Here is a 69,774-nt window from a genome sequence, read left to right as displayed (position 1 = left end):
GATTTTCCTGTTCCATTACCACTGAAATCTTGTTCCAATGTTTGAAACTTTGGGTGCTTGGGAAGATTATCCTTATAGCTGAGGGTTTTCATGCTCTTACTGCATTCTTAATAGCTCTCTCCTGTTGGAATTCTATCAGACCTAATTGTGAAAGGCAATTTCTCACATCCATTTTGGTAACGCTTTGGTTCCCCCTGTTGAAGAGTTTGTATTATTAATGACAGATCTAGAAGAATTTTGCGAGCTCACTGCCTGTGAGTCACATTTGCAGGAAATCTTTGTTGGACAAAATGGAGTGCTATGAATAATAAATGATTTTCTTGAAACCCGTCCTCTCTGTTCAATGTTACATTACTGAGGAGTAGAACCATTCTGTGTATTTGTTCTTGATTTTATTTCCCCTCTGAATTAGGTCACTACCACTTCAATCTTCTAAAACTGAAAAAAGTTAAAAATATTTTATGAACATATCACTCTTATTGACGGGGCTTGAAGTCCTATAGTTTATGTAATACTGCTAACCTAGATTTCATTAAAGCAAATAGTGTAAATATAAATATAACAGAGGAAACAAGTAAAGAATGCCTTACATAGGCAGTGGCATATAGTAAGTACCAAAGACAATATGAGGGTGGTAAGAAAAAAGTAAATAGAAGTTGGGAGTGGGGTGGTTATTTTAGGCAGAAGGGTGAAAGAGGAAAATTACTGGACACCTGAACTTTTCCTGAGTTCTCTTACCCCTCCCATCTGGAGATTGTTCCCGGAACACACCTGAACTTTTTACCTCAGAGTACATTCTTGAACTCTTCACCCCAGGGTCCGACCCCTCCCAAGTGAGAACGGTTCCAGGAGCATTTCTGAGATAAGGGTCTCCTGGAGCGAACTCAGTCCAACCCCTCCCAACTAAAGACTATGCCAAGAACATTTTCGAGATAGGGGCCTCCTGGTACTACCCCAGAATGTTCCAATAGATCAAGTACATTGCCAAAATATAGGACACGACCCCTTGGTTATGTAAAGCCCCTTGGCAGAACACCTTGGTGACGTAAAACTTGTACTTTTCCCCTGGCTATTTCCTATAAAAGCCTGTGAAAAGTTTGGGCCAATTGCCGAATCTCCTCTGCACCTTGCTGGCTGCATGAGTTTCGACCCCAGATATCTGGTATATGTGCTTTTTTATGTGCTTTCTTGTCGTTGCTGTATTAAATCTTACTCTCTATACATCTTAAGTTCGGTCTCAGTGTCTTCTTGGGTGCGCGGCTGTCCCGAAGCTTGAGTAAGTGCCTCCCTTTGGGAGTTGTGGAGTCTTTCATTTGGTGCATTGGCCGGGAATCAGCGCGACTACCCAGAAGTCCTGGACCCACTCAGAAGTAGGATTTACTGTTCTGCTTTGGTCTGGTGTCTGTGTTCTGTTAGTTTCTGAGAGGCCAGGTAGGCTATTCTGTATCTGGTGCGATTGCAGTTTCGGTTTTGCAGACGCTCAGTGTGCAATGTGCACAGTGAGACCGCACTCCGGGTAGGAGCGCAGGGTGTGGATAAAGACAGACGTGTCCAGGTGTCCACCGTCTGTGCGCCCTGGGAGACGTCCCAGGAGGACAAGGGGAGGACTAAGGACGCTTAGTGGACCCCTGTGGAGACCGGGTGGGTCTCAATCTGTGCGAGATCGTGGGTTCGAGTCCCACCTCGTGCTTTGGTTTTTTCTTTTGTCTAAGTCTCGTGTCTGCTCTTGTTGTGTTTGCTATTATTCTAGAAATGGGACAATCTGTTGGGTGTGTAAGTGTGGAACTGCTGCATTTGTGTATTCTGAGATTGTGGGTTTATTCTGGCAGTGGCTGTGAGAGGACGGCTGTCTATGGCCTCACAGTCTGCACCCCAAAAAGATGTTCCAAGGGGGACCCTGGAAGGAGTGCCCAGGGTACAGAACAGTCAAAAAGACCAGGCTGTTGCCTGGCAGAGTGAAGGAGAGAGAGAGAGTGTTCTCTCTGCCAGAGCGGGAGTGGATGTGGAATCCCACCCCTATCAGGAAAAGGAGTCAATGTGGAATCCGACCCCGTCAGAAAATAGTGTTTGGCTGGTTGTATAAGTCCAGATGTGGACGGGTGTGCTTGTTTGTAGTTTTTGTCACGTGACAGACTGTGTGTGTTAACCCTTTGCCGACTGTAGACTTGGACTGACGTCAGGACAGAATTTGTCAGGTTTTAGAAAAAAAAAAAAAAAAAAAAAGGAAAAAAGAACCTAGATGCAGAGCCGGTTTTGGCGGCGCAGTTATGCTGGTGGCGAGTGCGGCGGCCTGCCGTCCCGCCTGGCGCCCTGGAGCGGCCGTGAAGCCTGCCACAGCTGGGGAGGGGCCGACTGCGGCCGCCGTCCCTCCTTTGGCTTCCCCCCTGGAGTCTGCCTGCACTCCCTTGTGTCTGCGCGCCTGCCCGCGGGGCACACCGAGAAGTGTAGTCGTTGTCCCCCGCCCTGCCGCGCAGGCGCCTCGCGTTTCCAAAGCTCGGGAGGCCGCCGTTGCCTCCGGCCAAAAGAGCTCAGTGAATGCCTGTGTGCGGGGTGGCGGGCCCCCTGTCGCCGCCACCTCCCAGGGGCTCAAGCCATGCCGGAAAACAAGTGGTTAAATTGCCCCTCATTTGGCTCTTCCCAGAGTCTGCGCACAGGTGCCCGCCCACACTCCCTCCCTTGTGTCCGCCACCCGCGCCGCTGCCGCTGCTGCCCCCACCGCAGCCGCTGCCGCCCCGACCAGCGGCGGGGCCGTTTCGCAGGAGGAGGCTGCTGTCTGCGCTCCGCCAGGCCCGCCGCCGCCTCCAGGCCATGCGGGAGGACAGGGCAGAGAGTACCGGATGTCTAACAAGTGGTTAAATTCCCCCTCCCTGCCAGTGTTTGTTTGCCACTCCCACATTTCCCGCACCGTGGCGCGCAGCGGAGACTCGGCGCTTGGCTCCTCCCTGTCCATTCCCGTTACTGAGAAAATCCTGGTTAGTTTCTTTCCCTCCGCTGACTAGTATGCTTGAGTTCAGCGGGTTGCCGCGTCTGATCTGAGGACACCACAAGGTTCCCTGGTTGCTTCTCATTTCCCTGTCCCCTGTATCCTGTCTCTTGTTAACTGTTAACAGAAAAAATTGTGTTCATTTTGAGATATCAGTGTGCAGCCAGATGTAAGAGCTACACTCCCTTCTCTGCCCCATGTGTTTTTTCTTCTCAGGCATCGCCCTGAGCTGCTAGCAGTGAATCTGTTCTAAGCTCCGGTGAGGGAGACCACTCACTTGGGGCTTCTTCTGTCCAAGGTAAGGAGCACCTACGAGTCTAACTGCCAGGCTCTGATGAAGGATAGAGGTCTGCAAAGAAGAACTGAGAGCAAAGCTTCAGCAGACTCAAAAGAAATAGGTTAACAGTAAAAAGAGGTAAACTATGAAAAAAGTTAAGTGACAGAATATAGATGTAATAATTAGATAACATTCAAAGTAAGCAAAGACAGGAAAGAGATATATATAGATAGAAAGAGAGACATTATATGAGATCTCCATTGCAGTTAAAAAACAGGAGTAAAGAGAGATAAATGACAAAGACTAGAACCTAGCAAAGTGACACTTGCTAATAATACTAGCACTTAGAGATGATCTGTAAAAAATGCTGGTCACAAACGTCAGGGAGACTAGAAAACTTAGTACCTGGCAACAAAAGCAAGCTTTTGGCTAAAGATTAAAGTCTTCCCTAACAAAAAAAAGAAGAAGAGCCCCCCTCATGACCAAACCCTTCACCTGCTCGTGGCTAAAAGGAAGGAAATAGCAGAAGGGGTGCTAACACAGAAGCTGAGTCCTTAAAAGAGATCGGTGGTTTACCTGTTGATGCAGCTAAAAAGAGACTGTGTTTTCATATTCCTCCACTGACCAATGCAAAGCAAGTTTAAAAGGACCCTGGACACTACAGGTCTTTGCAAACTGTGGATTCCAGGTTTTGCTGAATTAAAAAGATAAACAGCCCCTCGTATAAGAAATAAAGAACAACCTTAAATGGCTTTAGATGCTATTGAGACTGCCCTAATGTTGTCCCCAACTTTGGGACTCCTAAATGTGACTGAGAACAAAAGTATTGCCAAAGAGGTTCTTACTCAGAAATTGGGACCCTAAAAGACCAGTGGCACTTGAAAAAATTAGACCTGGTGACTGAGAGATGGCCTGCTTGTCTGCACATAGTGGCTTTTGGTCAGGGACACATGATCCAATTGTTTCCCTGACTGATGGACACATTATCAGAGTTTTTGTTGACAGAACAAGTGACCTTCGCTTCCCCTGCTAACCTGCTGAGTCTTCACCTACTCATCACTGCTCTGACATTCTGGCAGAAGGAACTTCGGCTCAGAAGGCTGAACTCTTGGCACTAACCCAAGCCTTGTGGTTGGCTGAAGGCAGAGACATTAAAACAAAGAAAAAATTCTGGCCCTCCTAGAAGCTCCTGAATGAACTGGGTGAGTTGGGGTACCGGGTATCGGCTAAGAAAGCTCAGCTATGTCGCACCGAGGTGACCTACCTAGGGTACACCCTCCGGAAAGGAAAGCGGTGGCTCACCGAAGCCAAGAAAAAAGACTGTGATGCTGATCCCAACCCCCACCACCCCGCGCCAAGTACGTGAGTTTCTGGGGACGGTGGGCTTTTGCAGACTCTGGACTAAAGAAAAAGTCCCATTCACCTGGACTGAGGAACACCAAAAAGCCTTTGACAGCATAAAGGCAGCCCTGCTTGCAGCCCCCGCTCTGGCTTTGCCAGATCTGACTAAGCCTTTTACCCTATACACGGATGGCAGTAGCCTCATGGTTAAAGGTAAGCGGAAGGCGGGGACAGCAGTGCAGCAGTGGACAAAAAGCAGGTGATCTAGGCCAGCAGCCTCCCTAAAGGGACTTCAGCCCAGAAAGCTGAACTTGTGGTTTTGATACAAGCTTTATAAATGACACTGACAGCAGGTATGCTTTTGCCACTGTATGGAACAATATACAGACAAAGAAAGCTGTTGACATCTGCAGAAAAAGACGTTCTCAATATGGATAAATGATACTGCTCACATAGTCATCAAGAAGACTATTAAAGAAAATTTTTCCAAGGTTCAGAGTGCCAAAAGCAATAGTTGCCCAGGTAAGTTAGGGTGTGGCCAAGCATTTAGAGGTCAAATAAAAATTACATTGTGTGTATAGACCTCAGAGCTCAGGATAAGATAAAAATTAGTTTAAAACTCTAAGACAGACCTTGACAAAATTAATCGTGGAGACTGGCACGGACTTGGTGTTCCTTCCCTATGCCCTATTTCTTGATTCAGTTTTACTCTGTTTAAGATCCTTTATGAGACTCCTATGCCCATTACTGTTTTAAATGATGTGTTTAAACCTATGTTGTTAATAATGCTCTGTATGTTAAGTTAAAAGGCTTGCAGGTGGTCTGGTCACAACTGAAAAGGATTGGACTGAGTACGCGGACGACATCGCGCCAGGGATCCCAACAGCCGAGACAGTGAACGAGCTGGGTACCCCAAGGACATCTCACCAGTTCCAGCCAGAGATCTGATCTACGTGCACCTGCATCATGCCCAGACCCTCAAGCCTCGCTAAAAGGGCCCCTGCCTAGTTCTGTTTACTAATGCTTCTTATTCTGTTTTTGTTCCCATGTTAAAATAGGGTAAATGCAGTATTCTCCGCATAAAAATATAGACTTCTGAAATTCTAAGATTAGAATTATTTACTAAAAGAAGGGGGGAATGAAAGAGGAAAATTACTGGACACCTGAACTTTTCCTGAGTTCTCTTACCCCTCCCATCTGGAGATTGTTCCCGGAACACACCTGAACTTTTTACCTCAGAGTACATTCTTGAACTCTTCACCCCAGGGTCCGACCCCTCCCAAGTGAGAACGGTTCCAGGAGCATTTCTGAGATAAGGGTCTCCTGGAGCGAACTCAGTCCAACCCCTCCCAACTAAAGACTATGCCAAGAACATTTTTGAGATAGGGGCCTCCTGGTACTACCCCAGAATGTTCCAATAGATCAAGTACATTGCCAAAATATAGGACACGACCCCTTGGTTATGTAAAGCCCCTTGGCAGAACACCTTGGTGACGTAAAACTTGTACTTTTCCCCTGGCTATTTCCTATAAAAGCCTGTGAAAAGTTTGGGCCAATTGCCGAATCTCCTCTGCACCTTGCTGGCTGCATGAGTTTCGACCCCAGATATCTGGTATATGTGCTTTTTATGTGCTTTCTTGTCGTTGCTGTATTAAATCTTACTCTCTATACATCTTAAGTTCGGTCTCAGTGTCTTCTTGGGTGTGCGGCTGTCCCGAAGCTTGAGTAAGTGCCTCCCTTTGGGAGTTGTGGAGTCTTTCAAGGGAAGTAGAGAAAAGAATGAATATAACACAGGCTATAAGCCTTAGAACAATAAGGAAAAAATTGGAGATTATATTATTAACAAAATAGACCCAGTACTTTTGGGTGTGGTAGAACAGACTTTTTTTTTTTTAAAGATTTATTTATTATATGTAAGTACACTGTAGCTGTCTTCAGACACTCCAGAAGAGGGCACCAGATCTTGTTACGGATGGTTGTGAGTCACCATGTGGTTGCTGGGATTTGAACTCTGGACCTTTGGAAGAGCAGTCGGGTGCTCTTACCCACTGAGCCATCTCACCAGCCCCAGAACAGACTTTTAATCCCAGCACTTGGGAGAAGCAGAGGTAAGAGGATCTCTGTGAATTCCAGGACAGCCAGGATTACATAGAGAGACCCAGTCTCAAAAAAACAAAAAATATAAATAAATAAATAAATAAATAAATAGGCCTAGTACAAAAGGCTTTTGTTTTGGAGTAGGAAATCATAGAAGATATTATTTTGATGATAATGGTCAAATACTAAATTGTTGACATTCTTCCCATTTATTCTATTTCATTTGCATGGGCTCTTTAGTAACAAGTGCCTGACAGCAACAACTTCCCTATGTTGACAGGAGAAAGTTACTGCTTAACCTCACCCTTATCTCTGAGCTGTGGGTCACAGAAATAAAAACAAGTATGGTAAATTCTGATGAAAAGAAAGCCCAGCCTGGGCTGGAGAGATGGCTCAGTGATTAAGAGCACTGGCTGCTCTTCCAGAGAACCCGGCTTCCATTCCCAGCACCCACATGGCAGCTCACAACTGACTGTAGCACCAGTTCCAGGGGATCTGACACCCTCACACAGACAGACATGCAGGCAAAGCACCAATGCACATAAGATAAAAATAAAAAGACCATCTTTGGGGACTGAAGAGACAGCTCAGCAGTTAAGGGCACTGACTGCTCTTCCAGAGGAACAGAGTTCAAATCCCAGCACCCACATGGCAGCTCACAACTGTCTTTCACTCTACGATCTGATATGCCCACATAGACATACATGCAGGCAAAATGCCAATGAATATAAAATAAAGAGTAAATAAATTTTTTTTTAAAAGCCCATCTTTGTAACTCCACATGTTCCGTAGTTCCATTCTGTCATCTCTGATTTATTGTAAAAGAACTAAAACAGAGATGAATCTAACCATATCATCTTCAATATCCACATTTGATATGACATGAGAGGTGTAGTTTTCAATGTCACAGCATGGAAGGCCTTGTGCAAATATGACACAGTTACCAAAGGTCTGAACCAGGAGCTAGAGAGAACTTGCTGCTCTTGCAAAGGGCCCATGCTTGGTTCCCAGCACCTGCATAGGCCATTCACAACCACCTGAACTCCAGTTCCAGGGGATCCAATGCTCTCTGTTCTCTGCAAGCACCTCAACATACATGCACACATAAACCCACACAGGTGTACACACATACACATAAATAAAATAAGAAGAAGGTCTGAATTCTCTGTGTAATCTAAATATCATTTTTTTTTCCTGCTTGTTTGCTTTGGGTTTTGTTTTGTTTTCTTTTGTTTGGAGACAGGGTTTCTCTGTATAGCCCCGAATATCCTGGGACTCACTCTGTAAACCAGGCTGGCCTCAAACTCAGAGATCTGCCTGCTTCTGCCTCTCAAATGCTGGGATTAAGGTAGGCACCAGTATGCTCATAGCTTGCTTTAAAAAAAAAAAGTGTTGCCAGGCAATGGTGGCTCATGCCTTTAATCCCAGCACTTGGGAGGCAGAGGCAGGCAGATCTCTGAGTTTGAGGCCAGCCCAGTCTACAGAGTGAGTTCCAGGACACACAGGGCTACACAGAGAAACCCTGTCTCAACAAAAAACAAAAATAACAACAACAAAAAACCCCCACCAAACCCAATTCTTTATTAATAAACTAATATATAAGTTTCTAAAAATATAATTGAGTTCTGCCTGTTCCTAAACTTTATATAAATGTAACCACACATGTTCCTTTATAGTTCGATTTTATGTAACTATTTTCTATTTTACTTTTTTTTACTTTCTTGACATAGGATCTCACTATATGTAGCCTTGGGTGAAGTGAAACTCAGTAGCTATAAACTGGGCTGACCTCTAACTTACAGACATCTACCTATTTCTGCCTTCCAAGTCCTGGGATTAAAAGTGTGTGCCACCATTCTCAGCCTTGGTTTTAGTTTTAATATGTTTATAATTATTATACACATTTTATGTGGCTCTATAATTCCTTTTTAAGGAATATAACTATTTCTCTGGTCCACTACTAATTAGCCAAATGTTTCCCAATATAGAACAACATCCCCCTTTCTAGTCTATTGTACAGTCTAGAGAACATAATTCCACCTTCGTAGTGTGCACAGCTAGCAAAGAGAGCACATGGTTATGTCACATTACTTTACTGGACAGCATCCTGATTTCACAGTGGTTTTGAGTTTGCATATCTGTCTGTAGAGACGGGTCCCTGGTACTCCATATCCTTACTAGGATTTAACTGGCACATTGGTTACTCTTGCCCGATCTTTTCTCTTAGTTCAACTTGCATTTCATTGTATATTTTAATCTAGTGCTCCACAAAAACGAATGAGAGTCAGTACAGTTTTAGACTTACTTACCTGCCAGTTTGAAAGGTCCTCTGTTCAAAGTCTTTTACTCACTTTTCTGTTAGTTTGTCTGCCTTTCCCAACATCTTTAGTAAGCTGACCTCTTCTACACTACTTGCTCTATACACCTGCCCTGTAACTCTGGCCTTTTTTGTCCCTTTAATGTTATTTTTATTATTTTTTAAATTTATGTTTGTTGTGTGTGGTTTGTACACAGGTATGTACATGCAGAGGCCAGGGGTATATGTTATATATAGGTGTCTTCCTTAATCAATGTTTATTCCTTTGGGACAGAGTCTCTTATTGAGCCTGAAACTAATCGTCTTGACTAGGCTGGCTGAACAGTGAACTCCTAGAATCTGCATGTCTCCAGTGTAAGGGTTACAGGCACATGCAGCCATGCCTAGCTATTTAATTTGGGTGCTCAGAATTCTTACTCAGATCCTCATGCATGTATGGCAGCCGCTCTTACCAATGAGTCATTTCTCCAGCCTGCGCTGGATTGTTTCCATGTCAACTTGACACAAGCTGAGGCCATCTGAGAGGATGGAAACTCAATTGGAAAAATACCTCCATAAGATCAGGCTGTGGGCAAACCCGTGGGGTGTCTTCTTGTTTAGTGATTAATGGGGGAGGGCCCAGTCTATTGTAAGTGGTGCTATCCCTTGGCTGGTGGTCCTGGGTTCTAGAGGAGGGCAGGCTGAGTAGTAACCCATGGGGAGCAAACCAGTAAGTAGCATGCCTCCACGACCTCTGCCTCCAGGTTCCTGCCTGTTCTGACTTCCTTCAGGAATGGACTACAATGTGGAAGTGTAAACCAGATAAACCCTTTCCTCTCCAATTTGCTTTTGGTTATGGTGTTTTATTACAGCAACAAAACCCCCTAATATAATCATGTCTTGGTAGGGTTTTATTACTGTGATGAGACACCATGACCATGGCAGCTCTTAAAAAAAAAAAGATTTATTTATTTATTTTATGTATATTCGTACACTATAGTTGTTTTGTCTTCAGACATACCAGAAGAGGGTGTCAGATCACATTGCAGATGGTTGTGAGCCACCATGTGGTTGCTGGGAATTGAACTCAGGACCTTTGGAAGAGCAGTTGGTGCTTTTAATTGCTGAAGCCATTTCTCCAGCCCAAAGATTTATTTATTTATTTATATGAGTACACTGTAGCTATCTTCAGACGCACCAGAAGAGGGCATCAGATCCCATTACAGATAGATGTGAGCCACCATGTGGTTGCTGAGAATTGAACTCAGGACCTCTGGAAGAACAGTCAGTCAGTGATCCTAACCACTTTAGCCCCCATGACAACTCTTATAAAAGAAAACATTTAATAGGGGCTGGCTTGCAGTTCAGAGGTTTAATCCATTATGATCATGGCAGGAAGCATGGCAGAGCACAGGCAGGCATGGTGCTGGAGAAGGAGCTGAGAGTTCTACATCTTGATATACAGGCTGCAAGGAGAGACTGTTATACTAAGCCGAGCTTGAGCATATGAGACCTCAAAGCCCATCTCCACAGTGAAACACTTTCTCCACTAAGGCCCTATCTATTCCAACAAGGCCACATCTCCTAATAGTGCCACTCCCTATGGGCCCAAGCATTCAAACACATGACTCTATAGGGGCCATGCCTATTCACCAAAAGTTCTAATATTATCTTTTTTTTTTTTTTCCGGTTTTTCAAGACAGGGTTTCTCTGTATAGCCCTGGCTGTCCTGGAACTCACTTTGTAGACCAGGCTGGCCTTGAACTCAGAAATCCGCCTGCCTCTGCCTCCCGAGTGCTGGGATTAAAGGCGTGCGCCACCACGCCCGGCTTCTAATATTATCTTATATAATCAAAGTTTTAAAAATTATTTTGGTCAGGTGTGGTAGTGCATGTGAAAGAGGAAAATTACTGGACACCTGAACTGTTCCTGAACTCTCTTACCCCTCCCATCCAGAGACTGTTCTCGGAACACTCCTGAACTTTTTACCCCAAGGTACCCCCTCCCAATTGAAAACGGTTCCAGGAGCATTTCTGAGATAAGGGTCTCCTGGAACGAACAAACCTAGTCCTACCCCTCCTAACTGAAGACTATGCCAAGAACATTTTTGAGATAGGGGCCTCCTGGTACTACCCCAGAATGTTCCAATAGATCGAGTACATTGCCAAAATATAGGACACGACCCCTTGGTGACGTAAAACTTGTACTTTTCCCCTTACCCTTCTCCTATAAAGGCCTGTGACAAGTCTGGGCCAATTGCCGAATCTCCTCTGCACCTTGCTGGCTGCATGAGTTTCGACCCCAGATATCTGGTATATGTGCTTTTTATGTGCTTTCTTGTCGTTGCTGTATTAAATCTTACTCTCTATACATCTTAAGTTCGGTCTCAGTGTCTTCTTGGGTGCGCGGCTGCCCCGAGGCTTGAGTGAGTGTCTCCCTTTGGGAGTCTTAGAGTCTTTCACATGCTTTTAATCCTAGCACTGGGGAGGCAGAGGCCAGTGGATCTCTGTGAGTTCAAAGCAAAGCCTGGGTAACAAAGTGAGTTTTAGGCCAGCCAAAGCTACATAATGAGATTCAGCTTCAAAATAATTTGAAAACTTTTGGGGTTTTTTGTTTTGTTTTGTTTTTTGAGCCAGGGTCTTGCTATGTTGCCCAGGCTGGCTTTGAACTCTTGGACTTAAGCAATTCTCCCAGCTCCGTCTTCCAAGTAGATGGCACTTCAGGTGTATGCTCTCATGACCAGCATTACAAAATTTAAATTTTTGATGGAATCAAGTTTAGCAGTAAATTCTCATTATTTGGACTTTGGGTGTTTTTAGCATTTTCACACAAGCCTTGCAAAACAAAGGCATTTTCCCTATCAGCAGCCTAACCACCGTCAAGTTCTATTTATTGGTGCTTAGCTGCTCACCTGGGTGAATACAGTTTGAGAATTTCTCCTCTGAGAGCCAAGGTGTTTCTTGTTACCTGAGTATCACTTCTGGTTTGGAAATGAAGAACCCTGTTGACAGAAAACATGTGAGAGCTGTGTGATCCGGGTCTCGCAGTGTCCGCCTCCCACCCTCGGGTGCGTGGGAGCATCTTCCCACCAGGACCAGTTCTCCAGTGACCAAGCTGGCCTGGTTGGGCTCCACACCCTCCAGAGATCTCAATTCCACTGCAAGACATAAGGCCTGGTGACACCTGCTTCTGCGCAAAGCTAAGTGAGAATGCAGTTCCCAGAAGGCTGCACAATAACTTTAGCTATCTCGGACTACATCTCCCAGAATGCTTCGCCTCTGCTCAGTCCTGGTGTTTGTTCTTGGAAGGTTTAGGGAATAGTACAGCGCTATGGAAAGTCTATCTTGATACCTGAAACCCAAGTTCTGCCGAGCACCAGAGACTGTGTTTAGATCTTATAACACAAGAGCAAATGCAATGTGTGTCTGGGATAGCATCTTGGTTGCAGGGACCAAGCTGAAAAATGCATCCAGGATCAATAAGTGAAGCTCGTCTATGGACTGGATATCACACTTATATTTAAAAAAGTTATAGTGAATCCTATTACTTGTAACTATACTAGGATTATGTAGGTAATTGAAGTCACTTTTTTAAATAAAAGATTTATTTATTTATTATATGTAAGTACACTGTAGTTGTCTTCAGGCACACTAGAAGAGGGCGTAAGATCTCGTTACAGATGGTTGTGAACCACCATGTAGTTGCTGGGATTTGAACTCGGGACCTTTGGAAGAGCGGTCAATGCTCTTAACCGCTGAGCCATCTCACCAGCCCCTGAAGTCACTTTTTAAGTGATGTATACTAAAGTATTTCAAGTGTACCTATAGGGCTAGGGAATCTCATATACATATCTACCTATTGAATTATGTATTTTTCATGCTTTCCACATTTTATATGAAGAAAACTGTAAGGCATCTAGTTGTGTGTTTTTATCTGTGTGTCTGCAGGTGGAGGTTAGTAATGAGGCTCTCTCCTTCTATATGGGTCCTGTGATCAAACTCAAGGTGTCAAGAGTTCGGCAGCAAATACTTTTACCCTTGGAGCCAATCTAGCCCCATCTTGCTGGCCCTTGCCAAAATATTTTAATATGAAGCTTGTGCAGGGAGAAGTCTGGACTGTCGTTTTGTTGTATAGTTGTTCCCTCCAGATCTTTCAGACTCCAGAGACTGACAGGAAGGCTATGCTGTCTCTGTGTGAATTGAATCTTTGGGGTGGGGTGGGGGGGAACGTAGTTGGCAACACTCCAAGTTCTCTGGGAAGTCAGGCATTCGGTTCCTAAGTGCTCTTGAATTCAGGGTGGCCAAGAGAAGACACCGAGGAACAACTATCGTGAACAAAACTGTACATTAAAACAATATTTAGAAAACTGAGTTCACTATCGTCATATGAGAATAACACCTGTGATCCTATTTCTGGAAAAAAACAATAAAAGCTTTTTAAAGCCCAGCAGTGTTAGCCTGCACCTTTAATCCCAGGATTTGGGAGGCAGAGACAGGTGGATCTCTGTGAGTTTGAGGCCCTCCTGATCTACAGAGGGAATTCTAGGACAGCTAGGGCTTCATAGAGAAACCTTGTCTCAAGGAGAATAAAAAAGCTATTTGCTCGTAGAACTACTACTAGTGGGGCTGGCGAGATCGCTCAGCGGGTAAGAGCACTGACTGCTCTTCCAAAGGTCTTGAGTTCAAATCCCAGCAACCACATGGTGGCTCACAACCATCCGTAATGAGATCTGATGCCCTCTTCTGGAATGTCTGAAGACAGCTACAGTGTACTTACATATGATAAATAAATAAATCTTTAAAAAAAAAAGAACTACTACTAGTACTAGTTGTTGTAGTAGTAGAAGAAAAGAAAAAGACAAAAGTAACAACAAAAAACCTAAAATAAAACCAAACCAAACCCCTGAAAGCATGCTCAAACTCAAATAAGAACACTAACTGCACACTCTGCCTCTTCTGGAGACTGCAGAACTCTTTCTTACACATGCACCTTCTGACGTTGCAATGGAACTTCAGGGCAATGCAATGGAAACCTCTGACCAAATCTGACGACAACCTCATCACTCACACTCACAGGGGGACACACAGTTTGGTTATTTTATGACAGGTGTTTTATATGGCAGTGAGAGAATACGTTTCAATTATCGAGAAAAGAACCAAGTGCTGTTGAGGTGAGTATAATCTTAATGACGACCTCAATGAAAACCTTAAATATATTAGATGAAAGGACCATATTTTCTTTAATAATTAATACTAATTATTTTGTTTTGTGTTGAGACAGGGTCTCACTATGTAGCCCTGGCTGTCCTGGAACTCACTATGTAGACCAGGCTGGCCTCGAACTCACAGAGACCTACCTGTCTCTAACCCTGAATGCTAGGAGTAAGGAGTATGTGTTGCCAACCTGGCTGATTATTTCCTTTTGTAAAGCAGACTTTGTGTGTGTGCTTGTGTGTGCAGGCTCCCACATACCTCAGCATTGTGAGGGGTCAGAGGACAAGTCTCAGGAGGCAGTCCTCACCTCCCATCTTGGTGAAGCAGGGCTCTCTGGTTTCTGCTGCAGAGCTTTGCAATCTAGGATAGCTGGCTGGAGAGCAGCCAGGAAACTCTCCTGTCTCCCTCTCTATCTCCCACCTCACTGTTACAGATACCATATCTGGCTTTTTACTGGATTCCAGGGATGGGAGCTTGGGTTGCCAGGCTCTCCTGACTAGTGGTTTCACCTGCGGAGACATCTCAGCAGCCCAAATTATGTAATCCCTGCACTTGGTAGGTGGAGGCTGGAGGATCAGAAGTTCAATGTCATTTCTATCCACATAGCAAGTTCAAGGGCAGCCTGGACTTCTTGAGATATAGGAATATCTGGTTATTTTAGCATCAATTTTGAAATCAGTCATCCTTTCCCATCCCATTACCATGGAACAAATGATGACTTCCAGGTGCAGCACAGAGGGTTTAAAGAAGGAAAGAACATGTTGTTTCACATAAAGCAAGATAGGGCCTGAGCAGATTACAGCGTTTCCCGAATATGCGAGTTATGTGAGTCATAGAGCAAAAGCTGACCAATGTAGAGTCAGAGCGTGCCAAACCTGTTGGGACATGATTGTTAAGTAACTGAACCTCTCATACGAGTTAAAATGTTGGATAGAAAGTACAGTGTCATCAGTGAAGGAAGTGTTTCCCAGAGGCTGTTAGTATAGTCCACACCGCTGAGGGAAAAACAGGGGTTTGCCATGTTATATGCAACAACCACGCAAAAAATAACACAAAAGTATTTAGGAAGGAAACTGGCCCTTCAGAAGTGTGTACATCAGAAGGCACCAGGACAAAAGGAATGTGGTAGGGTACGATGAATTTCCAAATTTTTCATGAAAGGTTTGTCATTAATACACATGTACAAAGTTGCAGCTAATGTCAGAATTGCTTATAAAGCAAGAGAGACATAATTCTTTTATATCTATGAGTTTTAATATACATGATAAATATCGATATTTATCAATGATATACATACATAATGCTATATATATCATATATATAAATATATCTGTTAAGTGGCATGCTTATATTCTTAACACAGACAACCTCAAAGCACTCACCAGCTCCTTCTCTGTCAGTTCTAACCTTGCCACAGGTAATGCAGAGGTAGACTGAGCTATAAATAAATCTATTTTCCCATTTTAATTATTTTATGTATTTTTAAAAAAAAAAACCCATGGTCTCAAAATGTTCACAGAAGTTTTATTCACAATAGCCCCAAGCTGGAAAACAAACAAACAAATAAACAAAAATATCGACCCACTGATGAGAACAAATTTCAATGTTTGAGTAAAGGAGTCCTTGACAAAACAGAATAAACTACTGCCAGACAGAAACACACATGAACCTCAAAAACCTTATGCTCTGTAAAATAGACCACACCACATGTACCACAGCACAGATCAAATGTAGTTAATGATTATACTCATAAGTGTAGGATGGTAAAACTATGCCGGGAAGTTTGGTAAGGTAGAGCAATTTGAGATCCAGAGACTAAGTGGCCACACACCTGAGATTTAGGCGATTCCTTGCTCCCTGCCAGATTCCTGACCTGAAACACATGCCATGCTTCTCACATAAAAGAAATTTGTCCTGTGGTCTTGTAAGCCCAAAACAGAGTTCTCCATGCTAATGAGGTACCTAGAGGCCCAGAGGGCTTAGCCAATAAGCTTCCGATCCCAGACATTCCTCCCAATAAAAGGTATTTAATCTCAGAAGTGGGTAGGGTACGTTATACATCCATTTTCTGTCATAACCAGTAAACTGTTTAGAACCGTGGACTATCTCTTTCATCAAGATCCGCTGTGGGGAGCCTTGGAGAAGGCGTTCGACCTCAGAGCTGCAGCTTAATTCTCTAGTAGAAGGCCTCTCTGTGCTCCCAGCCACAACCACTACTAAGCTTGCCTCCACTAAGCTAAGGACGACCATCACTGGGACAAGCCAGAGCTCCCCTTTCCCCCAGCCCCCGGGGCTAGACGCTGTCCCCAGCTCACCCTGATTCTGTTCTCTGCTATTCCATGACTCCCAGACAAGGGTCAGAGAACCCCACAGCCCTGGCCTCACTGCAGGCTCAGGGATCCTGAACCAGCTCCAGCTTCCCACTCCCCCCTGGGTGGTGTCTCTGCACTTCCCTACAGCCCAGCCCTTGCCTGGTAGTAATATGGGATAAGCCCAGTCAAACTCCCTTGTTCCACTTCCCCAAGAAGCTGTGCCTAACGGTGGAGCAGATGTGGACCAACACCTCTGAGTTGTTATTTAGAAACTGGGGCTCAGGTGAAAAAGTCGGAGGTTACAGAGACTTACTTGGGTTCCACGTTTCCTTTTCTAGTTAGTACATGGACTCTTCTAAGCCTCACACATTCAATACATTACAAAGTAGGGAATGAACAAAGATCTCACCTGAGGTTATTCATTTTCTGTGGCTCTTGATAATGTAGAGAGCTGTGAAAGTCCAACTGGGGAGACAGGAAGTGGACGGGTCACAAGGTCAGCCTACCTCACTGTTCTTAGATTCACAATTCCGGTGTTTTAAAAAAATTTTTATTTATTTTATTTGGTTTTTTCGAGACAGGGTTTTTCTGTGTAGCCCTGGCTGTCCTGGAACTCACTCTGTAGACCAGGCTGGCCTCGAACTCAAAAATTCTCCTGCCTCTGCCTCCCGAGTGCTGGGATTAAAGGCGTGCGCCACCACGCCTGGCTTATTTATCTATTTTATGTATATGGTACACTGTAGCTGAACAGATGGTTGTGAGCCTTCATGTGGTTGTTGGGAATTGAATTTTTAGGACCTCTGCTTGCTCTGGTCAACCCCACTCGCTCCAGCCCAAAGATTTATTTATTATTATATATTCAGTCTTACCAGAAGAGGGTGCCAGATCTCATTACGGGTGGTTGTGAGACACCATGTGGTTGTTGGGATTCGAACTCAGGACCTTCCTAAGAGCAGTCAGTGCTCTTACCCACTAAGCCATCTATCTCCCTAGCCCCAAAATAAACTCTTCTAGATTAAATTAACAAAGATGCACATATCTTCCTAGATAATGAGATAAAGACTACTTTAGCAAACATATTCTAAAGGCACAAATACTGTTTGTTTATTAAAAGTAACTTAGTGAAGGCTGGGAGAGATGGCTCAGAAGTTAAAAGAGCTTGTTGCTCTTGCAGTGAATTTGGGTTCAGTTCCAACCACCCACATGAGGTGCCTTCAACTCCAGAGGATCTGATGCCTCTGGCCTCCAAGAACAATTGTATGATGTGCTCATACCTACAGGGCATGTACACACCTAGGCATCATTTTAAAAAAAACAATAAAAGTAACCCTATAAGAATTAACTAACCAGGTATAGAATGTGCCTGACCATGTCTGGTCCAAAATTAACTTAGAAAGCTTCTTTGTGTGGGTCACTGATCCTTGACATAAACGATACATAAAAAATGTACAAAAAGAGATGAGGTTTTTGTGTGTGTGTGTGCTTTGTTTTTTAACCTGAACTTGAAGGAATAAGGGTCCAGAATAGCAATGCTGTTGAGGGGAGGAATCGGGGATGAGCAAATAAAGAAGTCAGAAAGTTGGAATCCGGAGGTCTGCATGACCTGATGACACATGTCAGCATTTCTATTAATAAGTATAGCATCTTATCTGTTTGCAGGGGGTGGGAAGGGATGGAACAGACTTAACAGAAAACTATCCCACAATGGGATAAAGAAGTCAACAGGAATCTAATCAAGCAATGTTGCACAAAAGCAACACAGGGTCAAGTGCATCACAGACCAAATAGCCTTGGGACTGATAACCACAACCCTTGAATGGGGAAGAGTTGGGTGCCCAGGATCTGAAATGGCAGTTCCCCCAAGGCCCTTGGCACTAGGACATTCATTACTAGCTTCCTCAAGCACGTTCCTGGTTTTAGACATAGAACTGTGTTCCTTCTGCATTCATCAGGGACCCAGAGAAAGCCATGAAGCCTGGCTCCTAACAGTTTCCACTCATTTATTACTTAGTGTGTGTCTTAGTGAGGGTTTTACTGCTTTGAACAGACACCACGACCAGGGCAGGTCTTGTAAAGGACAACATTTAATTGGGGCTGGCTTACTGTCCATTATCGTCAAGGTGGATCAGGGCAGCATGCAGGCAGGCATGGTGCAGAAGGAGCTGAGAGTTCAACACCTTCATCCCAGGCAGCTAAGATAAAGGTGTGTTACTGTGTAACACACCTACTCCAACAAGGCCACACCTACTCCAACAGGGCCACATGTTCTAATAGTGCCACTCCCTGGGCTAAAAATAAACAAATCATAACAGTGTGTGAAGTTTGTGTGTGTGTGTGTGTGTGTGTGTGTGTGTGTGTGTGTGTGTGTGTGTGTAAAGGTGCCTGCAGATTCGAGGCATCAGATCTGGTGCAGCTGGAGTTTCTAATTGTGAACCATGTGCTGTGAGTTCTAGAAACTGAAATTGGGTCCTTTGTAAGAATAGTATGGGCTCTTAATCTTTGAGCTAACTTTTTCATCCCTTGTTTGTTTCTTTTGTGACAGGCTTTCTCTATATATTCCATGCTGGCCTGGAACTCACTTTGTTGCCAAGGCTGCTTTTAAGTGCATGTCAATCCTCCTGCCTAGTTTTTTTTGTTTTCTTTTTCTCCCCCACTTGGTTTCTTAAGATGGTGTTTCTCTGTGTAGACCAGGCTAGCCTCAAACTCAAAGATCCACCTACCTTTACCTCTTGAGTGCTGGGACAAAAGATGTGTGCCACCATACCTAGCTTGTTTCCTTATTTTTAATGTGCTTATCTGTTTTCCCAAAACTGCCTGGCTCCTGTCTAATCCACAGATGTTCCTATACTTCATTGCATATAATTTTTTATTATCTATGTGAGAAGCTTATGGTTTATAGATTTTATCCTGCTTAAGAAACCTTTATAGGGGCTGGTGAGATGGCTCAGCAGTTAAGAGTGCTGACTGCTCTTCCAAAGGTCCTGAGTTCAAATCCCAGCAACCGCATGGTGGCTCACAACCATCCGTAACGAAATCTGATGCCCTCTTCTGGAGTGTCTGAAGACAGCTACAGTGTACTTACATATAATAAATAAATAAAATATTTTTAAAAAGAAACCTTTATAGGCATTCATCGTAAAAATCTTCTATCTAGGGCTGTGGAGGCAGCTCAGTGAGTACAGTGCTTGCATGACACGCATGAAAGCTTGGGTTCCATGTCCTGCACCACAAGAACCAGGTGTGAAATGAATTATCTGCTGACCCAGGTCTCCAGTGGTGGAACTGGGAGGCTCAAAAGCTGAAACTTCTCCTTGGCTATACAACAAGTTCAAGAAGAGCCTAGGACACACAAGACTTGTCTTTTAAAAAAAAATTGTGTGATTACAACTTTTCTTGCAGTCCACGAAGAGTGTCAGGCCTGTGCTAAAAATTGAAGCTGGTCCTCAACTTGAAGCAAATTTGCCAATACACAAGGATTAAATAAAGCAATTCTCTGAAATGGCACAAGATTACCATCTACAGTTATTATCTCTTGCTCTTTCCCCCCAAGGCCCTGCCAACCACTCTTCAGCTTTCTTGACTCTGAGTGTGGCAACATCGCGTCAGCACAACCACACAGGACTCATCTGTGCCTGGCTCATTCCATCTGGAGGAAGGTTCTCAAAGCTCCTCAGAATCTTCTTCCTTTTAGAGGCTGAGTCACATTCCAGTGTCTACACACATTGTGCTGGTCTGTCCACCCAAAGACATTTGTTTCCACCTTCCAGCCACAACACTGCTGTGAATATGGGCACAATACTCTCTTTGTGAGTCTGCTTTAATTCTTCTGTGCATAGATCCAGGTTCTAGGTCAGATTATAATTCTGGGTTGTTTTTTTAAAGGTTTATTATTTTTATCTGTGTGTTTGATAGCATGCATGTATATGCACCATCAGAGTACCTGGTGAATATGGAGGCCAGGAGAAGGCCGAGGAACCCCCTGGAACTGGAGTTACAGGTGGTTGTGAGTAACTATGTCCTCTAGAAGAGCAGCTGGTGTTCTTAATACTGAGCTGTCTCTCTAGTTTTATATATATATATATATATATATATATAAACAATAATTCCCCATGGCCTCTTCCCTGTAGCCTCTGTGACCTCTCTATTCCTTTTGACTGCATATTTGCATGACTCAGGTACTTCATATCAATGAATCATGCAATCCTTGTCTGTTTATGTCTGGCTTATTTCACTTAGCATGCTTGCAGAGTCATACAATGTGTCTATCAAAGTAACTTTTATTCTCCTGTAGTAATTGTCCTCTCAGAGGCTTACTGCCTCTATCTGCTAACCTAAGCTTACTCCAGGAAGTTTTGAGCTTCTATTAAGTCTTATCTAGGCCTAGAGTGTTTTCAGTCTCTGAGACTTACTGCTGAATAGGCTTACCACTTCCTAGTTCTTTCTGATCTCTGGCTGGCTAGCTGGTTGAACTGAGCTTTTCTGGCTCAGATTCCTCTCTAAACTGACTGATTCAATCTGGCTTCTCTCTCTATGGGCCTCTCCTGAATTGTTCTCTGTAACCTCAAATTAACTCTAACAATCTATTTTAATCTGGTTCTTTCTCATTCTCTGGCTCATTTTTTTTGTCTTTATCAGTGTCTAGTTTGTTCTTTCTCTGCAACCTGATTCTGTAAAACTTTCCCAGTAAAATCTGCTTCCTGGGCTGGAGAGATGGCTCAGTGATTAAGAGTACCTACTGCTCTTCTGAAGGTCCTGAGTTCAAATCCCAGCAACCACATGGTGGCTCACAACCACCCGTAATGAGATCTGATGCCCTCTTCTGGGGTGTCTGAAGACAGCTACAGTGTACTTACATACAATAATAAATAAATAAAACTTTAAAAAATCTGCTTCCTTCTCTTCTCCCCAAGCTGCTTTCTCTCTTTCTCTCTTTTTTTTTTGATGTTGTATGTATGTATATATATATATATATATATATATATATATATATATATATATATATTTTTATATATATATATTTTTTTTTTTAGGTATTTTCTTCATTTACATTTTAAGTCCCCCATACCCTCTCCACCCCCACTCACCCCCCCCCCACTTCTTGGCCCTGGCGTTCCCCTGTACTGAGGCATATAAAGTTTGCACCACCAACGGGCCTCTCTTTCCACTGATGGCCGACTAGGCCATCTTCTGATACATATGCAGCTAGAGACACTAGCTCTGGGGAGTACTGGTTAGTTCATATTGTTGTTCCACCTATAGGGTTGCAGATCCCTTTAGCTCCTTGGGTACTTTCTCTAGCTCCTCCATTGGAGGCCCTGTGATCCATCCAATAGCTGACTGTGAGCATCCACTTCTGTGTTTGCTAGGCCCTGGCATAGTCTCACAAGAGACAGCTATATCAGGGTCCTTTTAGCAAAATCTTGCTAGTGTATGCAGTGGTGTCAGCGTTTGGAGGCTGATTATGGGATGGATCCCCAGATATGGCAGTCTCTAGATGGTCCATCCTTCGTCTCAGCTCCAAACTTTGTCTCTGTAACTCCTTCCATGGGTGTTTTGTTCCCATTCTAAGAAGGGGCAAAGTGTCCACACTTTGGTCTTCGTTCTTCTTGAGTTTCATGTGTTTCACAAATTGTATCTTATATCTTGGGTATTCTAAGTTTCTGGGCTAATATCCACTACCAGTGAGAACATATCATGTGAGTTCTTTTGTGATTGGGTTACCTCACTCAGGAAGATGCTCTCCAGGTCCATCCATTTGCCTAGGAATTTCATAAATTCATTCTTTTTAATAGCTGAGTAGTACTCCATTGTGTAAATGTACCACATTTTCTGTATCCATTCCTCTGTTGAGGGACAACTGGGTTCTTTCCAGCTTCTGGCTATTATAAATAAGGCTGCTATGAACATAGTGGAGCATGTGTCCTTCTTACTGGTTGGAACATCTTCTGGATATATGCCCAGAATATATATATGTGGGATCCTCCGGTAGTACTATGTCCAATTTTCTGAGGAACCGCCAGACTGATTTCCCAAGTTGCTTTCTTTTAAGTAGCTTCTTTCTCCTCTCTCTTCTCATGAGAGTTGGGCATATCCTATCCTATCAAATCTTTCTGATTCATCACTTTGTCAGCCACTCAATTTCAGACATGAAAGTAATTTTTTGTTTTGTTTTTTTTTTTTGGTTTTTCGAGACAGGGTTTTTCTGTGTAGCCCTGGCTGTCCTGGCACTCACTTTGTAGACCAGGCTGGCCTTGAACTCAGAAATCCGCCTGCCTCTGCCTCCCCAGTGCTGGGATTAAAGGCGTGCGCCACCACGCCCAGCCGAAAGTAATTTTTAAAAAATTATCTATGTGAGAAGCTTAAGGTTTATAAATTTTATCCTGGCTCAAGAAACCTTTATAGTCATTCAGGACTTTCAAAGACATCATTTCCAAACATGAGTCCTTCCTTCTAAAAAACTAACTTTACCTTCATTATTTGGGATTAAAAGTGTGTGCTAAGTAAGGGCTGAGCCACATCATAACTAGAAACAGGACTTTTCAGTAAATAACACAATCTCAGTGTTCATAATGTGATCAAATATCCTGCAACATGTGTCAGAATATCATTCCTTCTAAGGGTCAATGATACACCATGATATGTATGTGCCACTGGAAAAAAAATCTATTTATAGCCAGGAAGACACAGTACACATCTTTCATCCCAGCACGTGGGAGTCAGAGGCAGGCAGATCTTTGAGTTCGAGGCCAGACTGGTCTACAGAGTGAGTTCCAGGATAGCCAAGGTTACACAGAGAAACCTTGTCATGAAAAAACAAACACAACAACAGAAATCTATTTATGCGATGATGATCATTTGTATTACACCTGCCATCCACATTCTGTTAAGCAATGTGGTTGCAGGCATTGGGCAGAAGTAACTATTTTAACCCTTGTTTTCAGTTCCTTTGGTACACACAGATGCTCACTGACTTGTGGTTATGTCCTGAAAAACCCATATTAAGTTGAAATAGTGTATGCCAAAATCCATCTTAATACCCGCAATCCAGCAAACATCATAGTCTAGCCTACATTATTACTATGCTTAAACAAGCTACATATTATTGTGTGTATCTGTATAATTGCGTGCACATGTGCATACCACAGCATGAATTTGGAGGTTCGACTCCAACTTGCAGGAACCAGCCCTCTCCTTCTATTATATGGGTCTAGGGATAGAACTCAGACAATTGGTCTCAGCGGCAAGTGCCCTTATCTACTGAGCCATGTCCTGGGCCTAGCCTACGTGAAATATCCTTCAGAATACGTGTATCAGCTGGCAGAGGAGTAAAATAATGAAACACAAACAAAACATAACACTGTGACAAGTATCTCATATAATTTGTTAGATGCACTCCACTATAGAGTATAGAGATTGTTGTATATCTTCATAATCCTCTGGCTTACTAGGGGATACAGCTTTCTGCCTTCTCCCAGCATCACCAGAGAGTATTATTTAGCACACTTCACATATGGTTAGCCCAGGACAAGAACCAAATATAAATTCAAAGTATAGTTCTGTGATGGGGTAGATGGCTCAGAGAGTAAAGTGCATAACGCATAAGTATTAAGACCTACTAAAAAGTATACAAACAGGGCTGGAGAGACAGCTCAGCAGTTAAGAGCACTGACTGCTCTTCCACAGGACCTGAGTTCAATTCCCAGGAACCACAGGGTGGTTCATAACCATGTGTAATGGGGATCCGATGCCTTCTTCTGGTGTGCCTGAAAACAGCTACAGTGTACTCATATACATAAAATAAATAAATAAAACTTTAAAAAATAAATAAACAAAGGTAGGTGTCCGAGTGCTGACATCAACGTCTGGCTCTTGCATGCATGAACTCACACAAACATGAACACACATACACACAAACATGTGCACACGTGTGCACACAGAGACACACACCACTGCATACAAAATATAGCTCCTATTTAACGTGTACCATTTTTGAAGCTCTATAAAATTTTTTAAAATGTGATTAGAACTGCTAAGATGGAGACCATGTGTGCTTAGGAGTGGAGCTGCTGTACTGTAGAAAGCTTCCTTTACCGTAGGCACTGCCTCAGGGTGCCCACAGCAGCTGGTGTTTTATATTTGCTTCTCATACAAGCAATCCTAATGGACATGAGGTGGCATCTCAATGTGGTTTGGGTTATATTTCTTTAAGGTTATCAGTCCTGAGCATTTTTTTTAAAGAGTTGATTCATTATTTGTGTATCTTCTTTACAGAAATGACAATGTAAAACTCTTGCCTATTTTTGAATGGGTTGTTATTATAGGTGTTCATAAGGCTTATATTTTGAAGCCCTTATCCCTTGCGTGACTCTATTTGTAGATAGGCTTGTGAGTATGAGTAATTAAGGCTAATGAGGCCACAAGGTAGCTGAATGGACTAGTGTTTTTATAAGAGAGACACCAGACAGTGCTCCCCTTTTCTCTATTTCCTTCTCCTCCTCCTCCTCCACTCCCTGAGAGCACAGAGGAAAGGACCCAGGGAGAGGCAGCAGCCTGAATGCCAGCCAGGAGAGAGGCCAAGAGAAGCCAGTCTTGTAAAACGTCAACTCAAAAACTGAGGACTAAGTAATTACCTGCTGTTTAAGTCATCAGTCTGTGGTATGCTGTGATCTGAGCAGACTAACATAGTCATAAAAGAAAAAAAAAAGATGAAAAATCGATCTATGTCGATCCACACCTCTTGTTTTGAGGGAGATATTATTAAGACTTGAAAAGGCACCCAGCTTAGTGGTGCATGCCTTTAATCCCAGGACTTGGGAGGCAGAGGCAGGCAGATCTCTGTGAGTTCGAGGCCAGAGTGGTCTACTTGGTGAATTCTAGGCCAACCAGGGCTGTATAGGAAGACCCTGTCTCTCTCAAACAAACAAGAATAGAAGAAATTGGTGTAATTGCATAGACCTATAAGCCTTGGACTCAGGGAGCTGACAGGGGAGGAGTAATGAGACCTTTTGGATCCTATCAGGGGACATAGTGAGATCGTCTAAGGAAGGAAGCCTATGAAGAAAAACACATGAGAAAACAAGTCACAAATCCCCAAAGGAATATTTTATAGAACACAGAGTTCTCTAAATCAGTAATAAATATGGGGGAGGGGGAGTTAAATGGGCACTTCTCTCCAAGTAAAAACTTGCTTATTATTAAATATTAGGGGAAGGCAAATTTAAACCAAATAGAAATACTGTTAGAAAGCCTAATGTAGTAGATTAAATAATGTAAAAAGAAGAAATAACAATATTATTGAATGCTAGTAAAGATGTAGATCTTGGGCCAACAAGATGGTTTAATGGATAAAGGTGCTTGCTGTACAATCCGATACCCTGAGTTTGATCCCTGCAACCCACTGTGGAGACAATCTACTCCTGAAAGTTGTTCTCTGACCTCTACAAGCCCATATGTATGTACCCAAACATGTATACACACACACACACACACAATATAGTTACATATATAATTATAGGAGTTTGATCCCTGGAACCCATTGTGGAGATAATCTATTCCTGAAAGTTGTTCTCTGACCTCTACAAGCCCATATAGATGCACCCAAGCATGTATATACACACACAATAAGATATATAATAACAATAATATATAATGATGATGATGATGATGATGATAAATAAAGTTAACAAAAAAAAATGGCGAGTTTTGTTGGGTATGGCAGCACATGCCTACAATTGCAGCACTTGGGAGATAGAGACAGGAAGACCAAGTGTTCAGTACCAGTTTCGGTTACCTGAGATCTGTCTTAAAACAAATAGACAAGCTGGGCATGGTGGCAGAGGCAGGCAGATTTCTGAGTTCCAGGCCAGCCTGGTCTACAAAGTGAGTCCCAGCACAGTCAGGGCTATACAGAGAAACCCTGTCTCGAAAAAACCAAAAAAACCAACCAAACAAACAAAAAAAAAAAACCAAACCAAAAAAAAAAACCAAAACAAAACCCAAAACAACAAAATAAAAAAAACCAAATAGACAAATATGCAACTGTAAATATGCAGAGCCTTAGCATCCCTAGAATTTTCAGTGTTGGTGGGGATGCAAAATGGCATAGTCACTTTGCAATTTAGTAAAAAGGAACAGCCAGACTGGTTTTTGTTTTATCACTAAACTTATATTAAATAATAATAATTTTGGGGACAGGTTCTATTTTGTAGCTCTGGCTTTCCTGGAACTCAGTATTTAGAGGAAGCTATCCTTGAGCTCACAGGGACCCATGTGCTTCTTCCTGTGTGTTGGAATTAAAGTAGGGCACCACCTCACCTGGCATCTGTATTATTATTAGCTGTGTGTGTCTGGGTGAAGATACCAGAGAACAACTCTCATTCCAACATGTGGCTTCTGGGGATCAAATCATATCGCCAGGCTTGGGTTGTAAAGCCCTTGCCAGCAAAGCCATCTCACTGGTCCCTGAGTGTTTCTTACAGTGTTGTACACTTATGAGGCCCTGTAAAACCACTTACTTCATATTGTTAAACCTTAGAGAACGAAAACATTCAATATTTATGGGTGGAAATCCCCCACGTATATATGAATAAATTGTGGATTCGCCATGCGATGATCACCATTCATCAAAGCAGCTAGCTAAAATATGAACATCATACCTGTGACCCACTCAGTGCAACGAGTCTTTGATTCCTGAGGCATTCACTGGAAAGGTCCCTTCAGATCGTAGTCAATCATACTCTCAGGTCCAATTTCAGCAAAGTTTTAAATGACTCAGAAGTAATGATCATGGAAGCCAGGTGCAGTGGCGCACACCTGTAATCTAAGCACTTGCAGACCGAGGTGGAGGATTCCAAGTTTGAGGTCAGTCTGGGATGCCTCGCCAGAACGTAGAAAACCCTGGCAACGCTGACTTGCTCCTGATTGTCAAAGAGGTCAGAAGGCTGCTCTCTCCTCTGAAGAAAAGTCTGATCCTGGTGGTTCTCTGCTGCCCAGTTCACAGCTCACTACTCTCAAACAACAGTGGTTACCAGAAGCTAAAACCTGGAAACTAATTTGAGAAATCACAAACTCAGGCTTACAAGGCACTGGGGTAGATCTGACAGGACACACCACAGTTCTTAGAAAGCGTACCTGCGAGCTGACAGGTCTCTGTGAAGACCGAGATGCCGACTTTAGGCAGGTGCAGAATTAGGGCCAGATTCAGGAAAGGAATCATAGAATCATACCTACCCTGGAATCAGCGCTTCCTCAACGTCATTGTAGCCTGCACACATCCCTCCACCCACTTGAGCCTAGCTTGTTATCCTTAATGAGGACAGCAATGCTGACATCACAGTGCTATGGAGTTTATGTAAGACTGCCAGCGCAAACAACAGCGTGTTTTCTAAACAGAGGAGCAGTTGTCAATCAGGACTTAGGAACCTGCACAAGGTTGTTTGCAATCTCAAGTTTTAAAACAAGGCCACGCGGTCAATAATGATTAAAATCCCCGTGTTTGGCTGACCAATGGATTCTTACTGAGGACAAAGACGGAATTTGCTGGGAGTTTATGGCTCTGGAGCTCAGGGTCTCCAGGCGACCAGAGCCTGTGAGCCCTAGCACGAAGTCAGGCAGGTTTTGGGTCCGGCAGACATGATGGCACCCACCGCCTGAGCACTCATTTCCACCTTCAACCCCAGCGTTCCCACACTAGGGAACTGGAGCTTGTACCCCCGGGCTTCCTGCTCCCGCCCTGTAGTTCTCTATGGATTCTGCCAGGTTTCAAGAAAACTATCCCCGAACTCCATTCCACCCCAGCTGAACATCCTCCAGGTCGCTAACACCTTGTCACAGCTTTGGACCGTATGGATGGAATCCAGGAGACCCAGTCCAGGACTGCAGCTTTGGAGATCGGGGTAGGGGTGGGGGTGGGGTTAAGCCTGGCGCATTTCAGACTACATTTCCCATAAATCTCCTCGCCTTAGGGAGGTGACCTTCAGACTTTAACCCCTCACCACTGGGTCGGAAGGTGCTCGGTCTGAATACCCACAGACTAAATTTGTGGGCTAAATTTCAGTTCTTCGGTCCACTACAACGCGCAGTCCTTTACCAAATCCAGACTGAATAAACAAACAAAACAAAACAAAACAAAACAAAATCAGTTGTCAAGACATTAGGAACAAGCTGAGAAATTTGAATATGGGTTGACAATTAGAAATTTATGGAATTAGCTGGGTGTGATGCACATACAAATGTTAAAATTAACCACAGCTTTCTGAGAAACAAGAGGATTGCCAGAAATACAAGGACAATTAGGTCTATACATCGAGTTCTAGGCTAGCCAGGGCTAGAGAGTGAGCCACTGCCTCATAAAATAAAACAATTTAAAGAAATATTTCACTCATTTTAAACCGAATTATATTGATCAATATCCTTATAAAGGGACACACAACAAAGTACTTGACATTAGAATTATCTTTGCTTATTCACTTTATAGTTTATTTTTCACAAAAACTCTTCAAAGGAAACCATTAAAAAAGTGTACATTTTTCTTAAACCAAGGGCATGGTTATAGATTCACTTTTTCAGTTTTTACCTTTTTGTGTGCTTGATATTTTTGCAATTTAAAGGCAAAAAAAAAAAAAAAAGATAAGGATTCTTCCTTAAGGTGCCCTTTAAACTCAAAGAGAAACCAAAATAAGTATCTCATGGGAACATTAAAGTTACTTAAATGTGGATTACAAGAGGGCCATAAAACTATTTGGAACCAATATAATTTATTTCAGGACACTCCCCTCCAAAAAAAACCCCAATAACTTTTTTCCCCTTGAGTCAGGGGCATATGAGCATGATAAAGATACGCGAAGCATGTGTCTGGCTGATATTAACACTAGTTTTTCCTTCTATGAGGTTTAAACTCTGGATCCTAATCACATGGAAGAAGGGAATGGGATAGAGATCTAGCTCAGTCAGTAGAGCATCTGTCATGTAGGAAGCACTGGGCATCATCCTTTGCACTGCATGAAAAACTTGTTCTGTGGTACTGTGCTCAGGGTTTTCCCGGAATTAGGGAGATAGAAGCAAGAGGATCTGGAGTAAGGGTCACCCTCCACAATGCCCTGAGCCACATGAGACCTTGTCTTTAAAAAAATAAAATAAAAGAAAGCTTTCTATTGGATGATTGTAATCCCAGTGCTGGGAGGTGGAGACATGCAGGCTCCCTGAGGCTCTCTGGCTAGTGATCCAGGCATACAGGGTGATGGCCATGTTGGAAGAGACAGAGAGAGAGAGAGAGAGAGAGAGAGAGAGAGAGAGAGAGAGAGAGAGAGGAAGGAAGGAAGAGGGGAGGAGAGAGAGAGAGAGGAGAGACAGAGACAGATACAGAGACATAGACAGAGAGAAGCAGAATAATAAGGTATGACACTCAAAGCTTTGATCTGGTCTCCACATCTGTTCACACACACACACAGCTTGTGTGATGGCCAGCATTCTAATGCTGATGCTGTCATACTAACAAGGAAAAAGAGATAAAATTTCACAATCTGGCATGGTACATTGTTGAGAAACAATGGGCTACTCAAGGGCTTATAATAAAAGAGACCTTGACAAAGAGCATGGACATGGTTATCTCAGAGAGGCATTCTGGCCTAGTGGCTGTGAGACCTTTTGTCACTACCCAATTTGACTCAAAGAGAGTAGAAAATTACCAGAACTTGGCAGAAAAGCGTTGAACACAGACTACCTACTGCTCTGGCCACAGCCATAACAGCTGCCCTTCTCTCTCCTTTCAAGTCTCTCAGATCCTAGCAAGCGTCCTGCTCAGAGCCTGTCCTGAGTCTCTGCTCCCAGGCACCCAGACTTTTTAATTCCCCACATGAGTAGGCAGATATATGGGGCACATCAGACACATAAAAAAAGGTCTACTAGTGGACCTGGGATGGTTTAGATGAGAAATATTTTCTACAAATAGGATTATGCTTTTAAGCACTTGGTCTCCAGTTGGCGGGCACTGTTTAGAGGGAGGATATGGAACTTTTTGTTTGTTTGTTTGTTTGTTTGTTTTTGTTGTTGCTTTTCGAGACAGGGTTTCTCTGTATAGCCCTGGCTGTCCTGGAACTCACTCTGTAGACCAGGCTGGCTTCGAACTCAGAAATCCGTCTGCCTCTGCCTCCCAAGTGCTGGGATTAAAGGCGTGCGCCACCACCGCCCAGCCTGATATGGAACTTTTTAAGGGGCAGAGCCTTACTGAAGGGAGCACGCCCCTACAGTTGACCCATTTCCTACTCTCCCACTGCTTCCTGCGTTTGGGTAAACATGTGATCAGTCGGCTTCATACTCTTCCAGCCATGATGGACCTTATCCAGCTGTATCTGTAACTCATAGTAAAGTCTTCCTTAAGTTGCTTTGGTCATGATATAATATGGGTACACTGTAGCTGTCTTCAGACACACCAGAAGAGGGCATTGGATCCCATTACAGATGGTTGTAAGCCACCATGTGGTTGCTGGGAATTGAACTTTGGACCTCTGGAAGAGTAGCCAGTGCTCTTAACCACTGAGCCATTTCTTCAGCCCTGCTCATTTTATTTTATCACCTCAATAGAAAAGAAAGTGATACACCATCTATATATCATGCACACACTCTTTCCCTGTTGCTGGCCGGGGACTCAGAGACAGCCTGGCTGCAGGATTGACTGTTGGAGATCTACAAGAAGAAACTCCCATTTGCTTTCTGGGCCTGTCTCCTCAGAGCCACTAACATGTTGTCTGTGTGTGGCCTTGGAGCCTGAACTCCTCAGAGTCTCACTGTGCTGTGATTTGCTTTTTGGCCTATGGTATTAATGATTCTTCTAATTAACTTCTTACTAAAGACTGTCTCAGTATCTCCCTTGAAGCCCACATCAAAGACCTTTAAAAAAAAAAGACAACTCCAAAGAGCCATGTGCTTAAGAAGAACCTTGTGATGTTGAGCTCATGGTCCAACATAGACTGCCGAAGGGATAAACAGCATGAACTTTGTGTTTGTGGTCTACACGATACCCAGCCGTCTTGTGAACATTGATACTCTCCTACTCTGCCATCCTCAGCTGCTGGGACGGCATGCAAGCTACACCTCATACCCCCTATAATTTGTATTAGATCCTTGATACATTTCTAATTATGTTTTTCCTATACTTGAATGGAGTTGGCTCACTGAGCCATTTGTCATGTTTATTCAGATGAAGGGAACAACCAAATGGGCCCCCTTCTGCCTCCTCGGATCACAGCCTCTCAGGGCCTTCTCTCACTGAATAGGACTGTGCTACAGTAATTATCCCTTCCAAGTGACATGTCACACCTTTCAGGTATATCTACAAACCAACCTTTTCTCCCTTCTGTCAAGTGAAGATGGATTGGGGAGGTCTGAGGATGATGTGTGGGAGCAATGGGGATAAGTTCTGTGCAAGAGAACTCCATATATAAAATTCACTTGTACCTTTGAGTCCTTGTTTTATCTTATTAGTTATTGCATGTGACACAGGAAGAGCATTGTATAGTCCATTTTTTTCTTTTGAGATAGATTCTTGTAGGGGGTTGGTCTGGTGCTGCTGTATTTGCATGCTGAACTCTATATTCTAAGATCTGGTTGCCCCAATTATCTCTGGTTAGTTAACAGAAGTTGCTGACAGTTTAGTTAGGCAGAGAGAGGTAAGTGGGGCAAGGGTTCTAGGGTTCTAGGGCTTGGGGGTCTCAGGCAGGGACCTCTGGGAGAGTGAGGAGGAGGAAGAGGAGGAGAAAGAAGAGGAGGAAGAGGAGGGGGGAAGGAGGAGGAGAAGGAGGAGGAGGGAAGAGGAGGAGGGAAGAGGAGGGAGAAGGAAGAGGAGGGAAAAGGAGGAGGAGGAGGAAGTCACCATGTGGTATCGTGGACTGTGAGCACATGACCATGAGAGGCTGCCCTGATGGAACATGGCAAGTGATATCTTGGGGATCACCACAGAGAAAATAGCATAGAGAGTTGATATCTCCCCAGCCCTAGTGCATTTAAGCTTATCATCAATCTAAAGGTTTCTGTGTCTTCTTAAAAATTAATTAATTTATTTTATATGAGTATACTGTAGCTGTCTTCAAAGAGGGCATTGGATCCCATTACAGATGGTTGTGAGCTACCATGTGGTTGCTGGGAATTGAACTCGGGACCTCTGGAAAAGCAGTCAGTGCTCTTAACCACTGAGCCACCTCTCCAGCCCTAGTGGGTCTCTATGACGAAAAGAATATTGAAAATTATGAGAAAGGTTACTGGATCTTGAATGTTTAAAGTAGAAATGACTCGGTTTCTATTTTGCTCTAGTTACTCAGTGGAAGCAGCCTTAGGTTGTCGGAAGCTTGACATAGTCACTCATAGTATTCACAAGGTGGCATTGCTATTGCCAACCTGAAAAGCAAAAAACAAAAGCAGTTTCTGGTTCTGCTTACACAAAGCAATCCACTCCTCACTCATGCTTTGCAGAAATAAAATACCCTGGAAATTAACACAAACAAACATAGGGCCCTGAAGCCATACATGGAGGGATTGTCTGGATACCTATATGAAAATAGAGATGGGATTTGGGGGACTGATCATTGGGGTTTCTACATGTTGCTTATGTGAGGTAGACAGGGCACTGCAGAAATCTCCCTCCTCTGCAGAAGCAAGCAGTCCACCCCAACCCCAGTTCTCTAGTCATGTGCTGATATCAAAGTTGATCAGAATTAATCTTTCCCATTTGGAAAAGGCGAACATGTGCCTGAATTTGCTAGACAGTGTTGGAGATGAGGTTCCATTCTCTGCATAAATCAGGCAGGGTGTGCATTCCCCACCAGGGTGGCATTAGTGGTCAGCTGAGCCTCTGTCCCCATAGACCTGATAGGGAACTAATGCTCACTGATAGGCAGTATAAAGGCTAGTTTCAAATTAGGCCTCACTCCTCCAACTTCTGTCATCAAGACCCTCTGGGAAGCTGATCATTTTTCTTTGGCATCACAAGGAGACAGAACAGAGTTGATATTTGGTTTGCCTCTTCTCTGGTATCAGTGCTAAACAGAAAGGACCTGACTCTCCTGTCCTTCTAGTGTAGCAATGGTCTGATCCAGCCTTCAGTTTTCTCTCTTCCCTCTCCACTTGAAAGACAGTAAGGTTATCCAGGGAGCTGATCACACAATCGAGTGCAGAGTCAGTAAGGTTACTGTATGAGTCAGTGTCCCAATTTACCAGGAAGGTGACTGTGGGAGAGGGAGGGTTTGAACTTTCACCCCACCCTCTGCAGCAATGCAACATGAGTCAGGCCCGGTTTTTTTTTTTTTTTTTTTTTCCAACCAGGATAGTTTGGAGAAGCTGAACCAGGAAGCTGAACAAACCTACCTACCTGATCTTTGAGCTATACCTGTTAAAGGCAACTAGAACCCACAGCCTCGCTCTGTAGGATACAGAAAAGACTGTGTTACACCAAGAATCAGCTAAATCACTAGAAGGAGAAACAGTCTGTAGATAGCAATGACAAAGTAAATAAGATATTATAATTACACGATGAGGGTTTTTAGGTGACCATCAAAAGAACACTTCAATCATCAATTGCAGATTTGAAAAAAAAAAAAAGAGAAGAAGTTTAAAAATACTTCTCGGGACCAGGAACATAGTTCAGCTGGTAGAGTGAATGCCTAGCATAGACTAAGTCCCTAGGTTGATCTCTAGCACCCAATTAAAGCTGGGTGTGGGTGCATACCTATCATAACATCACTTAGGAGGTGGAGACTGGAGGATCTGGCATTCAAGGAGGATAACTCAGCTACACAGTGAGTTTGAGGTCATCCTCCACCTCCTCCCCCTACACCCCAAAGAATTATAAAACGAAACATAATGGAAGTGAGAAAACTGAAAAAAAAAATAACCTACTGGATGATCTCACAGTGGATATAATAGACTAGAGAACAGTCAGTAAACCTGAAGACGGGATGCTAGAATCCATCCAATGTGAAGCAGACAAATAACTAAAGGAAAAACAATAGCAACAGCCAAGGGAGCCAGGCAATGGTGACATATTTACTTCAGTGTTGGTTCAGACCCAGAGGGGAGAGCGAGTGGGACTGAAACACGTTCGAAAAAAATAATGGCCCAAGCATTTCAAATCTTGGAAAAAGAATAAATCTACAGATTCAAGCTTGTTGGCTTAGGTGCTAGAGCGCTTGCCTAGCACGTGTATATGACCACTGTGCCGGGAGACAGCTCCAGGGAGCAAATGCTCTGTAGTTCTGACCAGGGTCAGTATGCACCTCAGTTGAGTAGTCTTCTTAGAATGTTGTCCTTTGGCAAATTCCCTCATTGACATCATTCAGCCCATAGCAAAGCCCTCTCCCTCTTCCTTTCTGCTGGAAAGTGATACGAAGTGAGAGTCATCAACCCAACACAGACTGCATGCGGATCTCAATGGCCAGAGGTGATTCTTTATTTTGAGCTGTGAATGAACTATATCTGGCAGATTTCAGGAGAATAAATCCCTGGGTTACAGACATTCCTTTATGAAGTTATCCAAGGAACCTCTGTTTTCCCTTCCCCATTTTCTGCATCACCCACCCCAATGTACTACATAATTATAAATCTGTTGCCTATAAAAATAATCCATGTTGGTTATTTTACCTTGCTGGACTCAAGTATTCCACTCACTTTGGCCAAGTATCTGAGGGAATGAAGGACATGCAACCACCATGCCTGTCCTGTGCGTTGATACTTTTGTTGTTTGGGGTTTTACTGCTGCTGCTGTTGTTGTTTTGCTTTTGGGGTCACTCATATAGATTCACCAGTCTGAGTTGGGGAGGGGGTGATTTTGTACATGTATATTCAGATGATGATTTCTGTACCCCAGAAATCTGGTTGTAGTCTGGATTTGGCATTGCCATGACTACTAAAGCATCTCCTCCCTGTCTCAGTGTTGTGTAAAAATTGTTCTCTAGCACCTCTGACTGGTTAATAAAGAGCTAGCTGATCGGCTTATACGTGAGTAGAAGAGTTAAGTCGGGACTTCCAGTCTCATTGAGAGGGTGTCCCGGGTGGAGAGAGTCACAAGGGTCACCGTAGGGGAATTCCCCATCAGTCGCCATGGATGGAGCAGGAACAGCCAGGGTAAGACTAAGGTGGCAGGTAATAGAGCACATGGCTGGGAAGTAGCCATCATAGTCAGGTTAGAATAGATGAGCATCTGCCCAGCTATGGTGCAAGAAGCTCATTAATAAATGTAACAGGTCTTCGTGTCATTATTCAGGATCAAGGGAGGCATACAAAAGCCTCAAATAATACTTTTATAGTCTGGGCATGCATAAATTTTAACAAAGAAGAGGTTTTATTCAGATACTGGTGCCAGCTACTCATGGCACCAGGACTGCAGCTGAGAGGCTCTCTAGATAAAGGTCCGAATTTCGTTCATCAAAAGTTTTATAAAGGCCAAACTCACAAGGCTACGTATTTCCTGCCTTTGTGCAATGAGGGGCAAGAACACATACTGACATACATCTTGCTTACATGTAATCAAGCAACACATCCCACCTGCATGCAGCCAAGCACACATCCAGCTTATAAGCAGTCAGGGCAAGCAAGCTTGTTGACAGAAGCCAAAACAGGTGGTTTGTTAGTTTACATAAATAAGATCGGGCAATTATAAGGACAGTCCCCAGCATTCCAGAAAGTTCTCTGTCCTTGGACAAGCAGGACTTACAGGTTAGAGAAATTTTTATTTTATAGTACTCTAAGTACAGTAATTTTAAACTTTTAAACATAGTGTTCATCATCACATTTGCCCCTTGACCCTGTGAGGGGTATCTGTTCATATTTGTTTGTGACCTCAAGACAAGCACTGAGTTGCATATTTTATATATCAAAGCAGACCTGGCCTCTAGGTTTTCCCAGCATCCCTCAGTCCCTACCTGGCATACTGTCCCCAACCCTGAACTTTCCAGTCCTTCCCCTAGAACTTCTTACCTATCTATACAATCCAGACATTTTGCCTCTCTCTCCCTCTCTGTCTCTCTCTCTCCTTCGCTCCCCCTGTCCCTTTCTCTCCTTTCTCTCTCCCCTTCCCCTTTCTCTCTCTCTCCCCCTCAGTTTCTTGCTTTCTCTCTCTGCATGCATACACTCTTTCTTTCTCTCTCTTCTCCCCCTCCTCTCTCTGCGTTCCCATGGTGACTTCCCTGACCTCCTCCCTTGGAGCCAGTGAACTTGCCTGCCTGAGAACAGCTTCCCTATAAACTTGTATTTAATATAATCTAATCTGAAATTGGCTCATTTCATGGACAGAGAAATAACTTATCAATTGGGATTTAATAACCATCAACTTAATGACACTGTCTTAGCTTGAGTTTCTATTGCTGTGATGAAACAGTACGATGGGGAGGAAAGGGCTTATTTGGCTAACATTTCCACAGCACTGTTTGTTCATCATTGGAGGAAGCCAAGACAGGGATTCAAGCAGGATCGGTAACTTGGAGACAAGAGCTAATGCAAGTGGTCATGGAGGAGGATGCTTGCTGGCTTGCTTCTCCTGGCTCACTCAACCTGCTTTCTTACAGAATCCAGGACCACCAGCCCAGGGATGACACCATCCACAATGGGCTGGGCCCGCCTACATTGATCACTAATTGATAAATGCCTTAAGACTGGATCTCATGGAGGCATTTCCTCAACTGAGGCTTCTTCCTCTCTGATGACTGTAGCTTGTGTCAAGTTGACACAGAACCAGCCAGTACAGACACCCAGACGGGATTTTATACATCTACTTAAGGCATCAGTGGTGCATGGGCCAGCAGTAATCAGCAGGAGCAAAAGTTCTTGGGGTCCTGTGACAGCTGACAGCACAGTTATCAGCAGGGAGGAACCTAAACATGAGAATGCGAACCAATTGCTTGCCCCATTTTGGGCCTTTTCTCTTCTGAGACTTATATTTTTTGAAGTACAGCCAAATTATCTCTAATGATTTCCAAGTGATTTGCATAGAAACAACAGTTTTCTCTTAAAGCTGCACTGTATCCTCCTCATTCTGATAAAGCAGGTCCAGCGCCCTATCAGATGGTAGAACTGCTTCAGCTGATGAATCTACCTGTTGATAGACCTTGATCTATTTGGTTTTAGCAGGTACATTTTTGATAATGAGGTCTCTGGAGGGCTGCATAAGTCCTAGTGTGCCAATAGGCACGATAGATACTCATTTTGTCCTCTTTGCCAGGGAGTTTCCTTCAGATCTAACATTCCAGCTTTTTGTTGAGGATAAGGGGTGGCATACTGTCTTCTGTAACTGCTTCTCAACTGAAAGTAGAATGTCACAGTCAGGTGTCAGGAGGCTGGAATGCTAGTCAAAGGCTGGCTGGGGTCAGACTCAGGCACTGCGGCATGCATCAGAAACATCTGGTTGGCTGACCCAGCTGGAGAGAGACAGGGAGCAATCACGTCAGCTAGACTGGTTCACATCAGCTTTCATGAAGTTCAGAGTTCTCTGGTTTTTAGGACCACTCAGGGCTAGTGGTGTGTGTAGGTCAACTTTGGAGTAGTTTGTAGTCTGCCGTCGATTTCTGGATGGTGTTTGTCAGCTGAGAGGAAATCTGCCAAGACAGAGACTGGCGCAGAAGTTAAGGTTAAGGATCATAAACGACCTGAAGCTCATGTGAACTTTTTAAGTTATAGAAGAGATGAGTAAACTGCTGGAGGATACTAAGGCCTTTGAGTCACAGTAAAAGCTTAGGGACCCCAAAATGATTTTGAATTAAAAAAATTAATATATTTTTTCTTTGTCCAGGAGGCTGGATAGATTGAAAAGAGATGTTTTGAGCATGATAAGAAACATTTTTGTGGGCTGGAGAGATGGCTCAGTGGTTAAGAGCACTGACTGCTCTTCCAGAGGTCCTGACTTCAATTCCCAGCAACCACATGGTGGCTCACAACCATCTGTAATGGGATCTGATGTCCTCTTCTGGTGTGTCTGAAGACAGCAACAGTGTACTCATGTAAATAAAATAATTTTAAAAATTAAAAAATAATCTAATCATTTATCATAAAACGTAAGTGGCTGATTATTGAGAACAGTCATCCATGGCGAAGCAAGTTTTTCTCAATAAAGGAATAGTAAAAAAAGTTACATTGAAACTTCTTTTTATGAGTTTGTTTCCCTCAGCAGGAGACCCAAGAGCTCTAGAAAAATGGAGGCCTGGTTTTCTTGTACGAAATTCATTGACTGGGCAGCTGATGTTCAACTGATAAAGGTACAGTTAGTTGCCAACAGCATCAGAGATCTGAGAAGAATACATTATAGCAGGAAGTATAACCTGTAAGGTGTAACCAGCTGCCATATAGGACAGCATTCTATCTTCAGCTGCTGCACAGGACAGCAGTAGCCTTCACCCGTCAGACCCAGAAGGTCTGAGACATTTTCCTGTGGCGGAAAAACTTGGCGAAACTGACCCACCTTGATGAGGTAGAGTAGGGCAATCAACCCAACAGTGTCCGCAGTTTGGGCAGGGCTCCAGAGGCAGGAAAGGCATAGGGCAGCTCTTTGTCCAGCAGTTATCATGATCATAATCTAGGTGGATTAGTCTGTGCTCCATTGTCTTTGGAGGCCCTAGGGTTGCCACTAGGAGCTGGCATTCCTGTCTATCTTGTGAGGTTTTATCCATTAAACACTGCTCTCACCCCCCCTCCCCCTCCGCTATCATGTAGAAGAATTCGAATTGATCCATTCTTATCTCCTTGTACTAAGCTCAAGTCTAAGTGGATCAAGGAACTCCACATAAAACCAGAGACACTGAAACTTAAAGAGGAGAAAGTGGGGTAAAGCCTCAAAGATATGGGCACAGGGGGAAAATTCCTGAACAGAACACCAATGGCTTGTGCTGTAAGATCGAGAATCAACAAATGGACCTCATAAAACTGCAAAGCTTCTTTCTGTAAGGCAAAAGACACTGTCAATAAGACAAAAAGGCCACCAACAGATTGGGAAAGGATTTTTACCAATCCTAAATCCGATAGGGGTCTAATATCCAATATATACAAAGAACTCAAGAAGCTGGACTCCAGAAAATCAAATCACCCCGTTAAAAAATGGGACACAGAGCTAAACAAAGAATTCTCAACTGAGGAATATAGATTGGCTGAGAAGCACCTGAAAAAATGTTCAACATCCTTAATCATCAGGTAAATTCAAATCAAAACAACCCTGAGATTCCTCCTCACACCAGTCAGAATGGCTAAAATAAAAAATTCAGGTGACAGCAGATGCTGGTGAGGATGTGGAGAAAGAGGAACACTCTTCCATTGCTGGTGGGATTGCAAGCTTGTACAACCACTCTGGAAATCAGTCTGGTGGTTCCTCAGAAAATTGGACATAGTACTACCGGAGGATCCAGCAATACCTCTCCTGGGCATATATCCAGAAGATGTTCCAACTGGTAAGAAGTACACATGCTCCACTATGTTCATATCAGCCTTATTTATAATAGCCAGAAGCTGGAAAGAACCCAGATGCCCCTCAACAGAGGAATGGATACAGAAAATGTGGTACATTTACACAATGGCATACTACTTATCTATTAAAAACATCTTTATGAAATTCTTAGGCAAATGGATGGATCTGGAGGATATCATCCTGAGTGAGGTAACCCAATCACAAAAGAACACACATGATGTGCACTCACTGATAAGTGGATATTAGCCCAGAAACTTAGAATACCCAAGATACAATTTGCAAAACACATGAAACTCAAGAAGAACGAAGACCAAAGTGTGGATACTTTGTCACTCTTTAGAATGCAGAACAAAATACCCATGGAGGGAGTTACAGAGACAAAGTTTGGAGCTGAGACGGAAGGACCATGCAGAAACTGCCCCATCCGGGGATCCATCCCATAATCAGCCACCAAACGCAGACACTATTGCATATGCCAGTAAGATTTTGCTGACACGACCCTAATATAGCTGACTCTTGTGAGGCTAGGCCAGTGCCTGGCAAATACAGAAGTGGATGCTCACAGTCATCTATTGGATGGAACACAGGGCCCCCAATGGAGGAGCTAGAGAAAGTACCCAAGGAGTTGAAGGGATCTGCAACCCTATAGATGGAACAACAATATGAACTAATCATTACCCCCAGAGCTCATATCTCTAGCTGCATATGTAGCAGAAGATGGCCTAGTCAGCCATCATTGGGAAGAGAGGCTCTTGCTCTTGTGAAGATCATATGCCCCAGCCAGGAAGCAGGAGTGCGTAGGTTGGGGAGCAGGGCAGGGGGAGGGTATAGGGGACTTTCGGGATAGCATTTGAAATGTAAATGAAGAAAATATCTAATAAAAATTGTTAAAAAAAACCAACACTTGCCTCCATTCATTATTTATTATTCAGATTGGTGCCGATTTCACAGCTTCTCTAGGAGAGGTTTTGGCTTTGGGGTTCAAGAGGGACGTTGAGGCCAGCTGCCCTTTTAGATAGAGGCTTATCTAAAATACCTACACTGCAGACAGCAGTATGACGGGGGCACACAGCTCAAGCTCCCAGAGCCCCCTTTCTTATAGGTTTCCGAGGGGACCAGGTCACATGACTGAGTGGATCACATGACTGCTCGGCATCCCACAGTTACTGCTCACAGGCAGTCTCTGAATCTGTTATGTAGGCAAGTTTCAAAAAGCAAGTTGCTTTTCTTCTGGAAACCAAGCTGCTGTATTTCAGGATCACTGTTGAATCATGCTCTGTCTTCTCATAGCCTTGCCTTGCTCACGTGACTCTGTCCGGACTTCCTATCCTGGAAACAATGTGGCCACCTCTCACATCCCCATCCCTTCTGCTTTCACCTCTCCACTAAAGATTTTAAATGCCCAATTCTGCCAATCACTGAAAAGTTTCGTGGGTCATCTATTAAATATACCTGATTTTAAATAAACTTTATTTAAAATTTAGGGTTTTTTTTTTTGCTTTAGGCTTGACTATGGGAAAAATATGGCCAAATAAAACTTGCTTTTGTAAATGAATTATACTTGTTCTTAGCATGATCATAAGTATAATCCTGAACATATTAAAGAACTTGATTTTGTATAAGGTGACTATTAACTTGCATGTCTTAATAATGTTTAACAGTTTAGATGACATAGTTTTATAAAGTTAGGATTTGCATTTTTATCCCTATTAAGTTTCTCCCTTTAAAAAATTCCAATTGTTTTGGATTGATAGTCTTTTAGTAATAAAATAAAACTTTAAGTCACGAATACAGTCCCTAGAGAGGCTGGTGATTTTATTTTTCTGCTCCTTTCACAGTGCTCCATGACAAAATAGGAGAGTTTCTTGAATGACTCAGTTTATCAAAATAGCTCAAGCTTAACAAAGTAGACAAAGAAGCTAGACAGACATTCTTATATCAGGCTCTGTTAGCATGACTAGACCTTAGGTGAAGAGAGACATTCTGTGGACGCTTTGCCAGGTTGTGTCATACGATAGCAATATCCTAGTTTCGAGTGTTAGTGTTTGGTGCTCATAGCTGTGGCCCCACTCTTTAGCTTTTTCCTTTTTCCAAAAGCCTTTATTAGTTGGCAGATGACTCCACTGGGTGTTTTGGATTCCAGCCTAGCCCCAAGCCTTTCTCAGAGTAAGTTTTTAAGCACAAAACAAAACAAAACAAAAAAACAATGCCATGGGTTGGCATACTTCAGTTAACAAGAACAGTTAGCCAGAAACAGAACTACAGAAGTAAAAAAGCTGGGTTAGTACATCTGGAGACGTTCCCAGAACTATGGGCTTTGACGGATTAGGTCTTTGTTTTCATTTTGTCTGGTGGTGCTGTCTATGTGCTGAGCTTTACAGCATGAGTGGTAAGATTGCCTATATTTACATCTTAACTATCAACCCTGTGTTGTAAGTTTTAAATCAACTTTTGTTACAGATCTTACTATTTTTGTTTTGTCTTGTTTTGAGACAGTGTTTCTTTGTGTCAAGCTTGTTTTCTAAAACTCATTCTGTAGACCAGGCTGGTCTTAAACTCAGAGATCTGCCTGCTTCTACTTCCCAAGGGTTGGGATTAAAGGTGTGTGTCACTACCACCCAATGATATTACAGATTTTTTAAAGATATATTTATTTAATGTATGTGCATGCACAGTTGCTGTCTTCAGACACACCAGAAGAGGATATCAGATACCATTATAGATGTTTACCACGTGGCTGCTGGGAATTGAACTCAGGAACATCTTGAAGAGCAGTCAGTGCTCTTAACCTGTAAGCCATATCTATCTATATCTATGTACACACACACACACACACAAATTAGATTTATTTATTATGCATACAGCAGGCCAGAAAAGGGCACCAGCTCTGATTATAGGTGGTTGTGGGCCACACCATGTGGTTGCTGGGAATTGAACTCAGAACCTCTGGAAGAACAGTCAGTGCTCTTAACCTCTGAGTCATCTCTCCAACCAGATACAATAGATTTTTAACTATGCCCAATAAACTTATAAACATTGAGGTACAGAAAGTTTACATAATAGTCTTACAAATCTTGAGATTATAGCTTATAGCTTAGCAAAAGTTTTAGGCAATTAAATGAAACCAATGCTCATTTTGTTTTAGCCACTTTGCTTTGCCTTTTTTTCTTTCAGGAAGCTCTACTGACATAGGACAGAAATTTTTAAACAAGCATGTTTGAGTCAAGAAGTGGGGAGCCATACTTAACTTCAGAGCCAGCTTCTTAATAAATCATAACAGAAAAGAAACAAATATTTCGATATTATCTGCATCTAAAAACTGAATCCAGCGACCAGGGCAGGCCCAGAATAATACGAGCAGCAGCAGCAGCAGTGATAGACCCCATCTCAACACCTAAGGTCGGGGCTGTTTCATTTAGCTTAATGATAACCACCTTTGCACTTCGAAGTAGAGCATATCCTACCAGCCTCCACCAGCCTTCCCTTGAATTTTTTTTTTAAACTCAAAAGTAATTTTGTTGCTTGTGTACACAAAAGCATTGATACCTCCCGCTTAGTCTTATAGTATCCACCCAACTGGTGAATTCTGCTATCAGAATCAGGTGGAATTTAGCATCCTTATTCTGTTTCTCTCAAGGAGCTTTCGGACTGCAACTGCTTTTTTAATCAAATGGGAAAGATCCTCAGGGGGATCGGGAGCAAGGCCTTTGGACTTAAGGATTCGCAAGGTTTTATTTCTAGTCATAAAACTGACCTGTGCCACACCATGAGTCCCTCAGGATCACACCTATCTGGGAGGGAGTCAGGCCTTTGTTGGCCAATTTGTAAATCTGTTGATGTCATCAGATGTCAACTTCAGCCACGTGGCATGCAACAGGGGGCTGGAGAGAGATGGCTTCATGTCTTAAGAGTACTTCCTGCCCTTGTAGAGGACCCAAGTTCAACTCCTAGCACCCACAAGGAATGTGATAAAAGAAGTCACTGAACTTTGACCTTTTAAGTACATGCACACGTGCTATGCAAACACATACCCATACTCCATCCCCAACACCCAAAATAAAAATAATCTAAGAGATGGTGTGTCCAGTGGGACATTTTCAGAGAAGACTAAGGTAAGATCTACCCTGATTGTGGATGGCACCATAGCATATACTCAGGGCTCAGATAATAAAAGGATTTGGAAACAAAGAGGCCAGCTGAGCATCAGCCTTCACCTTGCTTCCTGACCTTCCGTGAAACAAACTGTTCTGGTCCTCCCATGCCCCATCACCATCATGACCTGTACCCCTCTGACCACTATGACCCAACGCTAATCCTTTCCTCCTTCCTGAAGCGGCGTCCGTCAGGCATTTTAGACAATCTGGTGTAAAAGTAGCAAGGCAGAGGCATACAAACGTATAATTGAAATGCTGAAGTGCATTTATTTTGTGGTATTTGTTTACTGACCCTAACATGGCAGAGTGATCGAGTCTTTTCTGGTAGTCAGTTTCCATCAAGGTCCATCTATGAACTCCCTTGTAAAAATTCAGTTTTGAAAAGAACCCTGACATTTTGAAAAGAACCCATCATTGACATTTTCAAGGCTGGCTACGCCCATGCCCGGATCATTCTACCTCTGGGGCATGCCCATCTCCATCTCCAGTATTGTCATCACCTGGGAAGTTAATCACAACTGCTCAATATATATATATATATATGCCATTCCTGGGTAGCATGAGGTTTCCCAGGCCACTTGGAAATAATGCCAGCCTACAGCCCACCTGTGTATGGCCCTTTCTAGAACTAAATAGCAGGATTGTGGTCTTCACCGGCAATGTGGACAGGCACTACTGAAACCAGCACTTCAACCTCCTTCCAGTCAGCCTAATATGTAAAACCTGCAAGTTTCTAGAACAGTGGTTCTCAGCGGCTGTGACTCCTTTGACAAACCTCTATTTCCAAAAAAAAACCAAAAACCAAAAAAAAAAACTACATTATGATTTATAACTGTAGCAATATTAGTTATAAATTAGTAACAAAGATAATTTTATGGTTTGGGTCACAGCAGGAGGAACTATATTGAAAGGTCACAGAATTAGGGAAGTTGAGACTCCTGTGTTGAACGATTTACTCATGTTCTTCTGGACTGTCAAGTTTTGCCAGATATGAAGACTTGAGACTGGGTATAACATTACATGTTTATCTTAGCCCTTAGAAGGCTGAGGAAGGGAGATCATGGGCTTAAGGCCAGCCTGGGTTACGTAACAGGACAGTTTCCAACAATAATATACTGTGTATTTTAAAAACAGCTAGAAAAGCTCAACAAAGTAATTAAATATTTGAGGTAAGCTTATTAGCCCTATCAGACCATTTTGTAGTATACACATCATATCAAAACACATTATATTACAAACATACGTAATCATGTCACTTAAAACTAGTGGGGCTGGCAAGATAGCTCAGTAGTAAAAGACACCTGTGGCCCAGCCTGACAACCTTATTTTGACGGCTAGGACCTCATAGGTAGTTCTACAACACTGTAGAACTGAGTTGTTCTCTGAACTCCACACATTTACCATGTACACACACAAAAAGAAAACAATAATTTGTTATTATTATCCCAAGCTAGATTCACTTACACATACCTAATCTGATGGGTCACTGAGGTGAAATCAGAAGGCTCCAGAGCACCTGTCACCTTTTTCTTGCTGTACCATGACACCCTGAATCAGTATTTAGTCCCAAACATTTGTCAACACATTACACACTGAAGTCCCACATACACACACCGAGCTAAAATTTATTTTTAAGAGGTAAAGAAAGTTTTATACAACCTTTATAAAACAAATATTCCAGACTCAGAATTAAGCACTAAGTGTTCAATATTATAAAGCTGTTTTTAACAGGAGTTTTAAGTAGTGGTAACATTTAACCCATGTAAAAATGGCAACAGAATTCAAATCATGACTTGGATCCTCAATGATTCAAGTACCATGTTTGACTCAATAAGGGTTTGGTCAGTTTTAAGCTGAATTCCTTTGGACATAGTGTCCATAAGTCCTCATTACTGCTACCCATCAATTCACGATAGGATAGCTGGCAGCGGTGGCAAGTCCACAGTGGTTGTCCCGGTCTTTGGCTATTTTGATGTAGCCATCCATACCCCATTCACGTCCCCAGCTGAAAGAGATCCAAGGAGATATGAGAGAATTAATAGTTTATACTTAAAAAATAGGAGTGCACTTACCTCTGAGGGCTCTAAGATCTACACATAGAATATACAGAGGCACTCATTCCTGTGGGTCTTCAACTCATTCAACTGAGTGGAAGCAGGAGGCAGACACTGCTATCCTCCTCTATCTCGCTCTTACTTTTTTTGATATAGGGGTGGCTCACTGAACCTGGAGCTCACAGCCCTCTAGTGGCCAGAACTGGGGTTACAGTTGTGTTATGCAGCACATATGTGAGTGCTAGGACTCCAAGCATACGTAGGTCCCCATGACTGAGTGGCCAAGTACCTTATCCACCCAGTCACTGCCCAAGGTTAATGCCACCAATTCTCTAAAAGCATGACACTAAGGCCAGTGTTGGATAGAGACATGCACCGCACCATGCCAGGTTGTATGTGGTGCTGGCAATTGAACCCAGAGTTTTGTGCATCGCACAAAGGCAAGCACTTTGCCAACTATGCTACAGGCTTAGCTCCCTCTTTTAAGAGGAAAATGAGGCAAACTAGGAAGCTTAGTAGAAAAGTATGTCTCCAGTTCCCGTTACATCTCAATGAAAGAGAGTTGTGAAAATTAATCCTGACAGGCTTGAAAGGTTCTGAGATATGAGAGCAAAATGCAGATAACACAGGGAGGCACACTAGCTGTAATTTCTGCTGGTGATCCCTTGTTGAAAACTAGAGAAAAAAAAAAAAGAGCATGCTGAAATCATACAGCCTTACTGAAATTTTGGAGCCAAGTTTGGAAATTCACCATTACATATACATGTAGGTCTCCCCAACAAGCTTACTTTAGAATCTTAAATGCAGGTCTTTCATGCTGAATGAGAATAGCTTCCAGGATTTTAAAACTTAAACATCTGTGGACTTGCATCTACATATTGATTCCCCCCAATGAATACTCTTTTCAATTAAAGTATAACATTTCGAGTCTCCTACCTGTTCTTGACAAGCCAATATTTATTCTTATTTGAATCTGTTCCTTCATAGCCATAGCCCACCAACAGAACCCCATGGTCGAGGTTCTTGCTGCTACAGTTGGGTTCATAGTAGATGCCTGGCAGAGAAAAATGAACACTGAATAAGAGGTTCCTGTCACCACAGGACAGAAGCCCATTCTATCCCCCACAACACGACTGTATCTCAAAATTCTGAAGTGTCACAGATCCCAAACTGTGAAGATAATAAATAGTCAAAAACCAGTAGTGGCTATGCTGGGTGTGGTGGTGCATGACTCATTCTCAGAACTCAGGAGGAGACAGCTCTCTTTGAGTTCAAGGCCAGCCTGGTGTACACAGAGTTCCAGGCCAGGCAAGGTGACATAGTGAAATCCTATCACAGTATTTAAGATGGAGTTTTATGTAGTCCAAGCTCCTCTCCCAACCTGCCATGTAGCCAAAGATGGGGTAAACTCCTGATCATCCTGCTTCTGCCTCCTAAGTGTTGGGATTACAGGAATGAATACCATGCCTGGTTTATGTAGTGCCAAGACTGAACCAGGGTTTAAAGAATGCTGGGGAAAAACTACCTGAGCTACATCCCCACTCCCCTCAATTAAAAAATATTCTAGTGTTTTAAAGCCTATAATGGTAGGATCCATTTTCTAGCCAGATTAACAATAACCATAACCCTTGCTACTCTTAAATCTAAAGAAAAAGTTTACAGACAGAAAAGCTCTCTCCCTCTTTCCTTCCCTCCCCCCTTCATCCTTACAGCTGAACCACAGGTTCTCTAAAGCCCTAATTATAGCAATTAAAAAAAAATCTTTTAGAAAAAGATCCATATGTTGGAGAAGATTTATGTAAACTATGTTCTATCTATAGAGTAAGTCACAATAGTAAAAGAAATATATTTCAGATGGTGAGATGGCTCAACAGGGAAAGGAACTTGTTAACAAGGCTCAGGGTCTGATTCTGGAAGCCACACACACCGGGAAGAAATGACTCCTGCAAGTTGTCCTCTAATCACCCATCCCCCCCCCCCCACCACACACACACACACACAATGCATTAAAACACTGAAAAGCAGAGGGTGCCAGAGAGAGTTAAGTGCATTCCCTGCTCTTACAGGGAATCTGAGTTTGGTTCCAGAACTTGTATTAGACAGCTGGCATACAACTACCTCAGTCCAGCACCAGGGGATCTGATGCTTCAGGACTCCCAAGGGCATCTGCATGCACCCCTCCCCCAACATAAATCACCCAACTCAGGGAGGTGTTAATTCTGACCATTACCTGAACTATAGAACTGGAGAGAGGGATGGCTTGCGTCCATAGCAACAGAAATAGGCCCCACAGTCGCCACAGCCTTCATGAGGGCCTTCTCTTGCTGAGGGATATCCACGAACCCCGTGTCATTAGCCACAGCGAACTCGGCTCTGTATTTACAAGATCCGTCCTTTGAAAGTTAAGGAGGAGACTGATCACAACGGTTTACCTCTTAGAACATGAGCTCTAGAAACAAAACACAGTGACTCGCAGCTCACGCAGCGTGAGGTCAGTACTCAGAAACCATCCCTTGAGCTCGAATGTGGTGAGTTACCCACTAAAGTATGAACTCTGAAACCCACATCTGGCAATGCTTCCTTTTCTGAAAACAAAGCCAGGATAAAACAAACCCATTACCTTCGCTTCATAGGGGTAAGATTCCTCTGAGTCCAGACCTCCATTTTCCTTAATGTACTGGAAAGCAAAATCCATCAGGCCTCCATTACAACCCTGATTGCCTTGAGGGTGAGAACAGTCCACGAGGTTCTGTTCACTCAGTGAGATCAGTTTGCCGGTCTTAAGGAAAGTCTGTCCTTCTAGGCAACCCGCTGCGCTAAACGCCCAACAAGACCCACACTGGCCCTGAAGAGAGAAAAAGGTTTGTAAGAGAAACAGCACAACAGCCTTTATACATGCATACTTTTTGTTTGTTTGAAACAAGGTCTCTCTATGTAGCCCTGGCTGGCCTAGACTAGAAATCGCCCTGTAGACAGTATAGCCTTGAACTCAGAGATCCTCCTGCCTCTGCCTCCCAAGTGATAGGATTAAAAGTGTGTGCCACAACTCTCCCCGCCCCCCCCCCCCAGATATATGCATACTTAAAAAAACAAAACAAAACAAAACAGTAAGACAGGAAGCTGGGTAGGACAATGTATGCCCCCAATCCACTAGAGAGATTAAGGCAAGAGGATCCTGGGTTTGAGGCCAGACTGGGCTGGGCTAGTATTGTGAGATCCTGTCTCATTCAGGATCCAAAAGTGAAACAGACCAAAGAGCAGACAAAACAAAACAAAACACTGTGGTCAAGGCTAAAGCACAGAGGACAGAGAGTCTCATGGGGCCTGGCTCCTCCCAAAGGAGCTACTACCAGTTAATATCTGCTGGGGGAGGGGAATCAAATCATTATCTTAAGTGATGCTGCACTCTCCCCCCACACCTGCCCCCACCTCGAGTCTCTTCCAAGTGTGGACCCTGGGGATCAAACTCAAGACTTCTCCCAGCCCTCATACCTGGTTCTTCACAGGAGTCACACAACCCTTTTCTCTCCAGTCCACAGACTTAGGGATCTGAAGCATCAGCGGTTCCTGAAAAAGCTTCCCCTTCTTGTGCTTCTGGTGGCGATAGCCATTCACCACCTGCCTGAATTCCTCATTGGTCTTCCAGGAAAGGAAAAAAAAAGTAGAAAAGGTGAGACTTTGTAGAAAGAAAATGGAGGAGAGGGCTCAAGAGTTCAAGCGTTCACATCATGTCCCCACTCACCATGTCACCAAAGGCGTTCATCTCCATGGAAAAGCCGTGCTGCCCGTTGCTGTATTCCCCATTGTGCAGCTGGATCATTCTCATGTTCTTCTCCCATATCGCTCTCCTCCACTCTTCCTCATTCTAGAGCAAGCACAGAACTGGCAGTTTTCATTTTTTGTTAATATACAGGGGGAGCCAGATGTTAGTTGGCACAGGCTTTTAGTTCCAGAGGCAGAGATGGAGCTGGAGAGATGGCTATGTTTAAGACCATTTGTGGAAGACTCAGGTTTAACTCTCAGCACTCACATATGTTACTTTTTTTGAGACAGGGTTTCTTTTCTGTATAATCCAGGCTGGCCTCAAACTCAGAAATCTGCCTGCCTCTGCCTCCCAAGTTTGCCACCACTGCCTGGCCATATGGTACTTTCTAACTCTAGTTCCAGAATGTACCCGATATCCAGACATAAGTGTGGTATATATCACTAGTGACATATATTATATCTCACTAAATAAATCTTAATAAACTTCTGAGGGTTATAGAGGGGGGTTGTGGGGGGAGAAAGAGGTGGGCAGTGGTGGCACATGACTTTAATCCCAGCACTGAGTTCAGACAGCCTGGTCCACAGAACAAGTTCCAGGACAGGCAGGGACACACAGAGAAACACTGACTCGGAAAAACAAAAACAAAACCCAACCAACCAACCAAACACTTCCAAGGGCAAGGAAGACCATTCTCTCTAGACAATGTAAACACTACAAACCGTGCCATACAGTCTTCTGTGTGTGGACTTCCACTGGTGCCACTCTGCACTAAAGGTTTGATCAAATTTGGGAGTAGCTAAGGCTGTTCCCAAGCAGAGGACAGCCAAAAGGAGTAAACGATTCATGGTTCAAACACCTAGGGAAGGAAAAAGAGGAAATGAGGACCCCGCGAAGCTTTCTCTTTTAAGGACAGTTTCTTATGTAGTTTAGGCTTTAAACTTTTTCAATGACCCATCTCTCAAGTTTAGGAATTTAGATCCATGAGCCACCAGCCCAACAGTAAACCATTCTGAGTTGAAGCATCTTTGCACGTGTTAACAAATGTGATTATGAGTGGAGAAAAACAAGTCAGGAATTAATCTTTGGAGGTTACTAGACTCTAGCTACTGAAACAAAAACAGCCTAGTAGTCATTGGGACAGGGATAAACCCTTTTCTCTTACTTGTTTTGGTTTTTTAAAGGATATATTATTATACATAAGTACACTGTAGCTGACTTCAGACGCACCAGAAGAGGGTGTCAGATCTCATTATGGGTGGCGGTGAGCCACCATGTGGTTGCTGAGATTTGAACTCAGGACCTTTGGAAGAGCGGTCAGTGCTCTTACCCGCTGAGCCATCTTGCCAGCCCCCCACCCCCCTTCTCTTATTATGGCGCCACGGTAGTCTTAAGTCTCCCGATATTGTATGCCTCAGAATCTTAAGAGGACAACTAGGTCCAGGTCATTTACTGACAAGTGTTAGTGACCCCAAGTGGGCATACAGGAATACCCAGAGGGTGGGCTGCCACCACACACTTTAACGCACAGCTGCACATCAGTCCGAACTGAAGCCTCAAGGCGATGCCTCCTTATGCGATCTCGGTTCGGGTTAGGGGCCAAGCTGGGCCCGGCCGGGGGGGGATGGGCGTCCGCTCCGCCCTCGCGGCCACCGCCCGCGAATGTTATGGCGGCATAAGGAGCCCTGGGTCCCGTGACCAGCTTGAGGGGGTCCCGCTGCCCCTACGGGTCCCGGCAGCCCGGAGTCACATGACCCAACGACGACCCCGCTCGACAACAAGGGCCTATCACTTCGGGGAGGCCGAGGACACATCCTCGAGATCCTGGCCCATCCGGGGGTCCCCAGTCCGGGTTGCAGATGCTGTGGCTCCCACACTCTAGATTCCCCTACCTGTCCTTGCTCCGGAAGCCTTCAAACCCGCGGGGGTCACTCACCTGAGGCGGCTAGCTGCGCACAAGAAGTCTGCAAACTCGGATCCCCGGAGGTCGCCGAGGTCCGAGAATCTGGAGAAGCAGCGCCGGGCTCAGGCTTTAAAGCCTCTCAGGCTACAGCCCCGACAGGGCCCGCCCCCGCCCCGTCATTGGCTATGCCTGCCTCGGGGCGGAGCCTGCGGGACTCCGGGCGCGTGACGCCGCCGGGTCGTAACCTGTCCTGTGGTGCAAGCCTTGGGGCGAGGCTGATCCACTTTGGAGGGTCGATGCCAGCGTGGTACCTTGGTTCTGTAAGATAAGCGTAGGAAAACAAAAGGCCTGCTGTGGAATTTCCACCTCAGCCCTACCTTTCCTTTTGTATTAAAGTTGTAGATTAAAATGTGCAGGGTGGAGAGTTGTATAACCCGTGGTTTCTGTTTAACCCACAACAATGCTGATGTAAGTGGAAGAAGACAGAGCGGAGGGCAGAGTCACCTCTCCAGGGTCTGGCTGGACGGGCGTCCATAGAATTTAGATCAGCACGTGGCTTCTAACGCCGCACTTCCTGCCTTACCTATCCATGGATTGTTCCTTAGGAGCATTTCTCTCAAGTCTGGTAGAAATTATTTTCATGTCAAGCAGGGACGCGGTGTGTGTGTGTGTGTGGTGGTGGTGGTGGGGCTGTAGGATGGTGGCTTGAAAAGAAAAGAAAAAAAGTGGTTGAGAACGATGGAGACTGTTTTCCTACTTTACATTATGAATTGTTTTCCTTACTTTTATTTATTTATTTATTTATTTATTTATTTATTTATTGGCTTTTCTAGGCGGGGTTTCACTGTGTAGCCCTGGCTGTCCTGGAACTCACTCTGTAGACCAAGGCTGGCCTCGAACTCAGAAATCCGCCTGCCTCTGCCTCCCAAGTGCTGGGATTAAAGGCATGCACCACTTCTGGAATTTGATAAATTCCCTGGAAAAGATATACGTATTTGTTTGAGATAGGGGTTATAGGGTTTTATAATGTAGACCAGGCTGGATTTGAAATCACAGGCATCCTGGTTTTGCCTCTCAAGAGCCGGGATTAAAGCTATCTCCGTGCTATCTGCTTTAGTTTCCTCTTCCTCACTCAAGAAGAGCAATGTTTAATAGAAGGCTGTAGTTGTGTAGCTTGAAGAAATTACTTGGATAGAGAAAAAAATATATATACAAGTATAGGTAAGATTGAAGGAAAATAATTCAGTAAAGTGTAATTTTTTTTAGCCATATAAGATTTTTTTTTCTATTGGCTATTCTGTTTAGAAGTCCATTGAGCTTTATAATCTTTGAGTTTGGTTTATTTCAGTATGTGATTTTTTTTTTTTACTTGTATTGTCTTTTTTGTTTTTGTTTTGGAGACAGGGTTTCTGTGTCCTGGAACTCACTCTGTAGACCAGGCTGGCTTCGAACTCAGAAATCTGCATGTCTCTGCCTCCCAAGTGCTGGGATTAAAGGCGTGTGCCACCACTGCCCGGCTTGTAATGTCTTTCATAATAGTGTTTAAAATATTTTCTGAGACAGGGTTTTCAGTGTAGCCTTGGATGTCCTGGAACTTGCTCTGTAGATGAGGCTGTCCTCAAAATTCAGAGATCCGCCAGCCTCTGCCTCCCAAGTACTGGGATTAAAGGTGTGTGCCACTACCTCCTGGCCCTAAAAGAAGTATTTTTTAAAAAGTGATTTAAAAGGTCACGTTCAGGTCTTGGTGAGATTGCTTAGTGTTAAAGAGTGGCCTGAACCCAAGCCTAAGTTCTATCTCAGAGATCTATATGGTGAAAGAAGAGAGCCAAAAGTTGTTCTCTGGCTTTTGTATGTGCTGTTGGCATATGTACACCTCCCCGGAAATGAGGCTTTTATTGTGGTTGGTGGTGGTTGTTTTTTGAGACAGGGTTTTTGATTCCCTGGTTGACCTGGAATTCCCTTTGTAGACTGGGCTGTCCTGGAACTCAAAGAAATCTGTTTGTTTCTGCCTCCCTAGTGCTGAGATTAAAGGTGTGCATCACCATACCTAGCTGCAACATGAGTTTTAAAAAAGTGTCTTAAAAGGCGTGGGGTGCACACCTTTAATCCCAGTATTTGGGAGGCAGAGGCAGACGATTTTCTGAGTTCGAGGCCAGCCTGGTCTACAGAGTGAGTTCCAGGACAGTCAGGGCTACACAGAGATACCCTGTCTCGAAAAAAACCAACCAACCAAACAAACAAATAAAAAAAACCCAAAAAACCTTTAAAAAGAATATTCATCCTGGGCCTGATGGCAGATGCTTAAATTCTAGCACTCTAGACGTCAAGCCAGGCAGATCTCTGTGATTTTTGAACCCAGTCTACATAGTGAGGGCCAGCCAAGGCTATATACTGAGACCCATTTCATAAGACAACAATGAAAAGAGTATTCACTATGGAGAAAATAATAAGCATTCCTTGTCTCCTCCATAACTATTTTCTAGTTTTTTTTGTTTGTTTGTTTTTTATTTTTTAACAAAAATGAGGTGAGCTCAGTAGTTCAGAACCCTCCCTGCTTTTCCAGAGGAAACCATCAGTTCCCAGGACCCAAACCTAAGCTTACAACTGCCAGTAAAGTTTAACTCCTTGGAGGATATGATGTTCTCTCCTGGCTTCTTCAAGCAACTGCACACGTGTGAGGAAGAGGAACGCACAGGCAAATGGACTTACTGTGAAGACGATAGATACATTTTGTGCGCTTATTTAAAAAGAACAAAGTGAAAAAGACAAACTTTCTAGAAACACAGGCAATTATCTATCTATCTATCTATCCATTTATTTATTTTGAGACAGTCTTACTAGATGTAGCCCTGCTTGGCCTCAGGCCAAAAATCTTTTTGTTTCAACCTCAGGAGTTACAAGCATCTACCACCAAACTCAGCTGGAATAAATTCTGTTGTTAATAGAACATGGTCTTGGACAAGACCACTGAGTTATATTTTTACATTAAAAAAAACTGTTTTCTTTAGCAGCCAGGTGATGGTAATGTATACCTTTAATCTTGGGAGGCAGAAGCAGGTGGATCTCTGTGAGTCCAAGGCCAGCCTGGTTTACAGAGTGGTCTCCAGGACAGCCAGAACTACAGAGAAAATTTGTCTCAAAACAAACAAACAAAAAAAACCAAAAAACCCAAAATTTTAAACCCTTTTTGATGGCAATAGTCACAGTTTTCAAAATAATCATTCATGGATGGGAATAAGGACACAACACAATGCAATGGCGTGGAGAAGCACACTTAGAACTTGCTATAACAAGAAGACACCATAAAGACAAGAAAGTGATGCTTTGGGGTGAGGGTGGGAAACCATTTGCGTATGCCCTGATTGATTGGAAGTTGAGAGAGGAGTGACCAGAAATGGAACATCTATATGATTGACTTGGGGACTTGGGTTTGGAGAATATCTCTGGTCTTCACTAGTTAATCCATCTCTGGTTAGTCCAGGGTAGGAAGTAGAGGAAGAAAAATGAAGTCATTAGCTATTGAGTAAGTCCTGCCAATTCAGAGCCATTCACCCAGGCAATTGTTTCTTTTCTTCTGTGGGTCAGATTCTGTGACTGCTTAGTTGTTCCATTGTATGTTTGTTTACTCAGTCTATCACAAGCAATCTAAGTTATTTTAACACGTGGGTTTTACAGCTGCCTTTGGGCCATGGCTCCCAAGATTGCACTGGGTGGAAAAACCTGCCTCTATTTTAAGCTTTGTGCCTTGAGCAACAGCCTGGCAGCAGGCCAGGCAGAAGTGCTCTACAGAAGGCATCCTCTTGTCTTTTTGTATGTGGGTATGGTTGTGCTGGAGAAAAGCATCAGGCCCTTCTATGGTTCCCAAATCTAAACTAAAGCCAAAGAATATTGACTGTAGGAGACATGGGAGGCAGATAGATACTAAATAGGGGTGAGGGCCACTATTATTCTAGAGTGTCTCTAACTACTGATACCATGCTAATGTACTTAGAAATATCATCCACACCAATAACTGAAACCAAATGTTTTTTAAATAACTTATTTTTATTATATGTATATTGATGCTTTGATTGTATATTTGTCAGTAGGAGGGTGTTGAATCCCTTGGAATAGGAGTTACAGACATTTGTGAGCTGCCATGTAGGTGCTGGGAATTGAACTCAGGTCCTTTGGAAAAACAGCCAGTGCTCTTACCTGCTGAGCCATCTCTCCAGCCCATAAAATGTTTCAAACAGGAAAAAGAGCACCACCGTTACTAATAGCACATTTCTAATTAACAGACTAGTGCATTAACCCACGAAACACTTTTTCTTCCCCCTTTCTTATTTTTTGACTTCTTGGTAAAATAATCTTGATGAATGCTAATTATCAAAACAGCCATGTTTTGGTTATGTGACTAAGCTTTAGCTCCATCTTTAATAAAATTCAGTTGGCTGAATTTCCCAACTCCTATTTTTCTGATGTGTATATGCTGTTGAAGAACTGGCACATTGAATGCAGTGGTATTCTAGACGTTGATGTCTGTCACTTTATATAACGATCCCCAAAGTAACCAACCACCCCTCCAAAAATCTTAAAATTCACAAAGCCAAGAATTATTCTTTTTTTTTTTTTTTTTTTTTTTTTTGGTTTTTCGAGACAGGGTTTCTCTGTGTAGCCCTGACTGTCCTGGCACTCACTTTGTAGACCAGGCTGGCCTCGAACTCAGAAATACGCCTGCCTCTGCCTCCCGAGTGCTGGGATTAAAGGCGTGCGCCACCACGCCCGGCTTTTTTTTTTTTTTTAAGATTTATTTATTTATTATATGTAAGTACACTATAGCTGTCTTCAGACACACCAGAAGAGGGCATCAGATCTCATTATGGGTGGTTGTGAGCCACCATGTGGTTGCTGGGATTTGAACTTCGGACCTTCGGAAGAGCAGTCGGGTGCTCTTACCCACTGAGCCATCTCACCAGAATTATTCTTTATAAACACTCTCCAGACTGGGGATTTAGTTCAGTTGGCAGAGTGCCTGCCCAGCATGCTTGGAGCCCTGGGTTTGATCCTGAGTGCTGAATAACCCGCATAGTGGTGCATGAGTGGAATCTCATCTCTCAGGAGCTGGAGCAGAATGAGGCTCTCCGTGTCATCCTCTGCTGCACAGCAAGCTCAAGGCCAGCCAGGGGTATAAGAGAAAAGGATAATGAAAGAAACAATGTGCGGTTGTTTCCCTCATCCACTGAGCGGGCCAGAACTGGGTTTACTTTCTCACAGATACGGAGGTCACGAGTCTGAATTGTCCTCGCTGGGATGAAAATGAGATGTCAGCAGCCCGTGCTGCTTCTTTGGCTAATAGTAACACCATTCTAATCTCAGCGATAAGGCTGTCTTCTTCTGTCTGAGTCCTATCTTTCTCTTTGTCCTCCATGGACCGTGTGACAGTGTCTGGGACTCTCATAGGTAATCAGTCAGGGACAATCTCTTCCTCCCAAGGTCCTTTACCACCACATTTGCAAAGACTTTGCTGCAGAAGATAAAGTTCTGATTGCAGGAATTAACATCTCATATCTTTGATAATTATGTTCATTCTGCCACATGCGACCTAAGAAAAAGTCCCCTCTCTCCTTGTCTCTCTTTCTTGCTCCTTCCTTTCTTTCCGGGCCTCTTGTGTCTTCTGACTTCACATGCTTTTCCATTAAGTGCTGAGATGATAGGTGTGTGCCATCCTGCCTGGTTTATGTGGTGGTAGGACATCCTGGGCAAGCACTCTACCAAACCATAATGCCAGCCTCAGTGTCTGTTTCTCTGATGAGAACTGAAGAACACCCTGTGCTCCCTATTAGTTGAGGCTGTCATAACTAGGTCACTTCCTAGGCTCCGCAGGAACTTCTCACAGTATTGGCACTTCTCTGTTCCACGTAAGTCTCAAACTTGCACCTTGTGTACTTTACTACAGGCATTTTCTGCCTCAACTTTCCCTTGCAATGTTTGACCCACAGTTTTGGAAAAAAAAAACTCTTTTAATAAAAACTATTTTAAGTGTGTATATGCATGCACACATGTGTGTGCACCTATATGCACACAAGCCATGGTGTGCGTGTGGAAGTCAGAAGACAATTGCAGAAGCTGAGTCTTTCCTTTGACCATGTGGGTTCTGAGAGTTAAACTCATATCACTGGGATGGATAGTAAGTGCTGATACTCGCTCGCTGATCCATCTCCCAGCCAGCTGTTGGCACAGTGCTTTAAGTAAGTTTCAAGACCCCCTACCCAGAAATTTCTGCTATGACCTTTACTCCTTCCACAACCATCTTGTCCCATGATCTTGGCCTAGGAAAGCATGACTCACCCAGCTTTTTTTTTTTTTTTTTTCCTGCAGTGTTTCCAGTTCAGGCTTGGGTATCTCTCTATTACAATAGACTCGATCAATTATTTCCTTATTCATGCAAGGACTTGTACTCCCCCACCCCCGATTCCATGTGTCTCATTATGGTTCATGGCAAAGACAGTGAAAATCTTTGTACCGTGACAGTCAGGTGCATACACACCTGACCCATGTTGTTTCAGGGGAAGAACATCACCATCTGTGAGAACCTGGCACTAGGGCAATGAAAGCATTACTAGAAGAGATTCTTATTGTGGCAGCGCTGAATCAGGTGGTGTCACAGCTGAGCAACACTGAAGCTTCAGGCAGAACTCTGAGCACTTCACACATGCTCCTCCTGTCATTCTGAGAACAACTGTCTGATGGTTCACACCCATCCCTGGATATTCCTGTTCAGTAGGCTTGGGACAGAGCTCCAGAATTTGCTTTTGTGTGTGTATGTGTGTCCACAGGTGCCCATACATGGATATGTGTGAACAAGTAAGTGCACGTGGAAGCCAGAGGTCTTAAGTCACTTTTCATACAATAATAATAATAACAATAATAATAATAATTTGAGATGCTCTCTTACTGAACCTGGAGTCCCCAATTTGGCTAGACTTGTTAGTCATCCAGGTCCAGAGATCTGCCTGTCTCAGCCTCTTTTCCCAACCTAACTCTAGGGTTACAGACTTACACTCCTGTGTCTGGCTCTTATGTGGGTGCCAGAGATCTGAACTCAACTTTTTATACTTGAACAGAAAGCACTTATTAAATCATCCCTCTAGTCTCTAGAATTTGCTTTTTAAAAGCGGGGCAGTGGTGGTGCACGTCTTTAATCCCAGCACTCTGGAGGCTGAGGCAGGCAGATCTCTAGTCTGGTCTACAGAGTGAGCTGCAGGACAGACAGCCAGGACTATACAGAGAAAACATGTCTCAACAAACAAACCCTAAATAAATAATAAAATTTAAGAAGTAAAAAAAAAAAGTTGTGGGTTATCATCTCCCCACCGCCCCACCATATACACACCAAAGGGAAAAAAGTTCTTAAGGGATGCCGGTGCTGTAGATTGACAACATGTCAGGTCCCTCCCTAAAGTGAAGAAGTAATTTAAGTTCAAGAGAGGGCAGCATGGCTTAGAAAAGGCTTTTGCTGTCTACTCTTCTTCCAGCCCCCATCAGTTGCTTAGCAAATTCAACTCTTGGAGCCCTCCGGGGCACCTGGGGAAGTAGAATGTGATTATTGGGGCCATAGGAAATAAAGCTTTAAGACTCCCCTGGGCTAGTCTCTTGACTTTGATGCAGATGCCAGCTCATCTGGTGTCACCCTGGAAGGAGGAAAAGACAGATGAGCCATGCAGAAGGTATGCTACCCAGTCCCGGATGATATCTGAACCTTCCTGCCCCACCAGACTACAGGAGGGCATTTTTCCCTGTGCCTCTTGGGTGTGTCTAGGAGACAAAAAAGCCTTGCACCTTCCTCAGGATGATTCGAGGTCAGGCTTTGAAGCCTAATTAGGTACCATGCTTGAGTGAGAATCTCAGGCACTAAAAACTTGGGGTTCATTTATTCAACAACTCCAAAACCCAATACATAAAATGTTTTATATGTGTTTTTGAGATCACAAAAAAGGGGCTAACTAGAACCATGTAGTTAAGCATCTCAGGGTCTCTCCAGGATTCCTTCAAAAACTCAGACCAAGGAACTCTACCCAAAATTTGGCTGTGATGGGTATTCCCAGTTGTCAGCTTCACTATTTCTGGAATGAATTACAATCCAGAAATGGAGGGCACACTTATGATCCAGATATTGAGACTGGAAGACACGCTGTTGATTGGATCTTGAGGTATAGTGGCCATGAAAAGCTTAGGAGCAGGCAAGGTGATACACATGACTTTACTCTCAAGAGACAGAAGCAAGCAGATCTGGGACAGAGCAAGTTCCAAATAAAAAGCAGCTTAGACCTAGATGTGGTAGTAATCTGGGCCTGCATAAGGACACTGGAAGAAGGAAGGCTGCTTCTTCTTCTTCTTCTTCTTCTTCTTCTTCTTCTTCTTCTTCTTCTTCTTCTTCTTCTTCTTCTTCTTCTTCTTCTCCTTCTTCTTCTTCTTCTCCTTCTTCCTCCTCCTCCTTTTCCTCTCCCTCCTCTTCCTCCTCCTCCTCTCTCTCCTCCTCTCTTTCTTCACCTGCTAGCACTTACTTGCAGCATGTCTGTTGGAACCTACTTCTTCAGGGTTCCAGCTTACACTTACTTGCAGCATGTCTGTTGGAACCTACTTCTTCAGGGTTCCAGCTTATGCAGAAGACCAGGCGAAACACCTACTCTTGTGGGAATGAGCAACTATTAGATTCTTGGACTTCACATTTGCAGTTGCCCATTTTGGGTTAGTTGGACTGCAGACTGTAAGCCATTACAATGCATTCCTTTAACATATAGAGATATTCCATAAATTCTGTGACTCTAGAGAACCCTGACTAATACATATCCTTAGGATGTCTTACTAAGTTACTGACTCCATTGTCCCTCCTCTAGCCTCCCAGAGCAACAGCTGTGGTTTCCCTAAATAGGTTTCAGACCCGTGACTGAGGTTTAAGTAAGTGCCTCTGAGCTTCATCCTAAAGTCTACATGCTCTAATGAAGAAGCCATGCCTTTGAAGAACCAATCTCTTTCTGAATAAAGAAGGTATTGTTTCTTGGGGTTCACTGCTAAGATGCTAGCTGAAATGCAAAGTAAGAGTTCAATATAAAATACATAGTCTGACCCAAGCAAGCATAACCGGTGGTCAGGGTCTGGGCCAGGTGTCTTCAGGTTCTTGGTGCCATTTGTTTATTTGTTTATCAATAACTTCATTTATTTTGTATTTCTATGAGTTGCACATGCATGGGCCATCATACACATGTAGAAGTCAGGGGACAATTTGTGAGAGTTGGTTCTCTCCATCTACCATGTGGGTCCAAGGAACTGAACTTGGGTTCTCAGACTTCGTTTTGTTTTATTTTATTTTATTTTATTTTATTTTATTTTATTTTGGAGTTGGTTACTAAGAGATGTAATTTGGGTACTTCTCTCCACTTTTTAGGTTTGTTTGTTTGTTTGTTTTTCCTTTTTTGCTTCTTTGTGTAGCCTGAGCTGTCCTGAAACCTGCTCAGTAGGCCAAGCTGGCCTCCTCAGAGATCCCCTTCACTTCCTGTGCAAGTGCCAAAACCAGGAGGCTTTCTTTTTAAGACAGAGTCTCCCGGTTATAACTTTGGCTGGCTTGGAATTCACTATGTAATAGACCAGGATGTCCTCATATTCATAGAGGTCTTCCTGTTTCTGCTTCCCAAGTGCTGGGATTAAGGGCATGCAGCACTGGTTGTTTGTTTTATTTTTGAGACAGGGTCTTGCTATGTCTCCCTGGTTAGCCTAGAACTCAGAGTCGACCTGCCTCTGCCTTCCTGGAGAAGACATGTGCCACGATATCCAGTGGGTAGTTCTTTATTTTGATCGACAGATTTGAGTCATATATCCTTTACTGTGAAAGTTTCTTCCCACAGTGCATCTGGCTTTAATTGTGTGCTCATACAAGTATGCATAGGCATAAGATGGTGAATAGGAGAGTCTCCCTGAAAGTTCCCTGAAGAATTCAGCGTGTTTTACCGCACACACACTCAAAGCCAGTTCAGCATGGCTTGGTGATCTCTTTACTGCCCAGCTTAAGATGTAACTGTCTGGGTATTGTTCACACTTGATGGTTGTTAAGGGGAGGAGAAACTTACTCCATTGTTTGGAGCAGGGTAGGTGGATGCTTGGTTGCTAGGTGTGTGGTTAGGAGAGAGGTGTCTGTACTGTGTGGGCACAGGTGGGGGTCCTAGATTGCCAGTGTATAAACAGAAGAAGGGTGTATGCCACGCCCAAGGCAAGTGGGATCTCAGGCTGCTAAACGATTCTCTGTATTTGTCTGCCTCATAAGTCACAATTGCTTCTTTTAAATATACCTTGTTCACAAGATCCTCTGCCCAGATGCTACTTCTACCCCAAATAAGCAGATTCAGATAGCAACCAAGGGAGGTTTCCTGGTTTTATAACCCTGCTACATGGTGTAGTGAGCCTTAGAGTCTGGCTGTTCTGCCTCAGTGCCTCCTTGGCCAGCATCCTAGGTTTTCTGACTAGACAGCAAGGATCACACAGGTGGATATTCTCAGACTAATTAGCATGTAAAATGGAATAAGGCCTCTATGTTCCATAAAGTCATCCATGCCTCTGCAGAGTCTTCCCACCCCCATACACTTTCCTATCTTCTAAACCAGCTCCATGTGCAATCTTGCTGCTGTGTGGCCCTTAGTGGCTTTATACAAGGAGGGTCACATCCAGGGAGCAAAAAGAAAGCCAGTAAGATGCCTCAGCAGGAAAAATGCCAGTTGTGGTAGCATGTCTCTATAATTCCAGTGCTGGAGATTCAGGCAGGGGATTTCTCGAGTTTGCTGGCGATCCTATCTAGCCTAATCAGTGAGCCACAAGTTCAGCAACAGACTGTCTCCAAAAGTAAGGTAAAGAGAGAAACTGTGGAACAGACATGCATGCACACACAAACATACATACACAAACATGTACACAATCCAAACACACACAGAAAGAAGCAACATGGGTGTTCTAAGGTCCCTGGGAACATTTCAAAGCTTCTAAAGGACATGAGAAAGGCACAGGATTTATGTGTCCTGGGAACAAAGGTTTCCTGAGTCCACTTGAGACCTACTGAGTTCTGGGTTCATGTCCCAGGATCTCGAGGAAAATGTAGCCACATTGGGTACAGTTCCTCCCCTAGCCTAAGAGATGCCATCCCATAGTGCTATTTAGTGGGTGTCTCCCACAAATGAGACCCCAGAGTGTGAAACAACATCTCTAGCCTTGAATGTTTCTGTGGAGAGGTGGAATATGTAACTTGGTTCTGTTTCACCTCTTGCAAGACAAGATGATGATGATAATTTTATTATTATTTATTATTATTATTGAGGTATGTGTATATCTGTGTCTATGTGTGTGTGCCCTAGTACTATAGCACACATGTAGAGATCAGAGGGAAATCAAATCCCTCTTCCCACCTGCAGAGCCATCTCACTCACCTTCACTGGAAAAATAATGAACCAATCAACACAAGCAACAACGTTCATTAATTATCCTTTGACCCAATTTACTGTCCAGCTCATGAGTTCTGAAATGCAGAAAACTTTAGTCTCACTTTTGCAAGCAGGAACTTGATGTGCTCTTTTCAAGCCTTGGCTTCATCGCCTGTAAATTATTGAGTGATGATGATGTCATAGGGCTCTACCCAAATGAGGTGGGGTAACAGTAGTATAGACCAGCAGATTCCACGGTTTTTCTCTTGAAGATGAACATATTCTTGGGAAACGACAGTCACCAGTCAACGTAAAGCCACATAAATACTGCAGCTGAGTAAGGCAAACCTTCCTCATGCCTCCTCTTCCTTCCCCCTCTCTTTCCCTCTCCCTCTCCCCCCTCCTCATTTGTCAAAGTCTCCTTCTCTTCTGCTCATCCCCATCCTTTCTCTTCCTCCTCTTCCCACTCCTCACCCCTTCTTCCTACCCTCTTTTTCTTTATTATAAAATATTCCAATTCCACTGGACAAAAGGTGTTGGATTTGAGGCAGAGCATCTTGAGTATTTGAGATCTGATTTGTTTGGAGCTCACTTGGGGAAGGAGGCCACCATAACACAGGTGACAGGCTTAGTCTGACAGCTAATATTTTAGTCAGATCTGTGGGACTGGACTCTTCCTTTTCAAGTGACCTCCATGTGTTCCTGGTAGGGAGAAGGTGTAGAGTGTTGAGATAGAAAGGGTGGGGAGCTTGGGATGATGGAAGCTCACTGCCTGGATGCATGAAGTAGCAGTTTCCGGTTCTTTCATTTTGAAAATCCTTGTTGTGTCTCTTCTATGTCAGGCCTTAGTATGAACCACACTGCTATATCCCCATGGTGGGTGGCTTATAGTCTCATGGAGCTGTGATCAATATTTCCTTTAAATTATGTTTTTTTTTTCTATTTGCCTAACATCTCAGGTAATTTTCTTGCTGTGGGGGGGAGTCCCTAAGTGGTAAGACAACCAAGTCTATTTTTTTCGTTACTATAATAAAATACCTGAAGTTGGATGTTTATGGAAAAAAGACTGACTTGGGCTCACAGGTGAAGAATAAATGTCTAGGAAACATAGCAAGGATTTTCTGGCTGTGTTATAATATGCTGGAGAGAAGGAAAGGAAAATGTGTGTGTTCTGAAGGGATACATGTGCAAGAGTGAAAGAATCAGGGGGTGGCCAAATTCTTTTATATTAGTTTACTTCTGCAGACATTAAGTCAGTCGTGTGAGAAGTACTTTAATTCCTCCCAAGATTGCTGGCCACACCATCTAACCACCATCCATCCACTAGGCCCCGTCTCTCTCAATACCACCACACTGGAGACTAAGAGTCTAACACAGAAAGCTTTGGGGAACAAAGCATAAAGTTTACATAGACATTGCATCTCTCTGCTTGAGAGGCCTCTGATCCTTGAGGTTTATTTCATCTGGGAAAAGTCCACTGTGCTGTTACTCACCATCTTCAAAGACGCTGACAAAGCTGGTTGGTGCCCTTCATTGTGTATGGAATGTGACTGTGACTGTAAGTCAAGGGCTCATCGTCTATCACTTGACTCTGCCTCAGCTCACTCAGCAGTGACCTGGCCTCTGGTCCTGGGGATCTATAACTGTGACTGGGGGATAGGATCGTGCACAGATGTAGTACTCACCTGGAGACTAAAGAGAATGATTCCAATTGGTGAGAACAGGTTGTGTGTGTGTGTGTGTGTGTGTGTTACAGCCATTAGGCTTGCAGACATGGAGTATGAACTAGATACTGTCAGATCTTGGAGTGCTTTCTCAGAGGACAAAGGATCATGTTAACAAAATGGGCCAGAAGCCTAAATTGTCTACACTTAAGGTCTTAGCAAATGGCTAGGATCTTACATGTCATGGAAACTGTAACTTTTGCATCCAGTGTCTTCCTCTGATTTATATCTAGTATCACAACATGGCATCTTCTGCTGTTTTACATCTGGTATCACATCATAGATTATCTTCATCTGTCTATTTTATTAATTTTAAAAATTATTTTTACTTTATAATTTTTTTTTTTTTTGCCTACATGCATGTCTGTGCACCACATTCATGGCTAGTGCCAGAGGATGCCAGAAAAGGGAATCAGTTGCAGACAGTTGTGAGCTACTGCTTGCGTGCTGGGAATCAAACCCAGGTCCTCTGGAAGAGTAGCCAGGGCTCTTAACTGCTGAATCATCTCTCTAACTCCTCTATTTTACATCTGGTGTTACCACGGCTGTCTTCTCTGTGCCTTTTGTACCGCTATCATCGTGAGTGTCTTCCTCTGTCTGTTTTATGTCTGCTGTCATTCCATGGATATCTTTCTTTGTCAATATTCACAGAGCATTCATTATTAGACTAGGGCTTCCTTGGGGAGGAAGGGAATACACCCATAGTCTTGGCTTTACCAGAGAATTCTGGCATGCTTTTCCTGATGTCCTGCCCTACCTCGTCAGCCCACACTATTGCACCAACTATTTCTTTGCAATAGGTCTGTTAGTGTCTCCCACCGTTTCTGTTTCCTGAATACAGGTGCTTATACAACACTACTGAATATTTATTTGTGAATGCCTGTGAGTTGTATGCATGACAACACAATTTACAGGTTAAATGTGCTGGGCAGGAAGCAGAACAGAAAGAAGCTAAAAGATCTCTTGTCACCTTCTGTACCTGATGTGGTCTCATCCAAGGAAGAAGTTAATGAGGTATTGTAGAAAAAGGCTCTATAGACATGAGCTGGTGTCAGGGTGAGACCCTGTGAGATGGTCTAGGTCTAGGTTCTCTGGAAGGAAAGAAGGAGGGGCAGGGAGGAGAAAGGAAGGTAAAGAGGGAAAAAATGAAGAAAATTGGAAAGGAAGGGAGAGAAGGAAGAAGGAAGGAAAGGAAAGCATAAAGAAGACTGTACAGCAGTGGTTCTCGACCTGCGGGTTGCAACCCCGTTGCGGGTCAGATGACCCTTAAAAAGGGGTCACATATCAAATGTCCTACATATCAAATATTTACAGTATGATTTATAGTAGTACTGACATTGCAGTTATAATTTTATGTTTGTGGATCAGCAGAATATGAGGAACTATATTAAGGGTTGCAGCATTAGGAAGGTTGAGAACCACTGGTGCACAGGGGTGTATGACTTTAAATAATTATAACCCCTCTCCTAGTATCAGTTTCTCCATTTATAAAATATGAAAGGCACTGAGCCCGATGTTCTCCTGGGACCTTTGTCGGATTATACGTGTGGTTGCTTCAGTAGGCTGTATTGAGATATAGCTTACATACAACATTCACCAATTTTGAGTACATGTTTCAATAAGTTTCCAATACTTAAAATATACACACACTTGTGTAACTATCACAATCATGATAAGAAACTCTCCACTCCAAATATTCCCTTTCACCCCATTTCCTCTCCATCTCTCTAGCTTTGCTTTTGTTTCTGCTTCATGATATTAAATTTTAGTTTTATCAGGTGTGTGTGTGTGTGTGTGTGTGCGTGCGCGCGCGCATGTGCATGTGTGCCATGTGTGTGTAAGTGCTCAGGGTCCAGAAGAGGAAGTTGGATTTCTTTGAGCTGAAGTTACAGGAAGGTATGAACCGCCCAACATGGTTTCTGGGAACTGAGCTGAGGTCTTCTTGAAGGGCAGCAAATGCTTCTGACCATTGGAACACTCTTTGGGGTCCTTAGCTTTGCTTTTATTAGAATTTCATATAGGCAGGCAGGGTGACACATGTCTGAAATCCCAGCACTTGGGAGGTAGAGGCAGGAGGATCATGAGTTCAAAAGGCGCCTTGAGCTGTATATCAGGTTTAAGACTAGTACAGGTTATGTGAGACTCTACTTCAAAAAAAAAGAAAGGAAGGAAGGAAGGAAGGAAGAAAGGAAGGAAGGAAGGACAGACATGTTCAGTGTGTATCCTTGGCCATACTTTGACTTACACGATGCTTCTGAGACCCATGTGGTATCAGTAGTGTATTATTTCATATTATCTTTGGATTTCTGAAAAACCAAGGCTGGCTGGGCAATGGTGGTACACACCTTTAATCTCAGCATTCGGGAGGCAGAGGCAGGTGGATTTCTGTGAGTTCAAGGCCAGCCTAATCTACAAAGCAAGTTCCAGGACAACTGGGGCTACACAGTGAAACCCTGTTTTGAAAACTAAAAAACAAAAGAAACCAAGTCTATTCCTGTTTTTGTTTTTGTTTTTTGTTTTGTACATTTTCTATTGGGTCATTGATCTCATTATAAATTTATGTTTTTAAGTAAGTTCATTTTTTAAAGTCAGTGGGTGATATGAAAGTTAGTTTTAGTTTTTCTAAAGCTTCTTGACTATGCTTCTCCATCCAGTGGCTGGAGTATGGCCACGAGGTGCGATTTCTTCCCATCAGAAAGCAAGTTACTTAGGGGAGCACCTATTGTGCTCTTCTGTTCTGAATCTCACCAGTGCCCACAGAAGTGAGGTTCTCAGAGCAGGGGTGGCAAGGATAGAACAAATGCTTCACCCCTGCTCCGTGTCTCTCATTCATGTGTAGTTTACTCAGCAGAGGTTATAGGCTCCAGCCCCTGTTGTTATCTCTATTCACCTGACACTGGGATCAGACACCCAACGTGGTCAGCAGACAGAAGAACTCTGACCTCATCATGCTGTGCTGCTTGAACTATGGACACTTGGTGGGGGTGGGGGGCAGGGCAACTCCAGAGTGGCTACATTCCAATTCTTAGTGAGAAGAGCATCCTAGGGCAGGTCTGTGGAACAGGAAACCTGACACAGGCAGAGGTCTCTCCATTCTTATCCAGCACCAGGAGCTGCCTGAACCCTGGCTCCCATTTCTCTTCTTTCTCCTGCAGGTACTAGGAGGGGCTATGGTGACCCCTCTGTCACTGAGAGCCTTGCCCCGGTCTCCTGGAGGAAAAACTAGCCTACATGGTTAAGCTGTAACATGTAATTGGTGTGGCATTCTCTTCTGGTGTTTTTCCCACACAAACTGCTATATGTACCAGCTAGCCACAGTGCCCAGCCACCAAGCACATTGTGTCAGGCAAACATCCCTCTTGTCTTCAGGACAGGCTAAAGACACCGAATCTGCTTTTAAACCGGTGTGTTCCTGTTTAAGTCCTATAGGAAGCTTGAGTATGCTCCTCAGGAAGACATGGTAACAAGCTGATGCCTGTCTGCCTGCTTATTTTTGAGACAAGACCTCATGGAGCCTAGGCTGGCCTTGAACTTGTTATATGGCCTGAGAATAGTCTCATATTTCTGATCCACCTCTCAAGTGCTGGGTTGACAAGCATATATCAGCATCCCTAGTTTATGCGGTTCTGAGTCTGGAGCTCAGGGTTCTGTGCATGCTTGGCAAGCCCTCTACTGACTGAACTGTATCCCCAGCCCTATGGAGCAAATTAGTGTTGTCTTTTCTTTCCATGCATCTTCAATCTAACACAAGGAAGAAATGAAGAGGGTGTAAAACAGTAAGGAGGAATTTGAAATTAGGGTAATTTGAAATCGGTGACAATGGAAGAAAATGGTCTTGGCTCAACTCCAGTGCTTGGACCAGGAACTACTGGCAAGAGAAAACTGGGTTTCCAGATGCACGTCATTATGTCTGGATTTTATGTAGATTCTCGGGACTCAAACTCAGGTTCTCATAATGTTGTTATCGCCTCGCCCAGCCCTAGAATTTCCTCATGGTGTTTTCTAAGATTTCAATTTCTTAACCCAAGAAATCTCCCCTGGAATCTGGGCACTAAATCTCTTTAGATGTAGTGATCACTGATTTTATACTGCCTCAGTCAGAGACATTATTAAAAGGATTTTGGAGAGTTTAGTTATGTGGTTAACAAAGCCCTTTCCAAATCCCTTTGTAGTTTTTGTTTTGAGACAAGGTCTCATGTGGCTCAGGCTGTTCTCAAATTCAATAGGCTCAGGACTGGTGAGATGTCTTAGCAGCTAAAGGGTCTTGTGAGTTCAACCCCTAGAGTCCAAATAGTGGAAGGAGAGAACTTATTACTAAACACTGTCCTCTGACTTCCACGTGCACACCATGGCATGTATGGACCCATGCATAGACATAAGGAAACAAAATGTAATAATGAATTAACCCACATAAACAAAGTGGTATAATAATTGGAAACTTAAAAATGAAACGCTACATAGCCAAGATAACTGTGAACTCCTAATCTTCCTGCCTCTTCCTCCTACGTGATAGGATCATAGGCAGGAGCCACAATACCTGATTGTCTTTCTTTTTAAATTATTTTTATTTTATATGCATTGGTGTTTTGCTTGCATGTGTATCTGTGTGAGGGTGTTGGATCCCTTGGAACTGGAGTTACAGACAGTTGTGAGCTGTCATGTGGGTGCTGGAATTGAACTCAGGTCCTCTTGAAAAGCAGTGTTCTTAACTGCTGAGCCATGTCTCAAGTCCCTCCTGGTTGCCTTTCTAAACCCTTAGAACCTGACTCTGGGGTCCTCAAA

At 43.5% G+C, this 69,774-nt stretch overlaps 1 protein-coding gene and 1 long non-coding RNA gene across 2 annotated transcripts; both read right to left on the bottom strand.

The window, feature by feature from the left end:
- Nucleotides 1-10,392: 10,392 nt before the first annotated feature.
- Nucleotides 10,393-28,411, bottom strand: LOC115029098 (uncharacterized). Its single transcript, XR_015045319.1, has 4 exons — nt 27,175-28,411; nt 16,929-16,984; nt 11,906-11,995; nt 10,393-10,460 (listed from the first exon to the last, which is right to left on the bottom strand). It is a non-coding gene; the product is annotated as an uncharacterized LOC115029098 (long non-coding RNA).
- A 14,368-nt stretch (nt 28,412-42,779) lies between these two features.
- Nucleotides 42,780-51,986, bottom strand: LOC110307838 (procathepsin L). Its single transcript, XM_021180078.3, has 8 exons — nt 51,858-51,986; nt 50,644-50,780; nt 49,901-50,023; nt 49,651-49,797; nt 48,779-49,003; nt 48,389-48,551; nt 47,095-47,212; nt 42,780-46,109 (listed from the first exon to the last, which is right to left on the bottom strand). The coding sequence occupies exons 2-8, from the start codon at nt 50,767-50,769 to the stop codon at nt 46,007-46,009; spliced, it is 1,005 nt and encodes a 334-aa protein (XP_021035737.1). The 5' UTR covers nt 50,770-50,780; nt 51,858-51,986; the 3' UTR covers nt 42,780-46,006.
- Between the last annotated feature and the right edge of the window lie 17,788 nt (nt 51,987-69,774).

Source organism: Mus caroli, unplaced genomic scaffold (assembly GCF_978045245.1).
Source record: "Mus caroli unplaced genomic scaffold, Mus_caroli_1 scaffold_15, whole genome shotgun sequence".
Lineage (NCBI taxonomy): Eukaryota > Metazoa > Chordata > Mammalia > Rodentia > Muridae > Mus > Mus caroli.
This window is presented reverse-complemented; position numbering and strand designations above follow the sequence as displayed.

Bases quoted from the DNA above. Each gene is read 5' to 3' on its own strand.
- LOC110307838 (XM_021180078.3), bottom strand. From the start codon at position 50,769: ATGAATCGTTTACTCCTTTTGGCTGTCCTCTGCTTGGGAACAGCCTTA. The intron at 50,024-50,643 runs GTTTGTAGTGTT...TGCTTGCTCTAG, and splicing joins ACAGAAGACTGTATGGCACG to AATGAGGAAGAGTGGAGGAG. The intron at 48,552-48,778 runs GTAATGGGTTTG...TAACTTTCAAAG, and splicing joins CTTACCCCTATGAAGCGAAG to GACGGATCTTGTAAATACAG.